Genomic DNA, 72,089 nt, shown 5'->3' with positions numbered 1-72,089 from the left:
TCATGCTCAGCGGGGAGTCGAGCCTGCTTGAGAGTCTCTCCCTCTCCTTCTGCTTCTCCCCCTGTTTGTGTGCTCTCTCTCTAAAATAAATAAATCTTAAAAAAAAAAATTACCTCATCCATGTGGCCTTCCTTGATTGCTTTATATGAAATAGCAAACCTCCTCTCCACCTCCTGGTATTGACTATTCCTTTTGTTCTTCTTTATTTTCCTACACAACATCAGTCATCACTTGTCGTATTTATTTGTCTATGGCCTCCTTCTCAATTAAAATGTAAGATCCATGGAGACAGGGATGTTCACTGATGACTCATTAATGCCTACGACCCCTTCTGGTGGATCAATAACTAGTTGTTGAAAGAATGGACAAATGGATGAATATGATGAGTGGCATGTTTTCCTAATAACATAGAGAACAATTAAAAAATGCTCTAAACCAATAAAAGGGGACATGTAACTAGGGAAATATATCATGATCAGTAAGATACAATTTTTGGAGGAAAATCTCTGAGAAACTCATTAAACTCATTCTAAAGTTGTACAAAAATTCATTGGCTTTAAGAATGGTATAATAAAATACACAGCAATGAAAAAATGAACTAGAACAAATATATATTGACCTGAAGGTCTGTCCATGGTATAATGTTAAATGAAAAAATCACTACAAAGTATCAAGACTAGCATCACATCATTTTTTTTAAAGATTTTATTTATTTATTTGAGAGAGAGAATGAGAGACAGAGAGCACGAGAGGGAAGAGGGTCAGAGGGAGAAGCAGACACCCCGCCGAGCAGGGAGCCCGATGCGGGACTCGATCCCGGGACTCCAGGATCTTGACCCGAGCCGAAGGCAGTCGCCCAACCAACTGAGCCACCCAGGCGCCCCCACATCATTTTTTAAAAGTTTCTATTACTACAGTATATAAATACATAGTTTTTGACATAGAGAACATAACTTCAAAAGGGCAGGATTAAAGTAGGAAACCTCAAACCTGAGTTATAAACCCCTATATTGTTTACCTCACTGAAATAAGCATTTAATGTTGCCATAACTTTTTTTTATCCAATAAGACTTTAAAGTTTTAATGTGGAAAAGTGTTTATTGAACACAAAGCTGTTCATGGAATATAATGTGGGTATCAAGCAGCTTCTGGATTTATGACATAGTATTAAGATGCCAAATTAAGTTATTAAATACTTGAGCCAGTTAGGAAAATAATTAATTAGATCAATTAAAGAACATCTATATTTTCCTTGCATTGCTTATACAACTAAAAATATTGCCAAATAGTTCAACCAAGTTTAGGGTGCAAATACATCCAAATTGCAAAAGATCCATTTATTTGAAGAAGGAAATAAATGAATATCAAGGAACCATTTCTTGATTTTGTTGGTATGGAGGATGGTTCGACTTGCTGGAATTACATTAGTTTCATATACTGTTGATTTTAGCGATCTGGAACATTCAAAATGTCATAGGCAGGACTATGGTAGAATAAATACAGTAAATGGAGTATATTCCGGCATGGAAGCAGCACACACCAGCTAGTCTAGAATCTCAATTTCTTTACTAACAAGGCAGTAAGCGAGTATCAGAAGTATCTCATTATTTTGGCATTTTCAAAGTGTACGTTTTTTACCTACTTTGTCAATTCTTGAGACTTGCCTCAAATTCTGAGCAATTCTGAGATTTGCCTCTATATTTAAAAAATTAAGGGGCACCTGGGTGGCTCAGTCATTTAAACATCTAACTTCAGCTCAAGTCATGATCTCAGGGTCCTGGGATCGAGCCCAGCATTGGGCTCCCCATTCAGAGAAGAGTCTGCTGGTCCCTCTGTCTCTCCCCCACTTGAGCGCTCTCTCTCTCTCAAATAAATAAATAAAATCTTTTTTAAAAATTAAATGCTGAACAAATCGGTGGTCCCATTACATCTTTAATTGCTTTAAAATCATTGTAAAAAATCTCTGAGTTAACAAGAGGTAATGAAAGTTCTTCGGTTGTTTGGATTAACAGTAATACTCAAAAGTTTTGTTATTTACAATACTAATGGAAAAATCTTACTGAGCATTAATGCAATAGCAATGATATTACCTCAGAAATTGTAACTGAGGGACTCCTGGGTGGCTCAGTCGGTTAAGCATCTGCCTTCGGCCTCAGATCATGATCCCAGGGTCCTGGAATTGAGCGCCACATCCAGCCCTCTGCTCAGAGGGGAGTCTGCTTCTCCCTCTCCCTCTGCCTGCCACTCCCCCTGCTTGTGTTCTCTCTGTCTCTCAAATAAATAAATAAAATCTTTTTTTAAAAAATTGTACCTGATGCTTAATAGCCTTTTTGTTATCTAGAGACATCATATAATCAAGTTTTTAAAATAAGAAATAGATTTTAAAATAACTATTAAGGAAGCAACATCTACTGCCCTGAAATGGCACATAAAAATGTCAGTTTTTAAATAAACAAGGAACGATTATAAATCATCCTTTGACAAGCTAGCAGTGCAGAAATGTATATTAAAGTTAATGCTACCCATAATTCCCTAAACCATATTCAAGATAGTGCAGATGACATTATATATTTCTTACTCCAAAAAAAAATGGGTGGAAAGTCCAATGTGAGGAATTTAGAGCAACACAAAAGAAAAATCTTGTGACTTAACGTTATTACCAATATAATTACAGCTTCATGTAAAATTAATCAAAAGCAAATTTTCAGGGGTGCCTGGCGGGCTCAGTCAGGAGAGCATATGACTCTTGATCTCAGGGTCATAAGTTTGAGCCCCACGCTGGGTGCAGAGATCACTTAAATAAATAAACCTTTTTAAAAAGCAATATTTTTAAAAAGAATGTAAAATAGTATGCATTTAGACTCTCCCAATTGCTTCAGTTTTAGGTACAAAGTTATCAAAAATCACGTCTAAGTAAAGCAAACGGAATGTTTTAGAGCAGAGGTTCTCAAAGTGTGGTCCCCACACAGCAGTGGGATAGCACCAGCTGGGAACTTGTTGAAACATAAGTCCTCACCTACCTCATCCCTCGACCTGCTGAATCACTAGGGAGTAGGGCTTGACAACCTGTTTCTTAACAATTTCTCCAGGGATTCGGATGCATGCTACAATTGGGGAACCACTGGGCTAAATAAAAACAATCCAAAATTATTTTTAAAAACCATCCCATAGGACAAGAACCAAAAACAGCACTTGTCAGCATAGAAACCCAATGGTTGAAAAAATGAAAACTGAGTAAGTTGTTGTCATTTTTCCTAATGTCAAATAATATCAAAAACCACCACTGCATTAACAGAATGCTGTCTTTATTTTGTTGATTTTAGGCTTCAAGTTTCAAAGTTTGTTCATGTGATGGTCTATTTCATCAAATAGTGCTGTTTATTAATAAAGTGATGTACAAATATACTGTCAACCTAAGCTCGGTCAGTTGTGCAAGGGATTGTGGGAGAATATTACATTTTTGAATTGGGAATTACCTCAAATGGGGGCCCATTTTGCTAATCATGCCACTGGCCAAGCTCTTCATTGGTCCATCTCCTTCAAATCAAAGGTCACAATTCTTACACCCCAAGTGGAGGGATACCTTTTTTATGCGTAATTGTAACAGTTACCTAATGACCACGTACAGCCAGGATTCTTTCATTCTCTCTAAAATTTATCCTCAGTTTTTCAAGTTAGAGACGCCTTGATTTGGGCCAGAATGACACTTCAATAAGGTAGTGGTCTCTAAAGTTGGAAGAAAATACCAGAACTTGAGCACTAGAACTTGAAATCGTAAAGAAGAACTAAAACTTTACTAATGTTTAGTATATGGCTTGACTCTGCCCCAACTTGGTCCACAGGCGATAAGACCGTATGTCATATGTAGTAGGTGAGGGATCATGAAGGAGAAGTAGGAATTCCAGCATGACGAGCATTTGTGGTAACACCTCACCCTCTCATTCACGTCCAGAGAATGGCTGTGAATTACAGTTTATCAGTGCTAGGTAAGTCAATTTAAGAATTGTCTTATGTAGGGGCGCCTGGATGGCTCACTCAGTTAAGCATCCAACTCTTGTTTTCAGCTCAGGTGGTGATCTCAGGGGCATGGGATTGAGCCCTGGGTGGGGCTCTGCACTCAACGGGGAGTCTGCTTGAGATTCTCTCTCCCTCTCCCTCTGCCATTCCGCCCACTTGTGCTTGTGCTCATGCTCTTTCTCTTTCTCTCCAAAATAAATAAGTAAAATCTTTTTTAAAAATCTTTAAAAAAAAAAAAAGAATTATCTTATGTAATGTTAAGTAAACTAATCTTTACTAAATACACAAGTGTCTTAAGATGATTTCCTTCGTTATGGATTGAATTTGTCATCCCCAAAATCCATGTGTGGAAGTCCTAATCCCCCATGACTCAGAATGTGACCTTACTCAGAGACAGGGTCTATGCAAAGGTAACCAAGTTAAAGCGAGGTTATTGGGATGGGCCATAATCCAGCATGACTGGCATTTTTATTAGAAGGAGAACTTTGGACACAGACAAACACAGAGGGAAAACCATGTGAAGAAGGAGAAGGGAGAAAACGGTTATCTACCAGCCAAGGGGGCATAGAACAGATTCTCCCTCACAGCCTTCAGAAGGAACCAACCCTACTGACATCTTGATCTCAGCTCTAGCCTCCAGATGGCGAGACAATGAATTTCTGTTATTTAAGCCACTCAGCCTGTGACATTTTGTTAGAGAAGCTTTAGCAAACTGAAACACCACCCATGAATAAACTTCAGATGAAAGATGCTATGTATCACTAATATTAGACCAAACAAGAAAATGACTTGTTGCTGCTTTGCTCATACAAGTTCTTTATTAGTCATCATTCAGGCAAAAATAATAATCATCTAATCAGATCTAACCAAGAAAAAAATGACCCCGCCCCCCCAAAATCAGAATTACCAAAACCAAACCAAAACAAAAGAGATTTAAAATGTGGACGTTGAAAATCTGGATGATTCTGAGTACTTGAACCTCCAAAAATTCTGGGGTCTCCCTCTCCAGGAGAAGCATCCATCCTCCGCTGCCTAATGAGGTTGACCCTACCTTGTCTGAAGACCCTGTAATCGCCTCTTTTAAGAAACTCTTCTGTCAGCAGCCCTCCTGCCCCAAACCTCCGTGGAGTGGAGTCGGAGCCCACTCTGCCCCTCGGGAACCAATTAGAAAGGCAGTCCCAACAAAGAGTTAGTTTCACGTCAAAAGGAACACCCAGTTTGTGGAGGTTCTGAACCCTCGGGGCAGTGGGTGTGGACACGGATCCTGAAGAGGCTTGACTCCAAAGGGAAGAGCACAATGAGACAGAGCTGACACCATCTCTACGGTGACCATCCTTCCCGGAGATTCCTGGGAATCTGACAGTCCGTGCAGTTAGGAGGGGGTCTCACCTGGCCAACTAAAACCTGAACCCAGGGGCAGACTTGACCAAATGGAGTTGAGATGCCAGAAATTCCTTCACATCATGTAGAGGAAGGAACCTGAGGACAGAGGGAGGTAGGGTTGGGCAGCCGATTTATGCTCACCCACTGCTGCCGCGGGTCCACAGGGTCACATGAGGAAGCACCAGGGACAATCAGGTGGCAGAAGAGAGGTGAGGAAAGAGCAGAGCTCAGGGCCCTTATTGGGGTTTTCACAGGGTACATATGAGGAGTAAGTTTGGGACTGGATTGTTTGAATAACTTCAGCGGGCTCTGGGTTTTAGGGGTGATCCCCAGTTGTCTGGCATCTAGCCCTGGGGTGATTTAGGGCAGGGGAATGTTGGCTTGGTGTTTGAGAATTTGAGAAAGGAGATGGTCAGAGCGTGGGACCGGTTGGTTTGTGTATCAAAGGTGAGCTTGCAGGGGACTTTGCTATCTCTAGGAATTAGCTAGCCCTGGGAGGGGCAGTCTCTCCAGGTTCGAGGCCCCACATCCCAGAGCATCAAGAATACAGAAAAAAAAGAACACATTGTCAAGACGCAGGGCGACTGTCAGATTGAAATGATGCGATGTTTGTAAGGGTAAAGAATACATTTTCTTTAAGGCGGTTAGAGACAAAAGCCTGAGCGCTAAGGGAGAAGGTCCTAGTGTTTCTATCTAGTGTCTGATCCTTAAACCACATAGGGTTAGTCTTTTCCCCTCAGAGAACGTGGCCTCCCAGCATGCCCTTCTCAGCAAGTTTTGGGCGCTCTGAGGGGACCTGGGGAACATGGGGTATTTTCCCATGCCTCTCGCTCAGAAAGTCTTCCCTGGTCCTGCGCTGCATGTGCTCACCTGTCATAGCCGATCGGCAGGAGGAGAACTCCACAAGGCTCACGTGGGGGTGCACGCAGGTGTCCTTCCTGCCCTCTGAGAGACTGAACAGACACACAGACAAGGACCAGACTAGTGATAAAATTAGATCCCTGACCCACAACCTGCAGCCACCTGCAGACATGGCAGAGAGGACCCAGAGCAGGCTCCAAGCTTATCCAACTAGGACCCTTCTTCCAGCTCCCAGATGTTTTCAGCTCCCCTGGGGGGGCGGGGGGAGAGGAGATGGCGCAGCAAGCATTCCTCCACATGTGCTGTTGATAATATGAATACTATACTCTGAAGGCGTAAAAGACAGGCTCTTCAGAAGCTCGAGACGCTTTCAACCACTCTCTCTGAAGCAAGACTGAAAGGTGTCTCATGAAACTCATAAGCTGAAACTTGACTCTTATCTTTTCTGTATGTTGCTACTATAACACCCTTAAGGAAGACAATTTAGAATGAACAGAAAACTAAGTGATCTATCAGTCAAGTACAATGTTTGCACCTTCATCGTATCCTAACGTGAACAAACAAGCTTTGAAAAACGTTGTGAGGCAAGTGAGAACATGTAAATGCTAACTGGATAATTGATGATAGCAAAGGATTCACACTAATTTAATAATGTATGGGAAGAGTGTTATGTGTGGGGTTTTTTTAAAAAAGAACTCTTTTCTTTTCGAGAATAGTGAAGTAGTTATGGGTGAAATAAGACATCTGGAATTTGCTTCAAAACAGTCCCATGGTGAGGAAGATGGAGAGGACGTAGGGGCTGGATGAAAGGAGATTTGTTGACAGTTAGGTTGAACCATGCCTAAATGGGGGATCGTTACACTGTTTTACCTATTTTGGGATCCATTTGAACATTTTGATAATTTAAAAAAACCTTCAAGTTATGTTAATCATGCCTTTTTATTTTCTGTTCTTATGCTTTGACCTCTTGGAGCTTGCCAAATCAGAGGGATTGCCCCTCCCAGGATTAGCCAATCCCTACCGATAGTAAATGACTTGCCTGGGAGAGTGCCTTTCAAATGCAAACCAGCCAACCCAGAACTCACACATCCCACTACCTTCTTCATCAGGCTCACTCACTCAGGACCAATATTCCCCTGTGCTAATCACCCCGGGACCAGGTGCTAGACACCTCAGGATAATCCTACGCCCAAAGCCCACTGAAATTATTCCAGCTAGCCAACACTAAGCCTGCTTACCCTGCCTTCCTGTTCCTCCCCCATAGAAACCACAGTAAAGACTCTTGCCCACACCTTTCCCCTCACTACCTCGGCCTCCTGATGGCCCCTAATTCTGCCCCATGTGGCCTAAATGGTATGCCCTCTTCTCTTGGAATCTGCAAACACAACAAATCATCTTTTCAATGGCAGGCAGCGCCTCATCTGGTGGACTCACCCTACTTGAATAATAATAAAATCTTAACATTTTAAAACAGTAGTCTATTTGAAACTCAAAAGCTAAGGTTTACTTTTTTTTTTCACATTTCTAATGAATATTTCTTTCTCTTTTTTTTTGCTAAGGTTTACTTTTATTTTTCTTTATATTGCTACTGTAAACAACTCTTCCCTAAGGGACTGAATTTGGAATACCCTGTAGCCTGAGTTGGGTGAAGCAAGTTGGATAGGAAAAAACCCCATATCAGCAATGATCTCATGCTCATGACAATAATGATAATTCTCTTGTCTTAAGTACAAAGTACCCAATAAATAGTGTTGATTTACCAATTTTGTTGATTAACCAAGCTAACTTAAGTAAACTTTTCTTCATTAATAGATACAAGTAAATACGCTTTTATTTCCATCCTTCCCCCCCACCACTGATCAAGTGCCCCTAAGTATTTTTAACAGATTGAAATCCATTTTGATCAACTTACTGTTATAAGGATTTGTGGGATTCTTCTTCTACTCTCTATAAATGGCTTCACTGATTTCTCAGAAGAGAAAATATTTATACCATGCTTTTGTGAATATACACTTACAGAATTTGTATCATGTCATTTCTTGCAAAGGAGAAATATTCAAATAAAGAATATTTAAGTTCAAAATAGCCAAACAGATTCACACAAGATTATGGGTTTTGGTAATTTTTTTTCAGCTCCAAAGCTGGCTCGTGGAAATCATCTAGACATGTTCATTTAGAAATAAGAAGTTGTATGCTGGAATAAAGGCCTATGTTTACAGATTTAAATATGTATATTTATGTATAATTATGTAAAGCTATAGAGATAAAATATAAAAGTTGTACCGCTGTGATCTTGCCAATTGCCTAGAAGTGAAAAAAGAAAGAAATTCAAGCATCTTCATTACATAAAATTTAAGGGGTGTATTCGTTTTCTAGGGCTGTTATAACAAGTACCACTAACTGGGTTGCTTAAAACCACAGAAATTAATTCTCTCACGGGTCCAGAGGCTAGAAGTCCAAAATCAAGGTGTTGGCAAGGTTAGTTGCTCCTAAAAGCCTCGAGGAAGGATCTGTTCCATGCCTCTCTCCTAGCTTCTGGTGGTCACCAACAATCCTTAGTGTCCTTGACTTGTAGATGTATCACTTCAATTTCTGACTGTCTTCACGTGGCCTTCCCTCGCTATATGTGTCTTTATTAACATCATCTTCTCTTTGTCTGTCTCTCTGTGCCTCTGTGTACTGTTGTTTATAAAGACCCCGGTCATTGGATTAGGGCCCACTTTATCATCTTAACCAATTCTCTCTGCAATAACCCTATTTCCAAATAAGATCACATTCTGAGGTTCTGGGAGGACATGAATTTAAGGGAGACACTCACTATTCAGCCCAGTACCAGGGGGAAATATAGATGAGTGAAAATACCTAGAATCACACTTCATAACATAGGGATATGGGCTCGGTCTATGCCTGGGATACAATATAAGATGTGGGGGGGGCGCCTGGGTGGCTCAGTCGGTTAAGCGACTGCCTTCGGCTCAGGTCATGATCCTGGAGTCCCAGGATCGAGTCCCGCATCAGGCTCCCTGCTTGGCAGGGAGTCTGCTTCTCCCTCTGACCCTCCCCCCTCTCATGCTCTCTCTCTCTCATTCTCGCTCTCAAATAAATAAATAAAATCTTTAAAAAAAAAAAAAAACAATATAAGATGTGGTATTTATCCTAAAACATTTTCCCATAATCTGGGTTGCTTATCTCTACGATCTAAAATGAAATCAAATTTGGGCTCAAATCCATAGCACCCACTTTTCCACAATTAACCTACTAAGTACCTGCTCCTCCCACCTGTTTAGCCTATTTTTCAGAAAAAGTAATTAATCATCATTTATGTGATAAGCACTATACCTAAGTGCTAAAGATAGAGTGATGAACAGGACATGACCCCTGACCCCATGGAGTTTGCATTCTAATGGAAGGATGGATGTTAAATCGTTATGTATACGGTATATGTAACAAACTGTTGATAAGTTTTTATTACTCTGTGTATGGGAGACCCCCAAGACTACCTCCACATTCAGTAGTTAGTTCACTAGGAAGACTCCTAGGACTCAGCACACAGTCATATTCACCACTGATTTATTACATCAAAAAGAATACCAAGCACAATCAACAAAGGAAAAAGGCAGAGAGAGCGAAGTCAGGTAAAAACCAGGCACAAGCTTCCAAGGGTCCTCTCCCATTGGGATCACACAGGCTATGCTTAATTTCCCTTAGCTACAAGCTGTGACCACAGATGTGAAATGTTGTCTACTGGGGAAGCTCAGTAGAGACTCAGTGCCCAGGATCTTTTTAAGGACTGATCAGGTAGACAGCCTCTGCTTGACAGGTACCAAAATTCCAGACTCCCAGAAAGAAAGCAGGTGTTCAACCTAAACCCTTCTGTTTCTACAATCAGCTTAGGCACAGCGAGCTACTCCTGTCACTTAACAATGGGACCCCTCCTGAGACCTAAGCTCCCAGACACCACCCAAGTGCCAAGCTCGTAAGCAGGACTTTCCCAGGACTACAATTTAAGCTTGCTGTATTAACTCTTTTCTGCATACCCTGAGATGCAGCAGGTTGTATCCAGCGTCAGCCAAACTCCCCAAAAGATCAGGATGCCACAGTCAATGGGATCTGAGGAGTTATTTTCCTGGAGTCACACCTATCCCCCTATGCAGTCCCCTTTATCCCTGTTCCCTATTTGTATCTGGAGAGAGCAGCAGTAAAAAAGGACAAAATGGGGTAGAAACAGAGAGGAAGTGATTCCTTGTTCTGAGCCCAGCCCAGTTTAGAGGAGCTAACAAGTCAAGCACAAAAGGTCATTGGGGGACGCCTGGATGGCTCGGATGGTTGAGCGTCTGCCTTCGGCTCAGGTCGTGATCCCAGGGTCCTGGGATCAAGTCCCACATTGGGCTCCCTGCTCCTTGGGAGCCTGCTTCTCCCTCTGCCTCTCTCTCTCTCTGTCTCTCATGAATAAATTAAAAAAAAAAAGTAAAGGTCATTGGGAATGGGGGTAGGGCATGCTCTGGAAAGCCTGCTGTGCTGGGTCTCTCCCGGGCCTTGCAATGGAGATGAACTAGTGCGCATGTCTCAGACAGGTCATGGTGAGGTAGGTGACGTGTGGTTGTAGTTGTGTGATGATTAATCATTTTCATAATATATAATTTATGAAACAATATAGCAAAATGGCACCAGTAGAATTATGAGAAATGGTGCCTGGGACCTAAATATTAGATCCAAATGACATGGTTTGCAACATCTTAACATTCTTTTGCCCTAGTTTCTGGATGACTCGATCGGCGTTATAGGGGACTTGGTAAATTCCTATTCGGGGCTTCCTGTGATCTAAAGGACCTGGCCCTGGTTAGGCAGATTACATGACCATCAGCCTAGTGCATCTCTGATAAGAACACTGGGCTCTAAGAAAGCCATGCTCACAAAATCTGGTCCATCCTGATGTCTTCGGACCTCTTTGCTAAAATATGTATTTTGTGCTTGTCACACTAACTTTAACATTTATAAGATGTATTGCTAGGTGCTTGTTTTCTTCAGGACTCAATGCCCAGAGGTGGTAACTCCTGAAAAGTCGGGATCTGGGTAGGCTCCCAGTTACAGCGGGCTGAATCTAGAAGGGAATCAACAGGCAGGGACCGTGAAATGAAATTGATCAGCACTTGGAGGCAGCAATGAGATTTCCAACCCTGGCTTCCGTGAGTGATCAGAATTAAAAGAAATACACTGTAGTATTGTTCACTAAAGAACCAAGAGTGTGTGTGTGTGTGTGTCTGTGTGTGTGTCTGTGTGTGTGTGTGTCTGAGTGTGCGTTTTCTTTTTCTGGCAATATAAAAAAAATCTCTCTTACACTTTGTGGCAGAACTATTAGTTTCCTTCTAGCATTCATTTGCCTTTTCTTTCTGATAGGACCAAAACCCCCAGGTATTGGCCAGGTTAAGGCCACTCAAAATAAAGACTGTATTTCCCAGACTCTCTGTCAGCTAGGTTTGGCCCTTTAATCTGTTCTGGTCAATGGCATGTAAGTGGAAGTAACGTGTCAACTTCTAGGTCGTAGCCCTGAAGGGAAAAGGTACAGCCTTGCGTTCTTCTTCTGCCTGCTTAGAGTGCGGGAATGTCGGGGGATTATCTTGGCAGATAATAGCACCATTCTAGGGTGAGTCAACCGGTTTGTCAACACCACAGAGCCACCATATCAACCCGATACTATTTAATCTTGTTTGCAGGTCTCTGTTTTAGATGCTGAACCTATATCCTAAAAAGCCGATATAAATAGTGATTTCATCTGCTCAGGATGCCATAACAAAATGCCACACATGGGGTAGCTTGAACAAAAGAAATCTGTTTTTGTCACAGCTCTGGAGCCAGATGTTCAAGATCAAGGTGGCAGCTGATTCAGTTCCTGGTTAGACCCTTCTTCCTGGTTTGTAGGGGACTGCCTTCTCTCTGTGTCTCCACGTGGCAGGGAGAGAGCCGTGGTGTCTCTTCCTTCTCTTACATGGGCACTAATCCCATCAGGGGACTCTACCCTCATGACATTATCTAAACCCAGTTACCTCCCCAAAGCCCCATTTCCTTATACCATCACACTGGGGGTTAGGGCTTTAGCTTAAGAATTAGGAGTGCGGGGGCCCATACATTCAGCGCATAATATTCCCCCTCTGGTTAAGCAGGAAATTAATCAAGAATCTTAAGTAGGTTACCACATTTGCAGGAGGATCAGAGTCAGGCTTGCTGGGTGCGGAGCTGGGAACATTTGCTGAACCCATTCTCCAGCACACTGCCTGCAAAGACCCTGCAGGTCACACGTGGGACTGTGCACGAGACGCCGAACGGCCAACACAGCTGCCCCAGCTAACCGCCCTGCCACCGTCATTACCCGAACTGTGGTGCTTGGCTTCACGGGGCTCCCTTCCGGAAGTCTCACCCGGACACGTGTATCGACGGAGGTTAGGTCACGCATCTAACTGGCTTCTCTCCTGGAGAGGCAAGTAGGGCCACCATGCAGCTGGGGAAGCTAGGCGCAGCACACTCGAAGGGCTGCCATATCCCTCCTGGTCAACTGAGCAGCTCCCCGTGGAGTCACATGGTAGGTGAATTAGAGGAGCTCTACAGATTTCGTGAATACACGTGGCCCCCAAATCTCAGAGACTTCAATAGAGTAGAGGCGGTATTTGCCACTCATGCCACAGCCACAGATCAGTCACGTGCTCAGCAGGCAGCCTTCCACGCGGTGGTGTGGGAAGCCTGGCTCCTTCCATCTGGTGGGTTCCTCGTTCGGGTGGGCAGAGCAAATACCCGTGGTCGGCCTGTCCCATGGCATCGAAGAAGGCGCACACAGCTCGTGCCCAAGGTGAGAGGCTGTCAGCGAGAAATGAGTCAAAGCCCTCACAGAACTACTTGTTCCAGCCATTACTGACCCCAGAGGGGAGGCTGAGAGGGTGTAAGGCAGCAGACAGAAGGTACCAGACACACCTCCACATCATTGCTTGCCTTCAAAGGACATGATTAAGGCTCACTCTGAATCCACAAATCCCTTGAGTTTTGTTGAACACCTAAATACACCTAATGTTGGGGTATATAGGACAAATGGCGGAAGTAACCTCAACGTCCTAGTCAGTCTTAAACCAGTCATAAGCCTCGTCCAACTCCCCTTAGGTCTGGGATGTAGCAAAGCCACTTAACTCGGCCATCTTGTCATTTCCTGCCCTCGCTACACAGGAAGTCACTCCCCACAGTTCCCATGCTCTTCTGCAAATCGCTCTCTGCTGCTTCTGACATCCATTGTTTCTCCCTGATTCTTCCAGTTACCTTCTAATTGCTCTGCCTCTGATCTCATCCTCTCTTCCTCCAGTCCATCCTTTTCATGGCCCGCCAGCTACTTTAAACATTTGAAGTTGATCATGTTGTTCCCTGGCTTTAAATCCTTCCATGGCTCCATATAAATTTCTTCATTTGGCAAACAAGGTTTTCTTGAGCTTGCCTCTGCCCATCTCTCTAGTCCCATTTCTCTTTAGACCCCAACATAGACCCTAAGCTCCAGTCCTAACCAATTCTTCAGGATTCTTTGAAGCATCAGTGTGGTCTCCTTACCTCCAGGCCTTTGCACACATTTCCTCTACCTACAATACCTTTCCAACTTTGTTCACCTTCTAGAATCTTTGTCATCTTTCAAAACATAGCTCCAGGTTCACCTCCTCTGGGCAGCCCTCCTTGATTTCCCAGTCTGAGCAAAAACCCCCCCTCCCCCGTGTTTCCCCCATAGCATCATGTGCATATATCCCCGTGGATGAAATATCATACAGTTGGATTAGTATGTCTCTGGGGTGTAGAAATGATGCCACCTTCATAGAAGCTCACCATCTCCACCTTCCAAATTATTCTAGTTCTTTGTGACAGATGACATAGGTTGCACCCATATTCATTCCCTACTTTTGCCTCCCTCTTATGCTCTCTTCTTCTTGAGGCATAGGAAGTAAATACTTGACTTTTCAGCCTTTCAGTCGGGCATGGCCATGTGTGTCAGTTCCAGCCAATGAGACATGAGCAGTAAGCCCTGGAGAGGGCATCCCTTTCTGAAATAAAAGACAAATTATTACAATGGGAAGGTCTTTGGCCCCTTCACTTTTCTCTTCTCTTCCAGCCTGGAATGTGGTGGTAAGGTCTAGCGATGCTGCAGCTATCTTGTGACCATGAATCCAACAAGGCTGAGAATGAAAACCCCACACTGAGCTGTGCAGAGCAGGAAGACAAAAGGAATCTGGGTCCTTCATGACATTGCTGAGCACTAAGTCAGTCCCAAATTGTCAATCTCCAATTATGTTCTTTAAGTTAAAGAGACCCCAAATTGTTTGAGCTACCATAGGCCAAGTTATCTGTTATTTGCAGCCAAAAAGATTTCTAACAGACACACTACACTATGGAAGTATACATTTCTTACCACCTCAGATTCCTTGGATTTATATATATAATGAACCAAATGGGTACTATTTATTGAGCACATACTATACACCAAGCATGGTAGGAGGTTTTGACCATTCATTATCTCATTTCCATCCTCACCTAAGAGGTAAACGGTATTCTTACAACAGAATCCTCTTTAAGAATGGGATCATTCAGTGTGAGAGAGAGGAAGAACTTCACCTCAAGACACATAGTTACTAAAAGAGCAGCCACCATGGTCTTAACCCCCTTGCTAGTCTGCAAATAACTCCAGGTAATCAGATTTCAACTTGGGAGAGGTAGACAACATTCCAGGCTTAAAGCTTTTCTGATACCTGAGAATTGTCAATACAACAGAGCTTGGCTCATAATGAGATGTATGCCACCTGTCCACAAACAAAACTAGTGTAACCTAGGGAAACAGTGTTCTCATAAGAAGTTCATGGAAATTTGAGCAGTTTAGCCTTTCAGAAACCAACAAAAGGAACCTCTTTGGCTTTGAAATGCAAGGGAGCCTGGGCAGTCTAGATAGAAAATGTTTTGACAGAATATTCTACATGGTAAAGTCTCAAGAAATTTTGGAGTCATCAGCTGGTGCTGAGGAGGGAATTGAACTCTGGAAGAAAGAAGGTAGAGAGGAAGGGACCACAGTGGGGGCAGGGCTTGCTGGAAGAGAGAGAAATTCCCTCTAGTGGAGCAGAGCAAGAAAACTTAAAGGGAGAGCAATGAGCAGCACACAGTCTGATGTTGCTTTCTACTTATGCTGTAGTTATCCTCTGAAGCTTCAGGAACATCTGCTAGTCCAATAGCTTTGCTTTAGCATTGTTTCGGAGAAAGAAGAGAAGGGGTCATAGTCTCAGAAATCAACACATATTGACCAAGAACAAAATGAACACTGTTCCCAGGAATGATGAGATGACTGTTTCCAGCAGTGAATCCACCTGCACTGTGGATTGATTCTGTATTTTTCTTAGGTACACCAAATCTAGTAGACCCTTGGAAGGAGCAGAAAAAGGCCCAGGTAGGGAAGAAGGCCTGGAGGTTGAGTTCGATCCCCAACAGTCAATGATTTAATCAATCGTGCCTAAGTAATGAAACCTCCATAGAACCCCTAAACGACGGGACTGAGAGAGCTTCTATGTTGTTGAACACAATCATGGTCCTGGGAGAATGGCACACCCAGAGAGGACATGGCAGCTCCCAGACCCTTTTCATATCTTGCCCTATGCCATTTCTTCCATTTGGCGTTTCTGGGTTGGATCCTTTTATAATCATCCAGTAATAAGTACTCTCCTGAGTTCTGTCAGTCATTCTAGCAAATTATAGAACCCCCAATGGATAGCCAGTTGGTCTGAATTACAGGTGACAACCTGTGACTTATGACTGGCATTTGAAGTGGGGGCTGCTTGTGGGACTGAGCCCTTAAATGTGTGACACTAACTCTGGGAAGTTAGGGTCAGAATTGAATTGAATTGTAAGACACCCAGTTGGTGTCTGGAGTTGGAGAAGTGGCTGCTGGTGTGGAAAAAAAATCCCCACACATTTGATGTCAGAAGTAATGTGAGTAGGGATGCTTGAGTGGCTCAGTCTGTCAAGCATCTGCCTTCGGCTCAGGTCATGATCTCAAGGTCCTGGAATCGAGTCCCGCATCGGGTTCCTTGCTCAGTGAGGAGCCTGCTTCTCCCTCTGCCTGCCGTTCGCCCTGCTTGTGCTAGGTCTCACTCTGACAAATGAATAAATAAAATCTTAAAAAAAAAAAAAAGTATCGTGAGTACAAATGCTCCAAACCGAGGATAAAGTTACACAAAAGGATGGCACTGGATAGGTAGAGCCCTGGAAGTCACTTGGATTTTGCTGGTTTATTAAAAATTGGATGATACTCCAGACCAGCACTGTCGAATAGGAACATAACCACGAATGTGAACCACGTATGTAATTTTGAACTTTCCAGTAGGCACATTTTAAGAAATAAAAAGAAATGCATGAAATTAATTTAAATAATGTTTTATTTAACCTACTATGTCTAAAATTATCATTTCAACATGTAACTAATAGAGTGCTTGAGATATTTTATTCTTTTTTTTCTAAGTCTTCGAAATCCATTTTGTATTTTACTCTGACAGCACGTCTCAGTGTGGACTAGCCCCATTGCAGTGTTCAATTGCAATGAAACTTATCTCCAGAAGGTTTAAAAGAACTGTACAACAATTTTTATGGCAATTTGCATAAAATATAGTATCCTCTACTTTGATGTCTCCATTTTTTGCAATTTTTTCTCCATTACAAAAGTAATATATGTTCATTTGTAGAATAGTTGATAAAGAAAAGTAAAAGAAAAAAATGAATCTACCCATAAATCCCCCTTCAGAAATAAACACTGTTAAATATTTTAATATGTGGGCTTCTAAAGTGATACATATTACTCTTTTAATATGTAATTATATATAGAGTGTACAATATACAGGTTTCTTCTGCCATCCAAAAGTACAGCACTCTTAGGAAACCTTTCATAAGGGGGAATCCCATAAAACAGTGAAGCAAATACCACTAATTCACATGGAAAAGGTTTTGAGCCTGCCCAGACCCAAAAAATGACTTCTTAGGCTTTTCTGAGACTTTAGACACATCTCGTTAATGGACACACAGCATAAATCCAGGCAAACCCAAATACTCACAGACACAGTTGGACACCCTGGCATGCTGCTGGGTGTTATTTGGGGCCACTCTGGCTGTTTGGAGTGCATGCTGCCTCTTGACCAGTTCCCTGCAAAGCAGATGCTGAATGCTGTTAGCTTTTGCCTTTTTCTGTAAAAGCAAAAACCCTCCTCAGATTTCTTTCAGTTAGTGAACACAGGTGCTAACATGGGATAGTTACACCATGCAAAATGGTGTAACGCGAGCTTTTGAAAAATGGGCGATACTTATAATAATAATAAATGCTATCATTACATTAATAATACAGTAATTATGCATAATACTATAGATCCTGGTATAGCATTATATATAATATATAATATTAGTAATACATATATAACAGATTGAGATTGTACAATACATGCAGTATTATTTGCTTGCTTTTTCACTTTTGAAGGAGTTGTATGCCCAAACCGAGTTCATCTTTTTCTGCACAATCAAAATAGCAATACAGTTTTCATCAGGGAGCAGACAAACATCAATTTTTCAGTCCCCACAGTTAAATAAATTGTGTTTATTCCCAATCCTGGGTTATCTATGTTTCTTCTGTCACCGCAGGTCTGGGGGCTTCTCCCCTCTCCAAAGGTGTTTTACTCTTTTTCCTTCTCACTCAATGTTTTCAGCCTAATTCATTTCTCATCTACATTACCATTGCCTCTCTGGTCTCCGAGTCCAACCTCTTCCATTTCAATCCATCCTGAGTATCAGTGCCAGACTAATCTTCCCAAAATGCCATTTTTCAGCTATTGGGGGAAGGCAGGTAAAACGGGGGATTGAACAGCCAGCTTTGACTCTCTCTAACAGAAACACACTCCAGGGAAATTTTTCCTTCCAATGGAAATACAATTACTCGTCCATCACCTCCTCCCCCCCACCCAATCCATCATGGTGAAGCAAAGTCTGTTGATTGATCTGTCAATCAATAAAACCTCAAAAAGATATTAGCCCAGTCTCTCTAAGAAAGGCTATAGGCAAGCTCAGCTGAGCTCTCCCTTGTCAGTACCAGGACTTTAAGCTACAGAAAAGCAGAGCCTGAGCGTAGTTCAGAGTGTAAGACAAACAGGTCTCACATAAAAATGAGAAAACAATTTCTGAGGAGAGATCACCCGCATCCAAGTAAATTAAAGATCTGGCTAGAGCCACCTACATTAAGTATTAAAAACATGAAAACAGGGGCGCCTGGGTGGCTCAGTCAGTTAAGCAACTGCCTTCGGCTCAAGTCATATCTCTGGGTCCTGGGATCGAGCCCCTTGTCCGGCTCCCTGCTCAGCGGGGGGTCTGCTTCTCCCTCTGCCTCTCTCTGCCCCTCCCCCAGCTCTCTCTCTCTCTTGTCTTGCTCTCAAATAAATAAATAAAATTAAAAAAAAAACATGAAAACATGCTGTATGTGTTATGAAAATATCTTTTAAAGGAAGAGAAAGAAACAAACAAGATTAGAAAGAAAGATCTAGGGGGCGCCCAAGTGGCTCAGTCGTTAAGCATCTGCCTTTGGCCCAGGTCATGAACCTGGGGTGCTGGGATCAAGCCCCATGTCAGGCTCCCTGCTCAGCAGGGAGTCTGCGTCTCCCCCTTCCTCTGCCCCTCCTCCCGGCTCATTCTCTCTGTCTCTCTCTCTCAAATAAATAAATTAAATCATTAAAAAAGAGAGAGAAAGAAAGAAAGAAAGATACAGAACCCAGTGTCAAAGAAAATATAACTCAAAGGAGAGAGGATAATTTTCTGTAGTGGTTTCTCTATAAAGCAACTCAATAAAAATATTGAGTTTTATAAAATAAGAACTCAAAGAGAAGATGAAACAAATGCAATAAATAATGAAATTAAATAAATAAATAAAATCTTTTTTTAAATTTTAACACAAAGTAAATATTTTTATATTGATAAACTTTTCTCAGTTTTGGTGTTTAATATCCACAGAATTACCAGTGTTAGGAATTAAAACCACGTTTCACATATGTGGTGTCTTGAATGTACGTCCGTACGCATTTAAGAAGAAGATGTAATATGTGTTGTTTAATATTACAAAACATTCCTCAATACCCTGTGCCATTATTGTGAATAATGCTCTAATTTTTTACTGTTTCTGAACCAAAGAATTGGATGCAAAGAGAAAGATGACAGGATGCTTGGCCTTGCCAGCAGACAACACTGCGTTAGGCAAGAGTCTCATGGATTCATCGTATCTGAGACTAAGTATTAGACGAGTTAATTAACTGGTGTTTTATTTTTCCTAAAGACTTCAGCTCAAATCCTTCTCATACTCCTGAGCAGCGTCCAGCTCTGAAATGATAGCCAAGGCACAAAAGGCTTCCTGGCATTTGGCCTTCTTCAGTGCCTTTGAAGAAACATTTCCTTGGGGCCTGAGAAGGGTCATTTATGAGGGCAGAGTTTAGGGTTTTGGGTTTCACTGTGCCAGAGCAGGGCACTGGAAGGCAGATGCCCAACCTACTGAGCCACCCAGGTGCCCCCTGTGAGTCTTCTTTAACATATGAAAATCCTTTTTTGAAAATCCTTTTCCTGGGTGGCTCAGTCGTTAAGCATCTGCCTTTGGCTCAGGTCATGATCCCAGGGTCCTGGGATCGAGCCCCGCATCAGGCTCCCTGCTCCGCAGGAAGCCTGCTTCTCCCTCTCCCACTCCCCCTGCTTGTGTTCCCTCTCTCGCTGTGTCTCTCTCTGTCAAATAAATAAATGAAATCTTTTAAAAATTAAAAAAAAAAGAAAGAAAGAAAATCTCCCTTTTCCTCACCTCCCCTAACCCCATAGTATATAATCAGCCACCCCTCACAACCCTGGGGCAGCAGCTCTTCCTGCCCACGGGTCCTGTCCCCGTGCTTTAATAAACCAGCATTTTGCACCAAAGATGTCTCAAGAATTCTTTCTTGGTCGTCACCTCCGGACCCCACCCCACCAAACCTCACCTATATTCCAAAACCACATCACTGGGATCATGACCTGAGCCGAAGGCAGACACTTCACCAACTGAGCCATCCAGGCATTGCGACTGTGTTAAAATTTAAAAATATTAAGTAAAAATGTCAACTTTAACTTTCGTTTTTGTTCATTGTAGTTATGTTCTTTCTTTTTTTTTTTTAAGATTTTATTTATTTGACAGAGAGAGGCACAGCGAGAGAGGGAACACAAGCAGGGGGAGTGGGAGAGGGAGAAGCAGGCTTCCCGCCGAGCAGGGAGCCCGAGGCGGGGCTCGATCCCAGGACCCTGAGATCATGACCTGAGCCGAAGGCAGACGCTTAATGACAGAGCCACCCAGGTGCCCCACCATCATATTCTTCAGTGACAACTGTACTGTCACATACCTTTCTTTCTTTTTTTTAGGTTTTATTTTATTTTTTATTTTTTTAAAGTCATCTCTACACCCAACATGGGGCTGGAACCTACAACCCTGAGATCAAGAGCCACACGCTGTACCGATTGAGCCAGCCAGGTCCCCCTGTTGATGTAGTTTTTGAATGTTTTTTGGTGAGGTTGTTGGGTTGGTGAGGTCCGGAGCCAATGGCCAAGACAGAATTCTTAGATGTCTTTGGTGCAAAATGGTGGTTTTATTAAAGCACGGGGACAGGACCCATGGGCAGAAAGAGCTGCTGCCCTCCTAGGATTGTGAGGGGCAACTGATTATATACTTTGGGGTTGGGGGAAGGAAAGATAAGGGAAGTTTCAAAAGGATTTTCATACGCTAAAAGAAGACTCAGGAAACCTGAGGCTTAGCTATTGTCAAACCAAGGTTGTTTTTCCCTCTAGCCATGCATTAACATTAAGACAGTTGGGAACTTCCAGGAGGAACTTTATACTCTGCCTGCCTCAAGTATTTGTCAATGGGCAGCAGGTTTTAAAGGCATTTAACTTTATCTACATTTCCTTCTGCCTTTGTTTCCCACATCACTGTCACATACTTTCCTTATTCTACCTTATACATTAGTTTCTTATTTCGCCTCCCTTTTAACTTACTGTTTCTTACCTGATAAGATTGTGGGAGGGGCTAATGTATTTAATATCATATGTAATTTAAGAGTAAATGGGCACAGAATGAGTGTCCAAAGGCCCTTGTGTGGCATAAATTGCTCAGGGTTGATCAGGGTAACTGATGATAACTCAGAGCCATCCTTCACTTTCGGTTTCAGGGCTATGTTCTTAAACTCTGAAATTGTCAGAAATCTGGCTTCCCTAAAAGGGAAGAGGAAGGAAATAGCAAGGAGAACTCCCTCTCTTTCTGTCAAGTTCCCATCTCAGCACACATTAGAAGGTACGTTCATTGGGATTTTTACCTCCCAGGGAAGCACTAAGGAGGAGCATCCCCTCTTTCCTTACCTCTCCAACCTACTTATATCCTTCTAACAGAAATGAGTTTCTTGTAAACTGTGTAGTTGGGTCATTGTTTCTTTTTTCTTTTACTTTTTAATTCATCCAATAATCTCTGTCTTTTCATTGGTGTGCTTAGACCAGAGGTTGGCTAACAATGGCCCCTGGGCCAAGTCCAGCCCACCACCTGTTTTCAGAGAAGAAGAACATGCCACAGAGATTGTATATGGCCCATAAAGTCAAAAATATTTACTATCTGTCCTTTTTAAAAACTATGTTGACCCCTGGTTTATATCATTTACATTTAATGTAATTATTGCTATGTTTAGATTTAGATCTACCATTTCCTTATTTGCTTTTAGTTCGTTCCCTCTTTTTTTTTAATTTTCTATTTCTCTTCTCCTGTCTCTTTTTGAGTTATTTGAACATTTTTTATTATTACATTTTATCTATTGTGTATTTTAACTCTATTTCTTTGACTAGTATGTTTATGGGTTGCTCTAGGCATTACAATATCCATATTAACTTTTCTAAGTCCATTTGGAATCAGTATTTAGCACTTGAAGTGCAATGTAGAAAGCTTACCACCATATAAATCTCTTTATTCTTGCCCCTTTATTTTGTACTTATGTTATACATTATCTCCACAAGCACTGAAAACTCCACCAGATACTGTTATAATTTTTGCTTTCAACCATTAAGCATATTTTAAAGAGGAAAAGTGTATTAAATTTACCTAAGTATTTACTATTTCTATTGCTCTTCCTTCATTCCTGATGTTCCAACCTTCCTTTTGGTATCATTTCCCTTCTACCTAGTGAATTTCCTTTAGCAATTCTTTTAGAACAAGACGGCCGGCAAAAAAAAAAAAAAAAAATCGTCTTAGATTTCCTTCATCTGAGAACATTTTTATTCCAACTTCATTCCTGATGGAATGTTTGCTGGAGATAGGATTCTGGGTTGACAGTAAAGGCTAGAAGGATTCCACAGGGGAAAAAATTCTGTGAACTGAACATCAGTTTGGTGGTACTTTGAATTTTTGTCTTCACTGATCTGCTTGCTACTATTCAGTTTTCAGAGTCCTCAAATACATGCTCTATGCTTTCTGTCCAGATTTTATAGCTGCATTGAGTTGAAGAGACAGGATGGAGTGTGCTTACTCCATCTTACCTAGAACCAGAATCCTCTCCTCACCCTTTACTACTCTTCCATTAGGGAGAAGAGCTAATCTGATTAGTGGAAGCTGATCTCTCCTGGTCAATGTTTACTTGTAAAAGGGGTCATTACGTTAAAAGTCACACTCACACGCTCCAGCTCCTTTCTTCTGTCTTTGACTTGCTTGCACCAAGACAATGAGCCCTGGATCTTTCTGTCACCACCGGGTAGCTACACATAGGGCAGGCCCAGGGCCTCTTCCAGAGACAGCTCTGGCCATCATTCCTCTATTCTCTCCTGGTACCTCAGAGTATGTGAGGCCCACCTACAGTTCTCACAGCTGTAGTGTCTCAGAGGGTCTGTTCTGTGAACCCAAATCTGCTCATGGAAGGTCCCCAAGTCTAGATGTGGGGTGAGAGTCGGAGGGCCCCATGTTGGCTCCAGGTCTAAGTATATTCTCCCATTCAACTTTGCCAGAAAGTCCTGAACCTTGCAGGTTGTTTGGCCCTTGCCTGAAGCCTCGATATGTTGATACTTCTTTTTTATATGGCCATTAGATCTCTGTATCTAGTCTCTCCTTTCATTAGATTCCCGTTATTAGTCAGAATAAGAGACACAAACCCTACTGGTTTAAACAAAAAAGTTTGTTGGTTTATATAAATAAAAATGTCAGTTTCAGGTTAAGCTAGAACCAAGACATTGCTCTTCATCTTTCAGGTCTGTTTTCTTCATAATGGCTTCACTCTCTGGCCACATGGAAACACCAAGAGCTCAGGGTTCAAAACATCCTACACCTAGGTATCAGCATAAAATTAGACTTTCTCCTTCCCAATAACTAGAAAACACTAGTCTCAAAGCTCACTGACTCTCATTGGGTGATATGCCCATGTCTGTGGCCTGGAGAAAGGTTGGCCAACCCAAACTACATGGACCGAGAGCAGGGACAAGTGTCTCCCCATGGAAAACTGGGGTGCTGAGACCAAAAGAAAGGAGACACGTTGGAAAGCAAGTAACATGTGTTATGTTTTAACCAAGGAAAAGTTTTATCCAACCTACAATTGGTGCTGACATTTACTAGGCTTCAGCTGCATGCCAGGCACTGTGCTAAGCACTTGACATTTATGATTGTATTTCATACTCACAATAACAGTTTTTAAAACAACACAAAAAAGTACTCAACATCAGTATTCATCAGGGAATGTACGTTAAAATCACAGTGAGATACCACCCCATTAGGAGAGAATATACCATAACTTGGCTAGGAGATGGAATAATTGAAATTCATCTACTGCTGGTGAGAGTATAAAGGGGTATGATCACTTTGGAAAACAATTTGGCATTTTTGGTAAAGTTAACCTACACTTGGGACACCTGGCTGGCTCAGCTGGGAAAGCCTGTAACTCTTGATCTCGGAGTCAGGAGTTTGAGCCCCGTTGGGTGTAGAGATTACTTAAATAAATAAAATTTTAAAAAAATTTAAACTACACTTAACATATGAATCAGCAATTTGACTCCCAGATCCTTTCCCAAGAGGATGACAAAATTTTGTCATTAACCAAACGTTGCTCAGTTTCTACAGAACTCCTTTCCAACTAGGCCTGACTTTTGGACTTCCCTGTTCCTCTCTGCATGGTCCAATTTTAGCAAAATTCCCCACAAACAATTAGCCAGGATCCCCCATCCTCTGTATCTGATCACCCTGATCTGCCTTCAGTAAGAATCCTGTGAGGTTGGTTTAGCCAGAATCCAGCCAGAATCCAGCCAGAATCTTAGTCCTGAAGTTTCCTCCTAGTTAATTCCCCACAGACCCCCACCCTGCTCTGTGGCTATAAATTCCCACCTGTCTCTGCTATATTTGAAGTTGAGCCCAATCTCTCTCTCCCCCACTGCAAAATTCCACAGCAGTGCTCCCGATACCTGTCAAGATCGTCCCCCACCCTTGAATAAAGTTTTCCTTACTGTGCATTAACAAGTGTCATTGAATAATTTTTTCTTTAACGAGAGATAAATTACATATGTCCACACAAAGACTTATACAAGAATGTTCATAATAGCCTTATTCATGATAGCCAAAAACTGGAAACAAACCACATTCATCAATTTATGAACACAAAAGGCTGTTGATACATATTGCTAAATTGCTTTCCCTACCAGTTCTACAAACGTGTAACTCCTACTTTTTAGGAAAGTGTCCACTTGCACCTTAATATTTCTAATTCTTTATATTTTGATAGCCGCTTAAACATCTCTTCCACAGCCTTATACACTCTCTTCTGTCTAATCAGCACTTTGTAGTTCTTACGGCTCATAACATGTTTTTCTTCCATCACGTATGTGGGCAAATACAAGGGTATCAGAAAAGTCCCGGAGGACAAGAACAATCTCATTTTTCTTCTACCTCCAAGCCTGTAGTCCTGTGCGTATTTCATGCCTTCACTCAAGGAACATCTACTGAGTTCACACAATGGACCAGTAACTGAGACAGGCCCATTAGGCACTCAAAAAAGCACCCTGAAGTGAACACCCCTAGTTTCAGATCTCCTGCTGAGAGGTCTCAGTTAACATTCATGCCCGTTTTAAATTCCCGATTGAGACTTTCTCCTTTCTTGGTGTGCTAATCTGGAAACAAAAGCTCTGAAGTTTAGCCTCTAAAATGTATTGATTATGTAAACGCCGCTCCGTTGGCCCTGTTAATTCCTTAATATGCACCCCAGCGCCACACTTGGGGGACTTCAGATGGGGATAGTAAAATCTAGGGCGGCCTGGTAGTGCGGGGACTTTTCTCGGGACTGTAAAGGCCGCCAGGGTAATGAATGTCTTCGTAAGGACACCAGTGTAATGAATATGCAAATCGTGGCAGCCAGAAAGCATCGCAGGTCCGGGAGTGCCCGCGGCCTCCACTCCACTGAGCGGGTCCCAGACTCACGCACGACCCGGGCTCGCCTCTCTCGCGGGGCCTGGGGCCGAGCCCCGCCCCGCCCCGCCCCGGCGCGCGCCTGGAGCCCCGCCCACCCGGCAGGAAAGGGCGGGCCCGGCGCCACCGCCCACGCTCTCTCCTGTCGTCTGACTCGGGCCGGCGCGGCGCGCGAGCAGCATGAGCGCGCGCCCGGACCGGTGACCGCCGTGGCGATGGACTGCGGCTTCGTCGCGGGCGGGAGGCCGAAGAGTCCGCCGGGCCGCCGGCGGCTTCTAGTCTTCCTGCCGTCAGGCCGCTGCGGAAGTCCGGGCGGCCGCGGCGTCTCGGCGCGCCACTGCCTGTCAGCGCTGTCTGTGGGTCTGGGGGCGCTGCGGTTTCGTGGCCCGGCGGCCCGCGGCGGCGCGTCACGTGCCTCCCCGCTGCTCCTCCTCCTGCTCGTGCCCTCCCCGCGCCTGGCCGCCGTCGCCCCGCGTCGGCCCCTCGGGGACCGGGAGAGCTCGCGCCCGAGGCCCTCGGTCCCCGCGGCCAGCCGCGGCGGCGCGGGGAGGTACCTGCCGGGCCTCGCCCCGGGCATCGCCTGGGCCGCCGGCGCCCTCCACCTGTGCCGCGGCCGCGTGGCCGCCCTCACTTCGTCCAGGAGAGGTGAGGGCCGCACGGCCGGGGTGGGGGGAGCAGGGGGCTCGCCTCGCCGGGCCGGGGGCGGGGCCCGCCTGGGCTTTGACCTTCCGGGCTGGGCGGGTGGGGGAGGCTCGGCGACCCAGAGGTCGGGTCAGCCTTGGTCGCCGGGCTCCTCTGGGGCGTGGGACGAAGGTCTGTCTGCCTCCGCCCTGGTGACCCGGAGTCCTGGGCACAAGTGTGTGGAGCGCAGTTGGCCGGGATGCCGGGAGGGCGGTGCGCGCTGGGCAGGGCGCTGGTGCTCGACGGGGTGTGGAGCCGCTGGGCGGGCGCCGGTGACGCGTCCCTCGTGTCGCCGCTCGGGTGCGGGCGGCTGCGGGGGGGGGTGGTTTGCGAGATTGAGGAGCGAAGCTCTAGGAACTGCAATTTCACTTCCGACTCTAGTGGCTTTATTCATTGAACACTAGTTGCCTGTTCTGTGCTTGGCTGGCGCTTTTCTGGGTACTTGGCATATATCAGTTAGCAAAATCTCGGACCTACACCGTAGCAGAGGAGATGATGAAGGTAGGTAGCTATAATTTATATATACACGTATGATTTACATATAATCTGTGTACGGAAGTGATAAATACCGTAGGAAAAAAATGGAGGTGATAAGGGTTAGGAAGTGAGGCCTCCAGCAATGAATTTAAATGGGGTTAGCAGAATAGTTTATACTGAGAAGGTGGCATTTGAAGGAGGTGAGAGCGGTCACTGCCCTGCATAAAGATTAGGGAAGTCTGAAACAGTCTCAATTTATTAGATAGCACATTGTTGATGAAAATATCATTTGGGGTAATCTTTATCAGCAAAGGGCAAAAATATCACTTTGGGTGGTCTGTCATATCAATAGCTGTCAGTAACCACACTGATGGTTTTTTTTTTTTTTTTCATGTTTTTCTTAATAGAAATGCCCAGTAGACATTGACTGTTTCTAAAATATAAAAATACCCTAGGCTGGGGAAGAAACTGATTGGGAGGGCAAAAAAAGTGAAGGAAGGAAGCTTTACATACAAAGGGTGGGGAGTGAGTGGTGAACTTTGTCAGTGTTCTGCAGTAATTACGAGTTAGAGATGACTTTGGTCTTTATTTCAGTTCTTTTGTCTTCTGTTGTGTTTTGTTTTTTTTTTTTTGACAAGCTGGTGATTAGTGATTTATTTTCATCTCCTCATTCAAGACTATGGGGCAAAAGGGAAGAGTATTCTTTCTCATGAGTTTTTTTGATTTTATCAGGAAGGTGGTACTATTGGATTAGGCTCATAGGATCTCATTCTTCACAGAGTGAGGACAGATGCATAAATATGGGGAAACAGCCAAGACACAGTTAAGGAGCAACCATCAGCCAAAGAGTTTTGTTCCTTTACTTCCAGCCTAGTGATTTGTTTGGTGCCAGGGTTCTCAGTAGGGCTACTGAGAGTTAAGGATGTTATGAATAGCAAGTTTGTACTTGGTTTCCTCCGTTCAAGGCTAACTTTGGGCTTCTTTTGTGTGTGTGTTTCAATATCCTTTTGATATCCTGAAGGTCCTTCCAAAGGAGAATTACGCATTGCACTTTAACATAGCTCAGTTCACTTGCTTCCTGGTTATTAGTGGGAATTCCTAGTTCTTGAGTCTCACTTTGTTGTCACAATAAGGGAGGAAAAATGAGTCAGAGGCATGCTCCTCCTCAGGCTTCGCCCTTTGACAGAAGGCAAGATGGCATTCAGCTTCCATCGGCAGGGGTTGGCCTGCCAAGTGAGAAGTGGCCAGGGCTTTTCGCCACTTTTCAGATGACAGTACATATTTTGTTGAAGTAAGCTTGCAGTTGAAATGAATTCCAGTTGTTTTGGACAAGAAAAAAATCTGCAGCATCTAAATTGGAATTAGCTCTTGTTTAGAAAACAGTCATGATAGTTTATTTTTGGGATGTATATGTTGTGTGTGTGTGTGTGAGAGAGAGATACGTTTTAAATCACACAAATGATTAATTTGTTCTTAGAAACAAATTTGGTACTAGAAAAATCCCATCACTCTTCACCAGCCAGTTCTAGACTCAAATATTTTCAAGCTCTCTGATCCATGGGACAGTTGAGCACAGTTTAAAAAGATGGGTGGGTTAGCCTTTAGAGAGCCACTTGAGAGATTCGTTCATTCATTCATTCACCACCACTGTTTCTCAAGCTAGGTCTGTTCTGTGATCAGGCAGACATTTGGAGTCTCTTCACCTGGAGGCCAGTTTTGTCTCAGTACTGGGGATAAAGAATGAAAAAAGAGGGACTAGATTTAACTGAGCTAATTTATGTAAAAAGGGAAGATCATAGGTGAAGAGGTGGATTTCAGATTTTCTTTCTAGACCATCTCATGATCCAGATCACAGAGTTCTCTTAACAAAATTATTTCTGGTCTGCAGTCTGCCAGGCCCTCTGCTAGATGCTAACAATGTAAAAATGACTAAGACTGACTGCTCTTGGGATGTTTGGACTAGTAGATGATGCAGATGTGGAAACAATATGGTAAGTGGTGTGATAGAGCTATCTGAGCTGTGCTGCGAACACAGATAAGGAGCAATCAAGGCGGCCCTCTGACCTGGGTGGAACTAGCAGACCGAACCACTCAGTATAGCATAATGCCCTGCCTGGAACATAATGTTTGCTTAGCAAATTGTAAAATTAAATGAAGAGGGGTAAAATGATGCTTAAAATTGGCCAGTCGAAAAAGGGGGGCAAGCCAGACTTAAGGATGGAGTACCAAGGTATACAGGTACAGGACACAGAATAACTTAGGTGGCTGGAAAGAAAGCTGAAAGGGTAGGTGTGGGCTAAATTAGGACAGGCTTTGTATTTGTGTGCCTTGCCAAGGACCTGATACTGTAGGCTAGTGGTTCTCTGAATATAAGGGCCTTTTTTTTTTTAATAAACCATTTAACTCACACATACATGTAACAGTTACTGCATTTTATATTTTGTCAGTCTGCAAACAGCGCTTGGTACAAAATGATTGGATTTCTTATACTTACCTTGACACTGACTGTGACCTTCTTTCCAAGGTGGGAACCACTGCTGTAGGCTTATAGACAAACATCAGATCTGTAGGGTTCTGTCCATGTCACGTTTTTTGCTTACATGCAATTTCCTTTAGAATGTTTAGAGGTGAAGGATTGACAATAGGAGCTGATTAGCTGAAGTATCTTTCTCGTCACTTAGGGGATTTACCTTAGGGGATTTTCAAACTTTGAGTTAGTAGTGACTATTTTTTCTTCTACCACTCTTCTACAAACCTGGCATCATAGAAAAGTAAGGACAAATATGTAGCAAAATTTTCATATAGCTGTGTTTAATACATTAAATGAAAGTTTTTTATTTTATATTGTCCATCTCTTTTTTTTCTTCTGCTGTCGAAATGTCTTTTACAGTATGATTGTAATAGTAAGGAGCTATTGTGTTTACACGTCCTTTCTGGACAGAATTACTAGTTGGCATTGCAGTTGTTACATATTTTTTTTAAACTGTTTTTATGGTTCATGAAATACAAAAGCCAGAGAACCCTTACCATGCTACCTTCTTCAAATGAGCACCTTGAAACAAGTTTACAAAATGAGTTGGATCTGTGGCTAAATGCACAGAAATTCAGAGGAAAGGTTAACATACAAATTGTTAGAACATATCTCTCTAAAGATAGGCTTTTGTAGAGACATCACAAAGAAAACTATTGACCAGTACCTCTTATGAATAGAGACAAAAATCCTCAACAAAATACTCAGCAAATCAAATCCAGCAATATGTAAAAAAGGAGTATACATCATGACCAAAGGGGATTCTATCCCAGGAACAACAGGCTCATTTAACATCTGAAAATCAATTCCTGTACCACACCATATTAAAAAAAAAAGAAGAAGAAACTATGTGATCATCTCAAAAGACAAAGAAAAGGAATTTGGCAAAATTCATCACCCCTTCATGATAAAAAGCACTTGATAAATTAGGAATAGAAGGGAACTGCCTCACTGATAAAGGACATCTGTGAAACACCCACAGCTAACATCATACTTAATAGTGAAGGATGCATGCTTTCCCTCGAAAGGTCAGGACTTGCAAGGATGTCTGCCATCAGCAGCCATGCAACATTGTACTAGAAGTTCTAACCAGGGCAAGACAATGAAAAGGAGGAAGTAAAACTATCACTGTTCACAGGTGACATGACCCTGTACATAGAAAACTCTAAGGAATTCACTAAAAAATCATTAGAGCTAATTAACAAGTTCAGGAAGATTGCAGGGTACAAGATCAACATAAAAAATATAACAAAAAATACAAAAATCAGTTGCATTACTCTACACTAGAATGAACAATCTAAAAAACAATTCCCTTTACAGTAGCATCGAAAAGAATAAAGTACTTAGGGATAAATTTAACAAAAAACTCACAGAACTTATATGATTAACCACCCTTGAACAACACAGGGCTGAGGAGTGCCAACTCCTACACAGTTGAAAATCTGTGTATAACTTTTGACTTCCCAAAAATTTAACTACTAATAGCTTACTGTTGGCCAGAAACTTTACCATAACAGTCAGTCACTTAACACATATTTTATATATAATATGCGTTATATTCTGTATTCTTAGAATAATGGAAGCTAGAGAAAAGAAAACATTATTAAGAAAATCATAAAGAAGAGGAAATACCGTATTGTAAAAAATCCGTGTATAAGTGGACCCATGTGGTCTAAACCTGTGTTCAAGGGTCAGCTATAGTGTGAAACCTATATAACATTATTAAAGGAATTAAAGACCTAAATAAATGGAAAAACATCCTATGTTCATGGATTGGAAGACTTTGTGCTCCACCCAAATTGATCTATAGATTTAAAACAATCTCTCTCAAAGTTTCAGGTGGCTTCTCGGTAGAAATTAATAAGCTGATCCTAAAATACATACGGAAATGCAAGGGACTCAGAATGGCCAATGCAATCTCGAAAAGGAATAAAACTAGAAGACTCCTTTCCTGATATAAAAACTTACAACAGAGCTAAAAGTAATCAAGAAAATGTGTCACTGGCATAAAGACAGATATAAATCAGTGGCATAGAATGGAGAACCCAGAGATGATTTACAGTCAGCTGATTTTTGACAAATTCCAAGATAATGCTGAAACAACTGGATATCCACACGCAAAAGAAGGCGAACCCTCATCTCACACTACATAAAAGTTAGCTCAAATGGATCAGAGACCTAAAAGTAAGAGCTGAAACTGTAAAACTCTTAAAAAAAAAAAAAATTGGTGTAAATCTTTGTGTCCTGGAATTAGCCAGTAGTTTCTTAGATATGACACCAAAAGCACAAGGAACAAAAATAAATAAATTGGACTTCATTAAAATTAAAAACTATTGTGCTTTGAAAGGCACCATCAAGAAAGTGAAAGCCAGCCCACAGAATGGGAGAGAATATTTGCAAATTACATATACGATAAGGAACTTGTATCTAAAATGTATAAAGAAGGGCGTCTGGGTGGCTCAGTCAGTTAAGTGTCTGCCTTCTGCTCAGGTCATGATCCTGGAGTTCCAGGATCGAGTCCCACATCGGGCTCCCCGCTCAACAAGGAGTCTCCTTCTTCCTCTGAGCCTCCCCCTTCTCGTGCTTCCTTTTCTCACGCTCTCTTGCTCTCTCAACTGAATAAAACCTTTAAAAAATAAAAATAAACAAAATAAAATATGTAAAGAATTCTTTTTTTAAATTTTTATTTATTTATGTGAGAGAGAGAAAAAGCACCAGCCAGGGGAGGGGCAGAGAAGCAGACTCCCCGCTGAGCAGGAATCCTGACCCAGGACTCTGGGATCATGACCTGAGCCTAAGGCAGACACTCAAGCAACTGAGCCACCCAGGCGACCCTAAAATGTATAAAGAATTCTTAACAACCAACTCAATAATAAAAAGATAACCCAATTTTTAAAAAGATTTATTTATTTGTTAGAGCATGAGCAGGAAGAGCAGAGGGAGAGAGAATCTTAAATGGACTCTGCCCTGAGCTTGGAGCCTGATGCGGGGCTCAGTTTTACAGCCCTGAGATCACTACCTGTGCTGAAACCAAGAGTTGGACACTTAACCACCTGTGCCACCCAGGCACCCCAAAAGATAACCCAATTTTTTTAAATGGGCAAAGGGTCTGAATAGATGTTTCTCCAAAGATACACAAATGGCCAATAAGCAGTGAAAAGATACTCAATCAACATCATTAGGCATCAAGGAAGTACAAATCAAAACTGCAATGTGCTATCCCTATGTTTATTACAGCATTATTTACAATAGCCAAATTATGGAAGCAGCCCAAGTGTCCATCGATAGATGAATGGATAAAGAACAGGTGAGATATATATATATACATATATCTCATGTATATATATATACACACACCACACACTGTTATTCAGCGATAAAAAAGAATGAAATCTTGCTATTTGCAATGATGTGGTAGAGCTGGAAAGTATTATGCTAAGCAAAATAAGTCAGAGAAAGACAAATACCATATGATTTCACTCATGTGGGATTTAAGAAACACCTGAACGAAGGGAAAAAATGAGAGACAAGCCAAGAAACACTCTTAGAGAACAAATAAGTAAATACCATAGTTGAAGAGATATCTAAAAAATAATAATTAAATTGCAGTGGGATACCACTTTACACCCATTAGGATGGTTATAATAAAAAAGACAGTAACAAGTGTTGATAATGTAGAGAAATTGGAACCCTCAGACACTGCTGTTGGGAATGAAAAATGTGTAGCCACTTTGGAAAGTAGTCTGGCATAACCTTATAAACACAGAGTCACTGTATGATGCAACAATTCAGTTCCTGGGTATATACCCAAGAGAACTGAAAACTTGTTCACACAGAATCTCGTACACAAATGTTCCCAGCAGCATTGTTCATAGCAGCCAAGAAGTGGAAACAACTCAGATGTCCTTCAACTGATCACTAGGTAAGAAAATCGGTATATTCCTAAAACAGATTTCAGCAATAAAAAGCTATAAAGTACACATAATTATAAGGTGGATGAACCTTGAAAACCTCACCTGAGTGAAAAAAACCAGTCACACAATACCACATCCCTTACGATTCTATTCATATGTAATGCACAGAGTAGGCAAATCCATAAAGACAGAAAGTGGATAAGGGGTTGCCTGGGGTTGAGGGAGTAGGGAGATTGGGGCATGATAGCTAAAGGGTATAGGGTTTCTTTTTGGGATGATGAAAATGTTCTAGAGTTGACTGTGCAGAAGATTGCAGAACTCTATAGTTAAAATCAAATTGAACACTTAAATGGGTGAAGAAATGGGTGAATTGTATGGTATGTGAATTTCATGTCATAAAGCCCCAACCAGGTAGGCTTTTGAGGTATGCCATATTCCTTCATGGCTTTTCTTTACCATCAGATCCTGTTTTGAGCCTAATTGTCCTTTACATTCTAGAGCTGAGCCTCTCTGCTGGGAGCCTGCAGTTGCAGCACAGCAGAGATCTGGACCACAAAAGGAGAGATTTCACCTCTTGCGGGAACAAGAAGCTCTACTTTGACACCCATGCCTTAGTGTGTTTACTGGAAGAAAATGGTAATCCTTTTGTGGGTCACTCGGAAAAACTCGGAAAAACACTTAGTTCTCATGATCTTATCTAACTTCTATTTCTCTTTGGCGTTTAAGTCTACAGATACACTCTTTTGGTCAATCTCTGTTTTTTTAAGTTCTTACTTTTTGTTTAAGGACAATTTTGCTTCCGCCAGTACAGTTGAGAGACTTTTTGCACACATTTTTCTTTGTCGGTGAGAAGTGTATTTTTATAACATCCGTCTGGAGGTAGAGTGTTAACAGATAAAAATTTAGACACAAGTTAGCAAAACTCAGGAATGGTTCCTATGACAGCTGCCTGACGCACAAAGTGGTAGTTTTGTTACTGTGCATGTTGTGTGCTTTTAAAATTGCTATGAAATGAAAATGTTGCTGAGCAGCAATTGCTAATAATTTCAGCTTGTGGTTTTTTTTAATAGTCCAACTAATATTTTTCCTTATTGCTGTTAATTAATGTAAAAGATGCTCTAACAGACATGACATTTATTGAAAGTGCATTCAGTACATAGGTAACATTCTCACTGAATCTTCTTTAGACAGATAGGCCGATTCTAGTTTTCCATATTGTTGCTCTTGACAACACGATAGATCTTTCCCCAGCTGTACGTGTTCGTATCTGCAGAGCCACCCTCTGTAGCTGTGCTTCGCTTGCCCAGGACAAGCAGATGGAGTGAGCTCTGTGCTTGCACTGGGGAGTTAGAAGCTCTGCGTCAAGCTCTGCCAGGACCCAGCTGCAAAGCCAGGCAGTTCTCTCGTCTTTCCCAGTTTCTTTTTTCTTTTTTTTTTTTAGATTTTATTTATTTATTTGAGACAGAGAGCGCACAAGCAGGGGGCAGGGGCAGAAGGAGAGGGAAAAGCAGGCTCCCTGCTGAGCGTGGCGTCCAATGCAGGGTTGATCCCAAGACCCCGAGATCATGGACCTGACCTGAAGGCAGACGCTTCACTGACTGAGCCACCCAGGCGTCCCTGTCCTTCCCAGTTTCTGTCTCCTCATCTCATCAGCAGGGTGGGCACAATAAGAATTCCAAAGATTCCTTTGAGTATTAAAGGAAATACAGTGTACTTGAGTGCACTTTGGAAAAACTGTTAAGTACCGTATCATAATTTTCATTGCTTTCCTTCTCAAACTTGAAACATTAGGCCTTTTTTTCACCAAAACTTCTTTCAGCTCAGAATTTAAAAAAGAAAAGTGGAATGGAGAAGAGAGGCATCAGAAATTATGTGGATAAGCAGAAGTCTTCCTGCTTTTTCCTTTTTTCTGTGGACCTTGTATTTTTGCATTCAAAGTAACCCATTGTAAAAAGCCGTATTCGAGAGAATGGGGGTGTTTCACTCCACATTAGGGTTTGACTATGTAGGGGAGCATCATAAATCTTGTTAAGTGGCAAGGTAGCGGCAGTGGGCTCGAGATGGCCCCAGATCTTTCTCCCATTAAGGGGGGAGGGGGGTATTTCCCCTCCCCCACCGAAAAATCTATTTATTTACTTTTGATAAATAAAAATCGCGTTCATGTTGAATGTTTAAAGTGTGATATTTCGACAGATGTACTTCCTGCTTTTCTTGATTTCAAACCTTGATGCACGAGTCTTTGCATATCTCAAGACTGGTGTTGTAAGGACCCCGCTGAAGTGTAGGGCGTGAGGCCTCTTAAGTGAACGATGAATCTAAGATGCTGCAGGGTGAGGCCTGGAAGGACCTGTCCAGGAGCACTCCCACCTTCCATCCTTGTCTTCCCCAGAGCTACGTCTCCTGCTTCACAGAACTTCTGGTCTGTCTGTAATCTCTCTAACCCTGATCGTGTCTTGTTCTCTCGTTCCTACAAAGCATTATTTTGTATCTGGTAACCCTTTAGGTTTTCAGGCCTAACTTCTACTTTTTCTTATCCCTTTCTCCTCCCACAGGTGGTTATAAATTATAAGGCTGTGGAGTTTATTATCAGCCTAAGTTCTCCTCTGGTCTCTTTTTCTTTTCTTCATAATTGCCAAACCTAACTATGTTTAACTATGAACGCTTCTTCATAAAGTTTTAAAAATTACAAGACACATTTTCAGGCAGAAAAGAAACAGGAAAAAATATTCTGAATCCCAGTACCCTAGAGCAAACCAGTGTAACAATTGGATGGGTAACCTTTTGGATGATTTTTCTAGATGCAGATGACCCACATGTTGAAAATCAAAGGATTTTGAATAAATGAAGGGAGTAGGTCTTTGGAGGTCTTTTTATCTCTTTTAAATCTTTGTCTTTGTTTCTTAATTATAGTTAGGGGCCGCCTGGGTGGCTCAGTCCGTTAAGACTCTTGATTTTGGCTCAGGTTATGATCTCAGGGTCTTGAGATTGAGCTCCAGGCTCCGTGCTCAGCAGGGAGTCTGCTTGAGATTCTCTCTCCCCCTCTCCCTCTGCCCCTCCCCCCACTCGTGTATGTGTGCACACGCGTGAACTTTCTCAATAAAATTTTAAAAAATTATAGTCTGTGCTTAATCTCATCCAAATTGTATCAGTTATAATTTTATTCAAGCAAATGTGCCTTTAATTACTAGAATCAGTAGATTCTTCTGTAGTTCTTATGGATGGAAGTATTTAATAGAAAAAAATTACTTTCCAGGGACTTGGTTTCAAGCATTTTATTAGAAGTTCCAATGTGAGGGCGCCTGGGTGGCTCAGTTGGTTAAGCGACTGCCTTCGGCTCAGGTCATGATCCTGGAGTCCCGGGATCGAGTCCCGCATCGGGCTCCCTGCTCGGCAGGGAGTCTGCTTCTCCCTCTGACCCTCCTCCCTCTCATGCTCTCTGTCTCTCATTCTCTCTCTCAAATAAATAAATAAAATCTTTAAAAAAAAAAAAAAGAAGTTCCAATTTGAAATATAAATTACTATCTAAAGTTATTTTTTTATTTCCAATTTTATTTTATTTTTTAATTTCAATTCAATTAATTAACATATAGGGTATTATTAGCTTTCCAGGTAGTACTATCTAAAGTTTCTAAAAGTAGTAACACTGCTGAGTTAGATCTTTCAATTCAGCATCATTTACTGAGTGTCGAAGAATATGTTTTTTTCCAGCCTTGCCCCTCTCTGCAAGTGACCGAAGAGACTTGTGGAGGAAAAATAAAAGAACAGATTTTGCCTTTTAACATCAGATAAATTAACAGCTAAATTACTAGTTATCTTTATATGGTCAATGATTTGATGACTTTATGCTGGATGTGAAATAATTGAGCTTTCCTACTTAAGTAAATTATTCCTTACTAACGTGTACATTTTAAAATAAGGAAATCACGTTATTTTGGAAAATTTAGGCCAGGGGGAAGGAAATAAAGATTACTTAGCAGTAAATTGCATCTGTAATTTTGATCTTGCTTTCCTTTCCTTGACCCCACGTTGCAGGCTTCCTCTATGTCATGAGATATTGTCAGGAAATATGATTTTTTGCAGCTAGGTAGGACGGTAGAGGAGACCAGCCCAGCCCTTTATCTTTACATGAAGAAACAGATATGTCATGCTTGTCCAGAGTGACAGACACATCATAGCCTGGGACTCCAGTCTTTCTGAATTCAAACATTTTCTCCCCTTCTGTGAAGGGTTTTTTCTCTTTTTTTCCCAACAAATGGAGTCTCCAGAGTGTGATTATCTTTGTGTGTTTGCTTAGGGTTCTCCACCCAGCAAGCAGAAATCACTGTCTCTGCATTGGTCAAGATCACGGACGCCAACATGGATATTGTCTACAAGGATATGGTCACCAAGATGCAGCAGGTTAGCTTTGTCGGGGAATGGTAGCAAACTTAAAGTCTAAAGCTGGGATGTTATTTGTTTGTTTTTTGGGTTTTTTTTTAAAGATTTTATTTATTTGACAGAGAGAGACACAGCGAGAGAGGGAACACAAGCAGGGGGAGTGGGAGAGGGAGAAGCAGGCTTCCCGCCAAGCAGGGAGCCCGATGCGGGGCTCGATCCCAGGACCCTGGGATCACATGACCTGAGCCGAAGGCAGACGCTTAACGACTGAGCCACCCAGGCGCCCCATGGGATGTTGTTTGTAATATGTATTTTTGGATAATATTCTATTGAAAAGCATATAGTACTTTTTTTAAAGATTTTATTTGAGAGAGAGAGAACACAAGCTGGGGGAGGGGCAGAGGGAGAAGCAGACTCGGGAGCCTGATGCAGGACTCAAAGGCAGGTGTTTAACCGACTGAGCCACCCAGGCGTCCCAAAAAGCATATAGTACTTTTAACCATAGTTGAGAGACAAATGATTCCAGTGTTATAAAAAGTAATTTATTCGAGGGGCACCTCCGTGGCTCAGTCAGTTAACCATCCGACTCAATCTCAGCTCAGGTCTTGATCTCAGGGTCATGAATTCAAGCCCCACGTTGGGCTCCTCACTGGGCATGGAGCCTACTTTAAAATATATATATATATTTTTTTTCTTTTTTTGAAGCTATTTTGTCAACTGTTGTAGATTCATGTTGGAAAACTCAACTATGCTTGAAAATGACCTATTCCAGTCCACCATACTTAACAAAGGGAGATGTGGCTGGAATTATAGCAGTGTGTTCTTGAGCTGCTGGTCCTCAGACTGCCACCCTTTGAACTGGCTCACTTGATGATGATACTGGACTTGAGTCTTTATTCTTTTCCTTTCTTCATTCTGGAATAGAGGATGACCTTGCTGAACCTCTCTTCTTGTGTCCATATTCTCCTGGTTTCTCACTAAGATGATTCCAGGTAAGAGGCAGACATCCTAGGCCAGCCTAGGTTATATGTTTTGTTTTTCTTTTCCTAGGAGATCACTGTTCAGCAAATAATGTCTCAGATTGCCAGCGTGAAAAAAGATATGATTATTTTGGAGAAGAGTGAATTTTCAGCCCTCAGAGCAGAAAATGAGGTAAAACTAAAGAGCCACTCATATTAAGATGCTCAGTATCGAGACATTGAGACATAAATGCACAGAAAAAGGGCACAAGTTAGATGTGTTTTCACCAAGTGTCCACCACCAGATCAAGAAGTAGAACATTACTGGCGCCCCAGAAGCTTACTAATCCCCTGCCAGGAAGACCGCTATCCTGACCTGCATCACCGTTGACTGGTTTTGCCTTTTCCAGGACTTCATCTGGGGGAATGCTGTGGTGCGTCTTACAATAGATCAGTCTTGCTCAGTATCTATCAGTCGGTAGTATTATATGAATGTGCCACATTTTTCTACTGTGATGTACACTTGACCCCTGAACAACATGGGTTTGAACTGAACAGGTCCACTTACACAGTTCAGTAAATGTTTTCTCTTCCTTAAAATTTTCTTAATAATATTTGCTTTTCCCTGGCTTACTTTATTCTGAGAAGATGGTATGTAACACATACAACATTCAAAATATGTGTCATGTTACCAGTAAGGCTTCTGGTCAACGGTGGGCTATTAGTAGTTGAGTTTTTGGGGAGTCAAAAGTTATGTATGGAGATTTTTAACTGGGTGGGATCAGTGCCCCTAACCCCCTGTGTTGTTCAAGGGCCAACTGCATATTAGAATTGTTTCCAGCTTTTGGTTATCACAAAGTGCTGCTGCAAAATATCCCTTGGTTTCTTGTTTTTTTATTTTTTTTTAATTCAGTTTAGTTAACATACAGTGTATTATGAGTTTCAGGGGTAGAATTTAGTGATTCATTACGTACATATAATACCCAGTGCTCATTACATCAAGTCCCTTCCTTAATGCCCATCACCCGGTTCCCCCATCCCCCCGCCCCCTCCCCTCCAGCAACCCTCAGTTTGCTCCCTATGATTAAGAATCTCTTATGGTTTGCCTCCCTCTTCTGTTGTTATCTTATTGTATTTTTCCTTCCCTTCCCCTGTGTTCATCTGTTTTGTTTCTTAAATTCCACATAAGTGAAATTATGGTATTTGTCTTTCTCTGATGAACTTACTTCACTTAGCCTAATACCCTCTAGTTCCATCCACGTCATTGCAGATATATCCCTTGGTTTCTAAAGTGTGGCATAGAAAAATTGACAAGGCAAGAAACAACAAATGTTGGACAGGTTATAGAGAAACCCTCTTACACTGTTGGTGGGAATGCAAGTTGGTACAGCCACTTTGGAAAACAGTATGGAGGTGCCTCAAAAAATTAAAAATAGAGCTACCCTATGACCCAGCAATTGTATTCCTGGGTATTTACCCCAAAGACACAGACGTAGTGAAAAGAAGGGCCATGTGCACCCCAGTGTTCATAGCAGCAGTGTCCGCAATAGCCAAACTGTGGAAAGAGCCGAGATGCCCTTCAATAGATGAATGGATAAAGAAGATGTGGTCCATATATACAATGGAATATTACTCAGCCATCAGAAAGGATGAATACCCAACTTTTACATCAACATGGATGGAACTGGAGGAGGTTATGCTAAGTGAAGTAAGTCAAGCAGAGAAAGTCAATTATCATATGGTTTCACTTATTTGTGGAACATAAGGAATAGCATGGAGGACATTAGGAGAAGGAAGGGAAAAATGAAGGGGGGGAAATCGGAGGGGGAGATGAGCCATGAGAGACTGTGGACTCTAAGAAACAAACTGAGGGTTTTAGAGGGGAAGGGGGGTGCGGGTATGGGTTAGCGTGGTGATGGGTATTGAGGGCATGTACTGCATGGAGCATTGGGTGTTATATGAAAACAATGAATCATGGATCCCTACATCAAAAACTATTGATGTGGGGTGCCTGGGTGGCTCAGTTGGTTAAGCGACTGCCTTCGGCTCAGGTCATGATCCTGGAGTCCCAGGATCAAGTCCCGCATTGGGCTCCCTGCTCGGCAGGGAGTCTGCTCCTCCCTCTGACCCTCCCCGCTCTCATGTGCTCTCTGTCTCTCTCATTCTCTCTGTCTCAAATAAAAAAAAAAAAAAAAAAAACTATTGATGTATTGTATGGTGACTAACATAACATAATAAAATAAATTTTTTTTAAAAAAGTGTGGCATAGGGGTTCAGCACTGAAGTAAGTGCTGTGTTTGCATCCTTCCTTTTATTTTCAGTCTTAGCTGAAGTCTCGTAAAGGAAGTCCATTTATTAGCAGTTCATCTTAGTCCTGTGAGAGGCCTTCTAGCAAAAGATCCCTTTTGCTAGAAAAGAGTAGTTTGAAACTCTCACATTTGCCCTTGAAATTGGCTGTTTGAAGGCAGAATTTGTTAAAAGAAAAATTGAAGGAGGTATTAAAGACAGAAGGGCCTTTGGAGGCAAACGTGTATGTTAAAAACAGTTGTGTTACTGGGGCGCCTGGGTGGCTCAGTGAGTAAGCCTTCGACTCTTGATCTTGGCTCAGGTCTTATCTCAGGGTCATGAGTTCAAACCCCGCATAGGGCTCCACGCTGGGGAGCCTACTTAAAAAAAGAATTAAACTGTATTACTGATTTTATGTAACCTTTGGGATGGATTAAAACTGATCTCAAGACAGGCGCATGCGTTGTTTTTTGTTTGTTTGTTTTTAAGATTTTTGTTTATTTATTTATTTGACAGAGAGAGAGAGAGAGACAGCAAGAGAGGGAACACAAGCAGGGGGAGTGGGAGAGGGAGAAGCAGGCTTCCCGCCGAGCAGGGAGCCTGATGCGGGGCTTGATCGCAGGACCCTGGGATCATGACCTGAGTCAAAGGCAGACACTTAACAACTGAGCCACCCAGGCGTCCCAGTAGACGCATGAGTTGTAATACCATCCTGGCATGACAGATCGTCTGCTCCTAAGACTTTTCAGCTCATGTTTCATTCTGAATGCAGCTAGAACTGTGCACAAAAACATGTTCTAATGTAAGTTTATTACCAAGTTTTATGTATTTTTTTCTAACCTTCTAGCCATATCCTTGACTTGTTTTTGTGGTTTTTTTTTAATGTGTTTTTAGAAGATAAACGTGGAACTACATCGGTTAAAACAACAAATAATGGTGAGACCCTCACTCCTCCTTGCATGCTTGTTGGCAGTTAACGTAAACATAGTAATAAATACAATGTCAGAAGTTTTTTAGGTGTTCTTAAAAACGTAATCCTATGTTAAATAGTTGTGTAATATGTCTGGAAAGTACACACTGAAAGATTTAGCTGAGAATAGTCAGTGAATAAGTTGGTGATGTCTGTAACCAAATTCATTAAGAAAATTATGTTCTGGGATGAAGGAAGTCATCTTTAAATTAAAAAGTGTTGAAGTTGCCCCATATGGAGACTTTAGGTTCTGTTAGAACAGACTGGCTTTAGAGAATTTCATGTGATTTCAAAATGCTGACTGTACCAGCTGTTCAATTTCTTTTTTTTTTTTTTTAAGTGGAAAGGACATGGATGTTAAGGTAGAAAAGGCTCTGACGAGTGTCAGAAACAAGGCTTTATTTAAAACAGAATTACATATTTTCCTTCTTGGAGTCCATCTCTGCTTTCCAGAGTTGTCCAGGGAACAGCTTCAGTCATAAATTCCATAAGGAGAGTTCACTGGGAATCTCGAGGTTAAAAGCAGTGGTAACCCACTCTGGACTGACTTGAGCATAAGCGGGGGTTATTTGTATATATGACTGGGAAGTCCCAGGCTTCACATCCCAGGCGGGTTTCCATTTCTCACTTTGGATTTCTTCCTCTCTTTGTTTGCCCTCCTGCCAGGATGAAGTGGTCAAAGTCCAAACAGATACCAAGTTAGACTTCAATCTAGAAAAGAGCAGAGTGAAGGAATTGGTAAGTTCCTTTATTATAAACAGAGTGTGAATTCATCTCTTTGCAGGATGGAATGCTCGATCCGGTCTGAGTATATAGACAGTTCACCAGTACCGTTAAACGTTTACCTGTGCATCGTTGTTAGACACAGTTTTCCCTGTAATTGTATTCTGGCTTAGAGCTTAAATTTGATGCTTTCAAAAATAAAATGAAAATCTTGGGAGGCGCCCGGCTGGTTCAGTCGCTAGAGCGTGTGTGACTCTTGATCTTGAGGTAATGAGTAATGAGTTCAAGTTCAAGCCCCACATTGTGCAGAGATTACTTAAAAATAAAACCTTTAAAAAAAAAAAAAATTAAACTCGGGGAGCCTGGGTGGCTCAGTCATTGGGCGTCTGCCTTCGGCTCAGGTCATGATCCCAGCTGGGATCGAGCCCCGCATTGGGCTCCCTCCTCCGTGGGAAGCCTGCTTCTCCCTCTCCCACTCCCTCTGCTCGTGTTCCTGCTCTCACTGTCTCTCTCTCTGTGTCAAATAACTAAATAAAATCTTTAAAAAAAAAAAAACAACTAAACTCTTGGTCAAATCAAGTTTGAATCTCATTTTATTTCAGAGAGAGACAGACTAAATTATGTGTTACTTAGACATTACAAAAGAAATCAAACCCAGTGTCGCCCTGTGTCCTCTAACTTAAACCTCCACAGGTCCAGATTTTTCAGAAGTTAAGTTGATCATCTGTCTTGAATAATACTAAATTAAATTCTACACTGAAATTCAAGATTAAAAAAATATTTCCATATAGTCTTTTTCAAATTTTAAATAGAGAAATCTTAATGACTTGATCACATTGTTTTGAAATGCAAATTCGAAACTATTTTTTAAGTTATATTAAATTGAAATTTTTAATTAGGAAAAGTACTTCTGTACATTTGTTACCAAAAAGATCTCAGAAGGGGCACCTGGGTGGCTCAGTCGGTTGAGTGTCTGCCTTCAGCTCAGGTCATGATCCTGAGGTCCTGGGATCGAGCCCCATGTCGGGCTCCCTGCTTGGTGGGGAGCCTGCTTCTCCTTCTCTCTCTGCCCCTTACCCCTGCTCGTGTGTGTTCTCTCTTTCTGAAATAAATAAATAAAAATCTTTAAAAAAATCTCAGAAATGTAGGTTGTAAGTAAGCAGAAGGGTACTTGCCCCTGTGGGATCATGTACAGGACCCAAGAAAGCCGTGCAGATACAGTTCTGCTGTCCTTTTTCAAAAATAATGCATAGAAGTACTATTTTTTCCCCTCAGAGTTTGCGCAGGAACACTTTTTTTTCAATTTTTTATTTTATTCGGTTATAATTGACGTATACAGCATTACATTAGTTTCAGGCGTACAGCATAATGATTTGATACTTGTATACACTGCAGAATGGCCACCACCGTAAGTCTAGTTACCATCTGTCATCATACATAGATAGAAAATTTTTTTCTTGTGATGAAAACTTTTAAGATTTATTCTCTTAGCAACTTTCAAATAGACAGTGTGGTATTATTCACTGTAGTCTCCATGCCCTGCATTACATCCTAGGGCTTAACTTATTTTACAGCTGTAAGTTTGTACTTTTGACCCATTTCACCTACCCTACAGCTCCCACCTTTGGCAACCACCATCCTGTTCTTTGTATCTGTGAACTCAGGTTTTTGGGGGATTCTTTTTGGTTTTGGGGGGTTTTTTAAATTTTAGATTCCACATGTAAGAGAGATTGTATAGTATTTGTCTTTCTCATATTTCACTTAGTGTAAGTAAGTACTCAAGGTCCATCCATGTTATCACAAATGGCAGGATTTCCTTCTTTTTTATGGCTGACTCATATTCAAGTATATATGTGCACCACATTTTCTTCATCCCTTCATCCATCAGTGGACACTTAATCTTCTGTGTCTCAGCGATTGCAAATCATGCTTCAGTGAATATGTATGTTCTAATAAAAATAATGTTGAGTTGCCTCTAGTGACTTTTAGCCCATCTATCTTCTTGTTCAGGCTTTATTTGAATTTGATAGCAATAGTTAGATACCTTCTTTATTCTTAGAATAATGAGAAATAGGCCATGTGAAGCATCTTTTACTAACAGAACTGTGTACACATGTAGAAACTGAGTATGCACAGTTGTTCATTGTCTTCTGATTTTTCACAATTTGCTTTTAACCAGAATGTGCTGCAATGATAAATGAAGCTAATACTGAAATTCAAACAAGTACTTAACTCTATTTTGGAACCACTTCTGGATTTTAAGAGTTAAGCTGAGCTTTGTTGTACAAAATCATTATTCCCATGTCACCTGTCTTTCTTGTCTCAAAAACCACTTTTTTTTTTTTTAAGATTTTATTTATTTGACAGAGCACAAGCAGGGGGAGCTGCAGGCAGAGGCAGAGGGAGAAGCAGGCTCCCTGCTGAACAGGGAGCCCGATGTGGGGCTCGATCCCAGGACCCTGGGATCATGACCTGAGCCGAAGGCAGACGTTTAACAGACTGAGCCACCCAGACGTCCCTCAAAAAACACTTTTCAACCATAAAGATTAATTCACCTAGTATCAGTAAAATATTTAACAGTTGCTAGTGTATGATTAGTCTCTAGAAAAGGAGAAACTTTTTTTTAAATTAGGATGAATAATATTTTAATGCAGTAGTAAAATATTTAAATGAACATAAAATCTCTGACAAATGAAATACCCAGACTTTAAGATATTACTGATTTTTCCTCTTGCCTCAGGTGTCAAGATGGCTCTGCATAGCACTGTTATTTAGAATTTTAAATTCAAATTTGTCTAAAATATTCTTTTTTAACCATATTAACATATTTTTTTAAAATTTAAATTCAGTTAATTAACAGAGTTTATTATTAGTTTCAGGGGTAGAGTTCAGTGATTCATCAGTCTTATATATTTCCCAGTGCTCATTACATCACGTGCCCTCCTTAATGTCCATCACCCAGTTACCCCATCCCTCCCACCCCCTCCCCAAGGAGGAGCGTCCCTATGGGTTGTGTACTTAGCAAAAAATCTGAATGCACTTGATTTAGGAAGATGCCCATAGCTAAGGAGGATGTGGGACTGATGAACATGGGTGAGAGCCAGTGAATTGATGGGATTTATTAACCTAGCTGAGAAGGGGTTCTTGGTCATCCTAAACTTCCTAAACTCTGAAGGACAGGACAGCAGTACGTATTGCGTGTGCATTGGTAAAGAGGAGTTACGTGACCCTCCCTCTCCTTGTTGAATACAGTTCTGTTTCAGTTCTATAACTGGTGGTGCTTACAGCCAGTTCAGAGCAGCATGGCCTGTATGTAAGCCGCTTGGGGGGTGCAGGGAGATGGACTCACATAGGTGTGATTTTAAAAATCACAGCAGTGTCAGGATTTAGGCTTTTCTTTTCCCTTGTGGTCGAGTCAATACTGACTTGGTGAAGACGGGAGTCCAAAAATCCAGTCCGCCCTGCCCTCTTGTGGCCATTCGATGCATAGCTCTTTCCTCATCTGAAACCCTGACATTAAAGATGGAGATGAGCATTCTTTGGTCCTGGACTAGTCCTTGGTTTGGGGTTTTGGGGTTTTTTTTTTTTCCAATTTTGCAAAAAATTAAAAAAAAAATTTTTTTTTAATTTCTGAATAATACTGTTTTTATATTCTAGTCCCCTGGTAGTTCCAGGGGAACATTTTATAGCTAGAAAGTATCTAGATAGTTAAGCATTAATTTTCTCCCCTTTCACAGTGTTAATTTAGTGAAGAATTAAATGCTAATTTTTCATTTAAATTATAGATTTTCATTTGCTCAGTTAAATCCTAATGCCCACTGCTAAGAAGATATGTCTGATTTTGGTCTCAATTCAACAAAATTGCATTAAATCTTTGCATAAACATTAAGGCAAGATACCACTTTGATTCTGAGTAGTACTAGTCAGTTCCTTTAGTACTACTGGACTGTGACACACCCAAGTGGGTGGTGGTTGTTTAATTAAAACCAACATGTGATGGTTTAGTGTATTTCTTGTACCGGTGTATTTATAATTTATCTTTAGGCAATGTCTATGTCACATAAAATATTCCTTGAAACTTTTTATTCCTCAACTTTATAACATTCCTAACTTTGTCTAAACCTCAGGTAGTGACCAATTTTGTGATTGCGATGGGTTAGCTCCCAAACTAAATTGTTCCCCACTTTTTTTAACCCTCTCAAAGCCAAAAAGCACATGACTCAGCAGCCAGGCAAATTGGTCCCCAGGAAATGCTTTTACACTAGTGGGAGGGGCCAAATGGCATCACAGCAAACAGATGACAAGAGCAGGAGAGGTGAAGGGTGACAAAGGGAATCATATACTGGAGCAGTGAGTGGCTAGAAATGAGAAGCTTCAGAAAACACATCTAAAGAAGAGGGGCAAGTAGGCTACTTGATTCCAGAGGTGATGTCTAGTGTCCTATATTCTTGGAAGGAACAGAACATTGAAGGCATCGGAGAAGGAGACGGAGAAAGGAATAAATCAGAATCTGACCTATGTTACACGTTTGTTTGTTTCAGTACTCGTTGAATGAAAGGAAGCTGCTGGAAATGAGGACAGAAATGGTGGCATTGGTAAGAAATGAGACTACTTTTCTTGGTCATTGTGTTCATCTTGGCTTCATCCCATGCGTGCATACTGTCCTTTGTAATGGTGTGTTAATGGGAGGGGACACTCAAGTTTTGTGTCCTAGGGTGTTTGTTTTTTTTGTTGTGGTAAAGTACACGTAAAATGACCAGTTGAACCATTTTTAAGTGAACAGTTCAGTGGCATTAAGTACATTCACATCCTTGTACAACCATCACTGGCGTCCATCCGCAGGACTCCTTACATCTTGTAGACCTGAAACCACCTGTCACACGCTCACTCCCATTCCTTCTCCCCCAGCCCCCGGGTGCCGCCATTCTGCTTTCTGTCTCTGTGAATGTGCCTGCTCTAGGGACCTCATAGAAGTGGCCTCATACCGGATTTGTCCTGTGACTGGCTTCTTGCACTCAGCTTAATGTCCTTAAGGTTCATCCATGCTGTAGCCTGTCAGAAGTTCCCTCCTTGGAATTCTTAATCGCAGGAAACAAACTGAGGGTTGCTGGAGTGGGGGGGTGGGGTGGGAGGGATGGGGTGACTGGGTGATAGACCGTGGGGAGGGTATGTGCTCTGGTAAGTGCTGTGAATTGTGCAAGACTGTTGAATCTCAGATCTGTACCTCTGAAACAAATAATGAAATATATGTTAAGACAAAAAAAAGAAGGTAGCAGGAGGGGGAGAATGAAGGGGGGGAAATCAGAGGGGTAGACGAACCATGAGAGACGATGGACTCTGAAAAACCACCTGAGGGTTCTAGAGGGGAGGGCGGAGGGAGGATGGGTTAGCCTGGTGGTGGGTATTGAGGAGGGCACATTCTGCATGGAGCACTGGGTGTTATGCACAAACAATGAATCATGGAACACTTCATCTAAAACTAATGATGTAATGTATGGGGATTAACATAAGAATAAAATAAATAAATAAATATAGAAATGATATCAGCAAAAAAAAAAAAGAAGTTCCCTCCTTTTTAAGGCTGAATAACGTTCCACCTATGGGTAGACCACATTTGGATTATCCTGTCAGTGGACACTTGGGTTGCCTTTGTCTTTTGGCCATTGTGAATAATGCTGCTATGAGCCTGGTTTTACCAATATCTGTTGGACTCCCTGTTTTCAGTTCTCTGGGGGTAGGTACTCAGAAGTGGAGGATCCTAGAATTTTTTTGGCACTTAATAGAATATTTGTTTATCTTAATGAAAGTTTAAATTCCAGTGATTGAAGAATAATAAGGAGTGGTGGTTTTTTAAATTATTCTTCGGACTTATGACCTGCTTTACTTTTTTTCCATCTTTTGTTACTTGGGACCTCCAAAACTTGCAAGACACTTACATCAGAGAATAGTAGAATATTCCTCTGGAATACTTTTCTACTCATCCTTATTCATTACCAGAATTGTTAGCCATAAGGAACTACATACAAGTGATCCTTGAACAGTAGGGAGGTGAGAGACCCTCCCACATAGTCAAAAATCTGCATATAACTTTCAGCTCCCCAGAAACCTAACTACTAATAGCCTACTGTTGACCGGAAGCCTTCCTGATAACATAAACAGTTAACACGTATTTTGTATGTTATGTGTATTGTACACTAAAACAAAGTAAGCTAGAGAAAAAATGTTATTAAAATCATAAAGAGAAAATACATTTATAGTACTGTCCCATATCAGAACAAATCAGGTGTAAGTGGACCCATGCACTTCAAACCCACGTTGTTGAAGGGTCAATTGTACTTACTTGTCCTAGGAAATTTAGTGAATTATTTTTATGCATTAATGAAATATTACAACCCCTTTATAACATAAGCCAAACTCACCACCCTTAGAGGTTGGTTATGTATCTAGTTTAACTGTATTATATTTGGAAAAGAACACAAATAGGCCTTTGGTATAACCAAGCCTCATACTAATAAAATACTTGGTGTTTGAACTATGAAAGAAGAAAACCTTAAAATGTGAATAGAAATTGTGTCAAGGCAAACAGAGTATCTTTTAGAATATCTTAAGATTGCATTAATTTTTAATTTCATTTTTTTTTAAGATTTTATTTATTTGTCAGAGAGAGAGAGCACAAGCAGGGGGAGCAGCAGGTAGAGGGAGAAGTAGACTCCCGGCTGAGCAGGGAGCCCCATGCGGGGCTCGATCCCAGGACCCTTGGACCATGACCTGAGCCGAAGGCAGACGCTCAATGAACTGAGCCACCCAGGCGTCCCTGTGTTCACTTTTTAAAGCAGTTTTTGTATACCTCTCATCGAGAGGAACTTTGAAAGATGAGGTACCTTTATTGTCTTTGAGAACAGACTGCCTTTTAACTTTAACCTTAATTTGTAGAGCAATCTATCATTTACAGAAGCTTTATATACATTATCACATTTGATTGTGTGAAGGCAGGGCCAGTGGTGTGTGTTTGTTTTGGGGTTTTGTTGAGGTTTTTTTGCTTTTTTCAAATTAAAGTAAACAGGCCCAGAGATATTAAAGGCCTTGACCAACGCAACATAACGTGAGAATAGTATAACTAAAGCTAAAGCCCATGTCTCCTTAATCGTACCCCATCTTTCCCTGGGACTGTACTTTCCTTGGGATGGTGGGAGCCGAGGGGACGGCAGGTGGATCCCAGGTGGTTTAATGCTGTGAATCTCTTTGTTTTAAAAGCATGCCCAGCAAGATCGCGCTGTCACCCAGACAGACAGGAAGATAGACACTGAGGTCGCTGGCCTCAAAACCATGCTGGAGTCACACAAGCTCGATAACATTAAATATTTAGCAGGTAAGCTCTTTTGTGTCTAGATGGTTCAAACAAGCAGAAAATAAAATTTGGAAAATAAGTCAAAGACAGATACTGCGTTTCATTGATTCGAACCCATTTTTTTTCACATTTTAACATCCCTGAAATTAGAAGGCAGGTTATGATTTCCGATAGATCAAATATCATACGGTAATCGGTAGGTTTTTTTCCTTAGTAGTAAAAGGATGTGCTTTACAACCGGTGGAATCTTAAGTTTTATAAGATACTGCCATTGAGCTGTAGTTACTTGGAATTTTTTTTTTAGTGAAATTCAAGATGATGTTTTATGGATGGGATGAAAGGCTTTTCAGTTGTGATCTTTCTGCTTCAGTTGGTGACACTCCTTGTAAGGAGTTATTTTGGTTTTGCAATTTTTGAGCCAAAAGAGGGATCACAGAATTTCTGACATTCATTGAAAAGTTTTGTTGAATGTTGGATACAGTTCTGCTTTGAAGATGATGATTGCAAGGAACAGAGTTTTTTAGCGGGCAGGTGTCTCGTGGAATGTGGCCCATCAGCAGTCTGAGTTTCTTGTGTTTGTTTTTCTGTTTGTTGGATGGGTGGATAAGCGCCTGTATGTTTTCTTAATAAAAAGTTGTCCTTTAAGTAACTGTTAACACAACTAATACTATGCTCATTTTTTTTTCTTCTTACAGGATCTGTATTTACGTGCCTAACAGTAGCTCTGGGATTTTATCGCCTGTGGATATAATAAAGTGTCTATTTAAAGAGATCCCTATTGTTTTGCCTTAAGAATACCAGATTGCTGTGCCTCTTTTCCCCCCCCCTCATTTCCAAATTTTAACCCTAGTTTTGACTTAACATGTATTATTTATTTTATGCAGATTATGGACATATAACCCAGGAAAGAAGTCATAATGATTCCTTTCATCTTTTCTGTTTAGTTGCCTTTGTACCACTGAGTGGTGGTGGACAAAACACGGAAGACCCCACTCAGCCGGACCAGTGAACTTGGTCTAACCTGTGGGACATACCAACAGTAAATATTTATATAACTCTACAATTTTCAGTCTTCTGTCACATAGAGGATTTTGGGGGTCTCCATTTAAAAGGCACAACGGCTTCACTAAGTGCTGAACAATCACCGAAACTAAACCAAGAGCACCAAACCCTGTGTCTCTCTGACCCAGTCCTTCCCCTCAGCCAGTCCCTATGTTAGGGTACTGTGTTTCAGCCCCAGTGGGTTGATGTGCTAATGATTCACTTGTACTGTTCCCCTAAAGCAATTATTTTTCTCTTCATTTCCATTGTCTTAGTAAGTTATTGTCATGGTTATTTTTCGTGTGCCTTCCAGCCAGAAAATCTTGTTGCCTAATGAAGTTTTGTACTCATTACAAATGGGGACTCTCTTTTTACCTCTCAGAGTGCTAGATTTCTGTCCCACCCTCTCACTTCGTGTGCCCCCCCTCCCCAGCCCCCGGCTCGAGAACTATAACCATACTCCACGGGCAGCATTACCTGCCTACGAAACTTGCTAATTCTTGGCATGGAAATCTGCTTCGGTTTGTGGGACAAGTTCTACTTGCTTCTGGTCTTCATCTGCTTTGTATATAAGAGAGGCATTCAGTTTCCTTCAGCAATATTTAGATATTTGGATAGTGTATGCACTTCTTACAAAAGTCTTGAATGAATATGCCTTTGCCCATTACAAGCTCAGACTGTAGGCTTTAAAATTAGAGAACTGTCATTCCAGGTTATCATCTCAAGGTCCATTCCTTTGGTTGTTAAAAACATTCCCATACCTACCTTACTTCTATTTTTTAAAACAAATAAATCCCTAGATACAGCTGGGGTTCTTTTAGAGAAGCACATTCTCATGTTAGTTGAATGACTGGCGTGGGAGAGAATGTGCATTTTAAAAACGAGGACATGGAGAGCCTGTTTTTTGTCTTTCTCCACATACACGCATGTGCACATAATCCGGTACAGTGGAGAAACCACAAAGGCACTTGTTGATCGAATTGGTAGGATAAATCATCCGTTGTCACTGTTCTAACCGCACTGGCAAAAAAGTTACATTTGTCCTTTGGATGTCATTTCTTAAACTTCAGAAAATGTAAGTCATTGTCTTTTTTTTTTTTTAAACATATGTTTAGCACAAAGCTTCTGAACTCCGGATGAGCCTGAAAATCAAGTTCTTTGGCATTAGTGGTATCAGTTTCAAAGTGAATAATGATTTGTCTTCAACTTGATCCAGAATTATCGGGGCACCTGGGTGGCTCAGTTGGTTAAGCCTCTGCCTTCAGCTCAGGTCATGATCCCAGGGTCCTGGGATCAGTCCCCGCATCGGGCTCCCTGCTCAGCGGGGAGACTGCTTCTCCCTCTCCTCTTTCCTCTGCTTGTGCTCTCTCTCTCTCTCTGCCAAATAAATAAAATCTTTAAAAACAAAAAAAACCAAAATTATCTCAACTGCTTCATAAAATGCTGTAGTCATTTGTGCTTCCCCTTTCAGAGGAGGATCCCCAGAAAATACTGCACATTGAGCAGTCGCCTTAAGTATTACAGATTTAAGTAAATGACATCCCATTAAGACCACATTTGCAAACTACTTAATATAGATAGAACTATGGTTAGTAAGAGCTGGAGAAAGGGCCTGGAACACAGACATGCCTCCAAAATTAAAAGAATCCCCAAGAGGAAAAAGCACTGTATGTAATTATGTTTCAAAGCAAACACTAACTTGTATAGGTTAAAAACAAGCAAAGTGACCTTACTTCCTGATAAAATATTTTTTAAACAACATTCAGAGGGGTGACACTCTCTGATCTGCCAGGAGTATAAATGGCATTCCTACTGGTTTATAGTGGGCTGCAGCAGTCACTTAATTTGGGCCTTGGATTTTGGTGTGTAGTCTTTTGCATTACAGAACAGACTCCCGGTACCCGCAACCTCGGGAACAATGAACTCGCATTTTGGTGGCTTGGGTTGCATGCGTATATGGAGGTTAGGAATGTTCGGGACTGTGTTCCCTTTGTTTGGTCAAATGCATTTTATTTGAAAAGCATATGAGCCAGAAATACAAGCATACCCTTCCCCCTGCTGGCTGGCCCACACTTCTGTGACCAGCGGGAGCACGCTGGGACTGGACACAGTGGGACAGCTTCCTGAACTAGCCTGGTTCCGAGGGATTCCGATCGATCGCTTAGGAACTTAGGCCTTCGCCTAATTTCAGAAGGGGAAGATGCCTGGCACAACTTGCAGGTAACCCATGTGGTAGGACCTGGGAAATGAACAGAGCCCGATACTGCGCATGTACCCTGAGGCCCAGGTGCCTTTGCTACCGATGCCCAGAGCAGAAGGCCGGACGGACAGAATCTGGACTTCCTTTCCGTTCTTGGGGGTGCCTCTGCATTCCTACACTCCTCTCCCCTGCCCTTGTCCAAAGAGCCTAAACTCCGATTCTCCCTCCTTCCCTGTTCCATTAATAAGCAAAACCTGTCTGTACAGTTCTTTACAGGAAACAGGATTTTGATTTCTGGCCTGTTCTTATTCCTTCAGCTGCTTTTCTAGCTTAGTATCTAACAAAACGAAATCTGAGTGTATTCGTGTTTTCCCTTAAGTATGCCAAGTACCTCAGTTGAGAAGTCGAGTTCAAGAAGAAAGGCTTGGCTCAAACCAGACATCTTGCTGGAATTTGTCTCGGAACACTCTAAAAATAAAAATCCCGAGCCGCAGAGAACGTGTCCCTGCCCGGGTTATGCCCGCCTCAGCTTTTCCCTCTGTAGCTGCGCCGTGAGTGATGGGAGCTTCCCTCCCGTTCCCGGCCTCCAGCCGCCTCCATCACCGCCTCTGCCTGTTACTTAACCGTGTCCGCATGGGCGAGCGCTCCCCGCACCCCTGCGATGCTCCGGCTGGCATCGTTTCTGAGCAAATATCATAACTCACGTCCCGAAAACTTTGGCTTTACCATATGTTTATCAAATTTGTGGCTTTCCGGACGCTAAAGCAAAAACATGTTAAACAGAAACCATTTATTCTTGATGTACTCTTTATGTTTGAGAATGGTTAGCCCTTCACTGGAATTTTATTTTGAAAATACCTGTCTCCCTACAGATTTACACTCATGTTCTGATTATAACCCAGATCAATTTATTGACCGTTTTATCACTTAAGCGAATAGTCAATTACATTTTGTTATATAATAGAGTGGGTATATTTTTATTATCGAAAATAAAATAATTCTTTCTATGTGACTACTACACCTTTCATTCGAATTATTCAGTGAATTGGCAAATTGAGAAGAACTTCTGCCTGCACTGTATTTTACTGTTACTCCCTCCATTGTATATGACAACACTGGTGTATTATAAGAAAACCTAATACCCTAAAAAATGGGGTTTGTATAGACGATAACTTTGAAAGTGCTTGCTTGATTTACAAAATAAATTTTTTATTCAAAAGAATTAGCATGCTCTTGTAAAATACTTGTTTGAGGGGAAATTTATTTTTAAGAGAAAAAGATTTTTTTAAATTCATCTATGTACATCGGAATTCACAGAAAAAAATGTGACTTAAGGAGATGGTTAGAAATGGGGGCTTCCATAGAGGGGAAATGAATTTCAATTACAAGTTTTTAGAAGTAGCTGAGCTGACTCAGTTTGCGAGTAATCGAAATCTCAATCAGGCTAGCTGGAGTAAGAGGGAATTTACCTTTCTGGCTTATGATCCACGTTCAGGCAGGGCAGAACTCCCAAGGCCATCAGAACCCCTCTCTGCACCTCTTAACTCCCCTTTGGGTGGGCAGAATTCTCTCAGACCAGCTTACATTGTGGAGAACTGAAACACCAGCACATGCGGACCGCTTAGTGTTCGGAGGGTTCGTTCACCCAGACGAGGCCTTGCAGAAAGGATGCGAAGCGAGCAGCCGAAGAAGGGTGCAGGGAGGGATGCTGTGGGGCCTCCGTGCGGGCTTCTTCCCTGCGGACTCGCTGAGCAAGGGGGGAGGAGCCCTTCGCGAGTCATCTCCCTGCCGGTGACCTTCGGTATAACAATGTCTGTCTGCTCCAGAGGAGAGCAAACCCCTTGGGAACGTGGATGAATGAACTAGCCCAGAAATTAATGATAGGTACCTTTCGTTTTCTCCAACCAGAAATCTACCAAAGTTAGAGAGTCAAATAAACTAAACTTGAGGGTGAGCCGTAAAGTTCCTAAAAGGCGCCAAATGATTTGCAGACTCAGCCTCTGTTTATAGAGGGGGCATGGGGGGGCGGGGCAGGGTGTGGGGCGTGGGTGCACAACCTCCCACCTGGTCCTTTCACATCCGAGGGTGCGGCAACCTGAAAACCTCGTCTTTGCCTGGGGCCTTTGGTGTCTTTCAAAATAAGAACGTAGCTTCAAAGAATGCCATTTTCTGGAAACAGCTTTCTCTCTGGAACCAAAGCAGAGTCGGCCGGTCACGTCTCTACCTTAATTCCGCAGCTTCCCGGCGCGGGTCCCGGACCACAGGATGCTGGGGAGGGGTCCCGGCGGCCGCCCACCACACGGGCCTGGGCATCTGCATCCTTGACGTAAGCAGGCGGCACTCAGCTCTGGGTCGTCTTGTGCATGTTGCAAACACACACATAAGTATTTCTAGGCCAGCACTCTCAGGAACAAGGAGTTGAGTCCGTGGGCATTTTACAAAGTCCTAATTCTTTTTCTCTCAGTTTAAACTAATCCCCACCCTCACACACACACACACCAACTAATCGGTTCATGATTCTGAAGCTTCAGGTCAACTTAATATCAAAGCCCAGGGAGCTGTGCTCACGGTTGCCCCTCGGCAGGTCATTCCTGCGCTTATTGCCTTGCACAGGTGTTTGAATTCTTCCTCGGCCACCTCCCCGCCTCCCACTCCATCCACAACGTGCGTTCTCCCAGAAGAGAAGAAACAGCTGCTGAGTGGCATCTTGTCCCTTGCTGCATGAAAGTTGGTGTCTTTACCTACTACAGAAGCATTTTGTACTATTTCTCTTACTTTTATAGAAGTTTATAGTGTGCATGAGCCTCACATCATCCTGAGAGATGCTGTAACAGGTGGTGTCCCTGTGCTATCTGTGAAAAGGAGTGATGAGACTTTATGGAGAAAAGATAGAAGCCGGGCGGATCAAGATATTCAGGGAACCCATGAGAGCACTTTTGGTTTTTTTTTTTTTACATCATAGCAGTTGGATGCTTTCAACTGTAAGTAATACAAAACGAACAGTGGCTTATACCAAATGACTTTTATTACTTAGAGTCTAGAAATATAGGTGATCCTCAGGGCTGGTTTGGCAGCTGAACGTTGCCTTCAAGGACCCAGCTCTTTTCATCTTTCCATTCTTAGCTTCCTCTGTGTGTTAGCTTTCAGCTTCAGCCTTGGTGTTACCTGATCACAAAATGGCTGCCACAGCTCCAGGCATCACATCCTCACATGGTAGCATGCAATGCGAAAAGACAGTGAGGTGCACAAGGGCTTTTAGTCAAGGAGAAAGATCTATCCCACTCCCACAGAAAAACCCATGACGTCTCGTAGGGCAGGATGAGGTCACATGGTCATCTATAGCAAGACAGTTTGCAAACGAGAATGTTTAGCTTTTGCAGCCCTTCTGGTGGGAGGCGGGCAAGGAAGAAGGAAGCTGGAAGTGGTTGTTGGGTTGGCATTCAACAGTGCTGGGTACAGTGTTTGTGAAAATAACAGGCTGGGCACTAGGGAGAAGGATATAATGGCTTTAAGTTACCACACTCTAGTGGCTAGAAACGCTTCAGGATGTCCTTTCCCTTTATTTCTAAGAACCTGTGGGTAATTTTATTTTATTCTATGCCACAGAATATTTTTACTGGTTCTACAACCAAATCTTTAATTCCTTCATTTTTTTTTTAATTTTAAAACTAGTTCCCAGGATTTGTTCCAAATAACTTACATATTTGAGGAAAAGTAAATCTTTTAATGAACAAATTCACATACACGCTTATTTCTCAAAACTCCTCCCCAGTCTGCAGGGCGATACACCCTCAGCTTTGCCGAATTATTTTGGCCAAAACACAGCACAAACCAGATACCACTCCCCTCCCCTCCAATGGGTGCTGTACCTCTGTATCTGAGGTTTATTCTTGCCTCAGTTGCTCTCGGCTGCATGGCAGGAGCACGTGTCCCCCACTCTCTCCTGTCTGTTCTCTACCTCTGTTCCCAGCTTCCTGCTTCCTTCTTGTCCAACTATGTCCCATAAGAATAACTCAGAACATACATACTGGATCTGAAATTCGCACGGTTGAGGGAAAAGTGTAAAAAAATGGGTCTACATCTGGTAGAAGTCGGGGTTGGGGAGGGACGGCTGTGGCACAGTCGGTGACCATCCGGCTTGCGAAGGGGGCGGTGGACGCTACTGACCGTCACGTTCTCTGTGGGATGCTGTAGATTCCCAGCACAGCCAATTCCTTCATGCGCCCCGGGACAGGTGCACCTGCAGAAGGTCTGCTTAGGATGCGTGAATGCAATTAAATCAGAAGGTCAGTGCTCAGTGAGAATGAAAAAGCTGTTGAACAGAGCACAGTCAGGTAGTTCCGAGTCTCCTCCGTTAATATTTATGTGAATACCCTTACTTGGGTATGAACACCGCAAGTGCTAGTAGACAGAATGGTGGCAAGTCCTCAAAGGTTAAGCAAACTCGAAGGCAAAAAGTTTAAGGTTGGGAAAAGTCCATTAACTTCTCCCTGCCAATTAATAAAACCATGATGATTTCGTTTTAGCGGCGCAATATCTTGGTCTGGTTGCCAACCAGCAGTTTTTATAGGCAGATGATTTCACAGCCACCAGTGCGATGAGTCAGGAGCTCTGGGTTCAGCTCCCAGCCTGGCCACTTGCTGTGCTCTTGGGAAAACCACTGGCCCTTGCCAAGCCGATGGTTCCCACATTTCTAAAATAACAGCAACAATAATAATGAGAATGGGGATAATTATGGAGCACTGGTTTAGTATATTTCAGGCACAGTTCTAAAGTCTTCCCGTGCTCGTTTACTCTTCATCACGTCCCTACAAAGTAAGCGCTGAAATGATCTCTTTACAGAGGAGGAAATCAAGGCAGAAAGAGTCGAAGTAACACACCCCACAAACACCCAGCTCATACTTGGTGACTCCAGATTCAAACCCAAGTGTTCTGACTCTGAGGAATAGAGACCCTACCCACTGATAGCACTTGCTAAGGATCAAATGAGGTCAAAAACATGAAAATGTTTTATTTTTATTTTTTATTTTTTAAAAAAGATTTTATTTATTTATTTGACGGGGAGAGACATAGTGAGAGAGGGAACACAAGCAGGGGGAGTGGGAGAGGGAGAAGTAGGCTTCCTGCGGAGCAGGAAGCCCGATGTGGGGCTCGATCCCAGGACCCAGGGATCATGACCTGAGCCAAAGGCAGACGCTTAACGACTGAGCCACCCAGGTGCCCAGTGAAAATGTTTTATAAACTATAAAACCCTACGTGCAATAACTGGAATCACTTACTAGTATTTACTGGTAACTTTGCTTATACCATACCCAAATAAGTACATTTCCCTTATTCTGCTCCCTCACAAGCGCCCCCCCCCCCCGAGTACCAAGACACGTGAAGTTATTGAGAAAGATGCAGCATCCTAGCAAAGTCCTGGGGTGCCTGGGTGGCTCAGTCAGTTAAGCGTCTGCCTTCAGCTCAGGTCATGGTCCCAGGGTCCTGGGATCGAGCCGCGCATGGGGCTCCCTGCTCAGCAGGGAGCCTGCTTCTCCCTCTCCCTCTGCCTCTCTCCCTGCTTGTGCTCTCTCTCTCTTAAATAAATAAATGAGTAAATAACACAAATCCTTTGAAAAGCTGGTGTATAGATTATAGCAGGTTTTGGAGGAATATAGATAACCTCGAGGAAATAACCATAAGCTCTCAAGTATTATACTATACCGGCCCTTATATAAATCCCAGGGTGACTGTGAATGTTCATAAGTTTATTTGGGGGTCTTTATATAAAAGGATTAATGTTGACATGAAGGCCACTGTCTAAGCCTTAGAACTCGGGGACTGGATCTTCGTCTCCAGACCCACAGCTCTGATTCAGTCATGGAGCTCCGGGAAAACCCGTCCCCCAGGGCCTGGTGCTTGCCCAGTGATAGAAGTTAGGGAGGAGACCTCCCCCTGAAGGACGCCCATTACAATCATTAAAAGTAACATGGGTCAGGGGCGCCTGGGTGGCGCGGTCGGTTAAGCCTCGGACTCTTGGTTTCAGTTCAGGTCATGATCTCAGGGTCGTGAGAACAAGCCCCGGGTCGCGCTCCACGGTCAGCCCCACGGCTGCTTGAGATTCTCTCTCTCTGCCCCTCCCCCCCACTCATGCTGTCTCTCGCAAATAAATAAATCTTAAGAAAAAAAGTAACGTGGGTTAACAAGAAGGAGAACCTATTTTTTTTTTAAATCTTGCTCATTCTCATTTACCACCAACATGGCCCTGAGTCCCCATCATTCTGTGTGAACACTTACCTCCTCCAGGAGGCCACCTGGATCAACTCCCTTCTTCCCTGCATTCCTCCCTATGACATCCTGCGTCAGGGTCCGGAGCAAACCTCCAGAGCCAGGCTGCTTTGGTTTGAATCCCTTGACCTTGAGAAAATGACTTAAGCTCTCAGTGCCTCAGTTTCCTTATTAGTAAAATGGGGATAATAACAGGACTTATGTTACAAGCTCGTTATGGGGATTACATTAGTTTGTACAGGTCAGTACCTAGAAACAGTGCATCTTATCAGCTCTATCTTCTTCTTGTTGATATGTTGTTTTATAGTTGTTTCTAAGCATCCCTGGAAGGACTGTCCCCTAACCGATGTCCTTTCCCAGTGCTGACTTAATGCCACGCACCCAGCAGAGTCTTCAAGAAATGCTTGCTCTTGCCTGGAGCCATCAGTTTCAAATTCGGAGAACGTTTATCGGAACTTTTATCAAGGCTGATCTGCCCGTGTTTCAAACTCTGGATGACCGTTGGAGAAAAGAGGTGTCACCTTCTTGTCTGTCTGGTTTCTCATAAGCCTTGTTTCATGTTTTCCCTGAAAGTGCCGTCTAGCTGCAGCACCCTGGTACCTCAGGACTGCCCGGCACTGGGCTTCAGATGACAGGTTAAAATTAGCCACCTCACTCTCGAGGACAGTAGCAGAAGAGGCCGGGATGTGGCGGGAGTGGATGAAGCAGACCTCCAGTTGAGACCACAGTGTAGGGGAATAGAGGCAAGAGGCCCCCCCAAATGCTGGTGTCCCCCGAGGGGGGCACAGAGCCTGGGGATCCCCGTGGTTAGAGAAGTCCCCAGTCCATGCCATGGCCTATGTGCAAGGTCGGTGGCTGCTACGTTTGAGCTGTGTTGACAGCCGGAGTCTTCCGGATTGTTCCTTTTGTGATTATAAACCATGTTTGGAGTAGCGTGCTGTGGGTGGATGCAGTTTATAGAACTGCTTGGACCAATCAGCCTCCTCCCCCGAGGAACGCTCTCGCCTTACCCTCTCCCAGCGCCTTCCCTGCAAAACAACAGAATATGACAATCTGTTTGGGGGGGGGGCGGTGGGAGGAGAGGAGAAAGACATCATTCAATTTAGGGACACGAAGAAATACCCGAGCAGAGGCCAGACCTGAGTAGAATTCAGCAGGAATTATCTTTTTGGCAACCTCCCTCTCTCCCTGGACCTTTTCCCCGTTCCGTGGTAATCCCTTCTTCTGCCAGATGCCCTAACCCACCAAAAATATGCTCAGAAGCCTCTGCACTCAGGACGAGGGCAAATCTCACCCTTTCGGGGCTTCATTATGAGGGTGGGCTTTGACAACACAGAGATCCGGGTTCCAACCCTAGCTTTTCTGCTTCCTAGGGGTCCGAGCCACCGCAAATCAGCTAGCGTCTCCCCCGTAAAAGGCAGATCATCAGGCTCCCTGTGCCTGGCGGTGCCCCTCCAGCTACACGTAACCACAAACCAACGCACATGGGTCTAAGCGATAAGGAAATTGATGGACTCCCGCCCTAATTGAAAGTTCAAAGGTGTCACAGCCTTCTTGAACCCTACTGCCAGGGACCCAGGCTCGCTCTGCCTCCCTGCCTTTCCTCCTCGATGGCAGACACATCGTAAGGCCCGCTCCTTTCACAGAGTGGCCGTCACCAGGACGGAGGGGACCACCGGACTAATGACTGACACCAAGGGAATGCCTGGTGCTGATTGACTCAGGCCAGGGTCCTTAAACCAGTTACTAGCAAGGTGTGGATGGGATTATCAGGGTTGGTATACAGACAGTGGTTCTCAAACTTGTGCATACATCAGGATTACCCGAGGACATATAAAAACACAGATAACTGAGCGTCGGCACCAAAATTTCTGATTCTATAGGTCCAGAGAAGAGGCTGAGAATTTGCCTTTTTTTTTTTCACTTATTTATTTGACAGAGAGAGAGAAAGAGAGAGCGCACACAAGCAGGCAAAGCATCAGACAGAGGGAGAGGGAGAAGCAGACTCCCCGCTGAGCAGGGAGCCTGATGCAGGACTCGATCCCGGGACCCTGGGATCATGACCGAGCCGAAGGCAGATGCTTAACCCACTGAGCCACCCAGGTGCCCCAGAATTTGCCTTTCTAATGAGTTCTGAGATGACACTGAAGCCCGTGGATCACACTTGGAAAACACTAGCACAGTCTGATGAGGGGTACCCCTAGACTGGGGTCAACTCCCCAAATTGCACAGTGAAGAAAGGGTGAAATGGATGTTGGAGAGTTTGCTGTGATTTTCAGAATCTTGGAGAGTAAATGTTTCGGCAATCTATGGCTGGATAACAAAGCATTCTGAAACTTAGTGGTATAAAGCTCCCATTTATTATGATTTCTAATGGTTCTATGGATTGAGTGGGCTCATGTGGGCAATTGGCACTTAGAGTCTCACATACAGTTGTAATCAGATGTCAGTCGGGGGCCGAATCGTCTGAACACTGGCATGGAACTGGCTTCTTCATTCACGTGTCTGGCACCTGGTGTGGGGTGGCCCGTATAGCCGAGGGCCATCACCAGCATCTCTTTCCCTACTCAGCCACTTCACTGACTTGCTTGGGCTTCCTCTCAACATGGATTTCTCATCTGGCAATTCACTTTCCCCAGAATGACCCTTCCAAGAGACCAAGGCGAGAGCTCTCAGGCTTCTCCTGAGCTAGCCTCGGAGACCACACAGTATCCTTTCCGCCCCATTCTGCTGGTTACATGTGCGTCCCAGACCCAGCCCAGATTCAAGGGAAGCGCGCCACCCAAGGGCATTTATATATGTAGAGGCCAGGTCGCAGAGGGGTCATCCTGGGGACCAGCTACCACAGGGATTAAAGGAGATCATTCATGCAAAGTCCTGAGTATGAATGTAAGCATTTACCATAAGTAAATGTTCAGGAAATGAGCATTATCCTGATCGCTCTTCTATTCAGGGGATTTTGCTTATTTCGCTTTCTCTGCTGTTGAGGACTTTAAGGCTTTCTCAACTCGGAAAGGATTTTCAGGCAGTAGCCAGCAGGTAAGGCAGTATTTCCGTGGAACATGATCTTTCCAGTGTCCCCGAAACCAGACATACAAGTCACTCTTTCCTTAACCAGGAGTAAGACCTGCACTCCCAAGTGAATCTGCTATACGATGGAAATGTTCCTTTTCTATTGCCTTCCATATGGTTCCTATTTTAGAGTGTTGGCTTTTGATGAGAGATTTTTACTCAGGTTCCTGTAGGTTGGCTGACTTTGCCAAAAATTAGGACAGCTCTTTTATTATTCTGTATCAGGACTTAGGTAAGAGTGAGTCCTCCGGTGTTCCCCATTCCCGTGCTAGTTGTGGAAAAATCTCTAGAACGACAGCTTCTCAAGTTACTCCGTGTCAGTCCCATCCAGCCACCTCTATCCTGAAGCCAAATATACTACTTCCCAATGTGAGCGATACTGTGCAGGACCTAGCCTCAGAATGGCCTCCTAGACAGAACGATGTTGCTTGTTTCTGCCAAACATGCACACATATGTGTCAGCTTTATACCTGCTGGTGTTTCTTCTTTTCCTTCCGAGTGGGAGCGAGTTGGGTTTTTATTCAAACTGCACGATGGAAAGAAACTCGAGGGGCTTACAGCTTCCTCGTGTTGGCGACAGGGGAAGGGCTGGTGCAACTCAATCCATAAGAATCTACTGGTTCGGAAGGGAAAGCACGGAGAGCCTGAGGAACTCAAGTATCTGTCTGTCGGCCAATGTACCCGAGCGGCCCTGCCAAGCTCTGATGTGTTTAGACTTGAGCTTGAAGGGGAAGGTTGCGCGAAGGCAAGTTCCTGGGATTTGTTCTGCTGTCTGAGTAGGCTGGGTGTTCTCACCGGGCTATTTCTGTACAAAAAGCTGTCTGGAACCATCTGAGAATCCACTCCCCACTGCGGTTTACTGGAATATACCTCCTAGACACGCTGTTGCATCATTTCCCCTCCGTTTTATGCTTTGGAGGACCACTGTGTGCGTACATGTGTATGTCGGTGTGAGTGTGTGGTGTTGCGTATGTTCCAAAGTTATGTTACCATGGAGAGTGATTTGGAAAAGCTATCTTACAAACCACTTCAGCTGAACCTATAAAACTGCATTTCAAAAAATCAAAGCTCCTCTTGTAAGCCTAGACTCTATCGGGAAGGATCCGCAAAAAAAATGGTTAACAGTAGTTGCCTCTGGGGAAGGGAACTGGCGGGCGGGTTCAGTGTGCTAGGGGAGGCTTACTCCTCACTGTGCGCTGTTTAATTTTTTTTAACATGAGCATGTAATGTTTTTTAAAAATGAAAACTGGAGGGGCGCATGGGTGGCTCACTCAGTTAAGTGTCCGACTCTCTATTTTGGCTCAGGTCATGATCTCAGGGTCATGAGATGGAGCCCCACATCGGGCTCCACGCTGGGCGTAGAACCTGCTTAAGATACTCTCTCTCTCTCCCTCTCCCCACCCTCTAAAAAAAGAAAAGAAAAGAAAAGAAAACTGAGTTTAAATGCTGAAATTCTCTCGGAAAACATTCGCTGGACTCAAACCTTCCCCTTGACTTCTGCACTCAGCTCCCCAGGAGGAAACGGGGAACCTTTGAACCATCTTGGGCTGAATATGAAGAAGGAATCTGACTGCCTTCTTGGATGCACACTACATATTCTCCAGGACACTCTTTACCTCTGGCCACTACAATGGACAAAGTATGTTGGAAGGATACTGCATCTGTCAGATTCAGGAGCAATCAGTAATGACTTTAAACACATTCCGCCTGGCAATTTCACGGAGAAAGCACAGCACTTGGGCAGGGAAACTCTATACCTGGTCACATAGAAGAATATTAAAACCGTCATGACCTGCCTACACATGTTTCGATTCCCTAATAGATGATGGCTCAGACTTCAGAAATTGTGGGGACCTTGTGTATTTTTCCATTCTCTTTGCGGAGCTGATGCCCTGCTTCCAAACCAAGAGTGCAAATTACAGAGGAACACCCCAATGTTTCCTCCTGCGTCGTCACTCTACTGGGAGTCCATTAAAATAACGAGTGTCTCTCACTACACAGCCCCCCTCTTTGACACCATGTATGTAACGCAAGCTGACTGGATTGTACCCGGCAGAGGCTATTCATTGGAAGTAATTCGCCAACTCGAGAGGGAGGAAAAGAGAATAAAAAAAGAAAAACACTGCCCATCACAAAAATAACTTGAGAATTATGCAATCTGCCAACCTTGGTCGTTTGTGTTGAACTTGCTTTCAGCGCTCTGTTAAATATACCACACCCTGCCCCCGAAACCATGACTCCCTTCTTTTTGAGTAGCAAAGTAATGGGAACTAGAAAAGCTTCTGTGAATTTGGCAAGGTTTAGTATAAATGTTTCCATTAGATCTGGCAAAAGCGAGGACAGTGTTCAGTATGCATTAGTGCTACCTGTTTGTTAAAGGCTGCCTTTTAAAGACAAATCCATGCTGGGGCGCCTGGGTGGTTCAGTCGTTAAGCATCTGCCTTCAGCTCAGGTCATGATCCCAGGGTCCTGGGATCGAGCCCCGCATCGGGCTCCCTGCTCGGCGGGGAGCCTGCTTCTCCCTCTCCCACTCCCCTTGCTTGTGTTCCCTCTCTCGCTGTGTCTCTCTCTGTCAAAAAATAAATAAAATATTAAAAAAAAAATAAAGACAAAGCCATGCTTTCCACTACGTGAGATAAATGCTTGGATCCAGTGTGTGTGGCTGATGGCGTAACTTTGCCGCACAGGTCACTGTTGTATTGTTTCAGGATGTTTGAAATTATCATGACCCTTTATGTAATGCTAATGATTTCCCAAGGGAAATACTAGATTTTTTTTTTTTTTTTGCACACAGAGCTACCCAGACTCAAAGTTGCCTCCTGAGGCCAGGCTTCTACTCCACTGAACACAATGGGCCGGATGTTACCAAGGATCTCGGTGTAGTGGGGAGAAATTTGCTGACTGCCAGCGACATGCCAGACATCTTCATGTGACTTCATGTGTTGTTGACAGCCGCTCTCCAAGGCTGACGTCACTGACTGTGCCTTCCAGGGGGGGGGGTGTGGAGGCAAAGCACAGAGAAATGAGGGACTAGCACCAGGGTGCCCCACAGTAAGCGACAGAGCTGGGATGTGCACCCCAACGCGAACTTCCTTCCCTGCAGCGGAGACACTGCTTTTCAATGCTCTGTCTGATGCTGCAGGTTGAGGTGTGGCTCATAGTCTGGACAAGGCTTTCCGGGGGGCTGACCAGACCATGGGTGGCACATGGATGAGAATGGGGACTTGGATTGCGGGGGGAGGTTCCAGTATTCAACAACACAAGGGCATCTGGGGAGTGAGAGGTAGGATTCCTGCTAATCGAACAGCAGATAGAGAGGGAACTACACTGTAGGGGCAGGATCCTATCTCTAGAAAGGCTGAAGAGGAGATAATAAGGCAGACCCTCAGTCATGGAGGGTACAATGGGAGCCACGAAGACAATGACAGCATCAGAGGGATCCAAGGAGTCAAGATGGAAACCCACACGGCAGGACTTTGTCACAGACCATGTAACAATGGCCAATGACTAGCATCAGGTCAGAGCAGGACCAGCACCGGCCTGACTTGGTGCTGAGTCTCTACCCTGTGGCAGGAGCCATGGGAATGAATAACAGTGAATATGTACGGTCCCTGCCCTATGGAGCGCATGTCCAATGGGAGAAATAAACGAGGAAATATTTACCACATGATGATAAAGATAGTAGAAAACCATGCAGCCCAGTAAGGCTCCTCCACGGGAGCAGTTTAATGACCACTCATTAAACTGTGTCCAAGAGATAACAGGCAGAGAGGACTTGGTGACGGCGGGGACTGCTATTTTGGGCAGGAAGGGCCGCTCCCTCTGGGACATTCGGCAGAGACAGGAAGGAGTGAGGAGTGAGCTGTGAGAACATCTAGGAGAAGATGTGGGCAGAAGAGAGAGCGATGGCAAAAGCCCTGAGGCAAAAGGTACCTGGCGGCTTCCAGAAACAGCAAAGGGATCAGCTTCCCAGGTCGGGTTCCCCAAGCAGTGTCTGAGGTAGTGACTGGTGGCTGGGGTGTTCATGAGGGAGTGCTCTTGGGATCAACTTGTGGTAAAGAAGGGAGAAGGGAGGTGGACTAGGTGGAAGATGAGCAGTCTCCCATGGGGAGTTCTGAAGATAGGACGACCCTCCAGAGCAATCCCACGCTGGGGAGGTGGCTGGGTCCTGCACCTCCCTGTCATTCAGCTGGGGGAATGGGGTGGGGTGGGCTGCTGGAAGGGGGCCAGCTCTCCTGCCCCGAGGCCATCCTCAGCATCTGAGGGCTATCCTCCAGCAGTGCTATCTAGTGCATGCCAGAGATGGGAGCAAAGTGAGCAAGCGTAGACAGAAACAAGCTCAGAGAGGCATCCAGGGGCCACGTCGTGCAGGCCTTGGAGACATTCATAACGACAGGCTTTCATTCCACACGAGGCTTTCATTCCATTTAACCTGATGGCTCTAGCAGCTGAGTGGAATAGACCATAGATGAGCAAGAGGGGACATAGGAAGACTTGTGTGAGCCTGGAGTTCAGAGGAGAGGTCCCAAGTGAGACATGAATTTGGTAGCTTTCGTGATGCATTTAAAGCTACATGACCACAGATACCACTTAGGGAGTGAATGCAGAGGGGAGGAGAGAAGAAATCTGAGGACTGAGTTCCAGAATATTCCAATGGCTGGGGGATTGGAGAGATGAGGAGGACTCAGAGAAGAGAGACAAGTGAGGCTGCAGGAGAAGCATGGCAGAGTGGTGGTCCAGAGGCCAAGTAAGGAAAGGAAGGGTTCCACAGTGGAGAAGAATCAACTAGTGAGAAGTCGAGTAAGAGGAGGAAGAGCAGTGTCCATGAGACCTGGCGAGTGATCTGGACAAGAGTGGTGTGAGGGGGATGGTGGGGTGAAAGCCTGATAAAATTTCATTCAAGGATAACGGGAGAGGAATTGGAAACAATCAGTATAGACAACTTCCTGAAGAGTTCTGTTGGAAAGAGGAACAGAAAAATGGGGGCATGGCTGGAATGCGTTCGGGATCAAGAGAAGGCCGGTTGGGCTCTGGTCTCCCAGGGACAGTTCAGCTCCAGCGTCTGGGCTGGGGGTAGTCCATGGGCGAGCACAGAGGGTCCCATCTGAAGGCTGGAGATTGCAGGGTTTCGGGAAGAGGAGGCCATGCAAATCCTGATGGGCTGAGTGGCCCATCTCTTTATACAATGACTACGGATGCTGAGAAGTTGACTATGGATTGGATTTCTTTTGAAAACTTGATCTTCTTTTAACCACACTGGGGAAATTATTTAGAGGAAACTAGCGGTGATTTTTTTTAATGTGAAAAATCCTCTCTGAATAGAACCGTGTTAGGAGAATTTCCATGTATCAGTATTTCCAAAGCCTGGGGACCCCCATAATTGCACTTTGGGCTTTTGGCTACATCTAGTATGAAACTAAATATCATTATACAATATTTTCTTCAAAGGCTCTTAAGCAAAGAAACTGAGGCCATCCCAATATGACTGTGAGATTATAGAATAGCATGTCGTTTTTAAAAGCTAAAACATGGCATCAGAAAGTTCCTTTCCAGATGTCCCTGAAGAAGCCTGGCCAAGCCTGGCAATGAAGCAAGAAAACAGGAATTTGGGGCCAGAAAACCAGTTGTCCTCAGGACCCAAGGGAGATAGATACACATCAGGAGCCCCAAGGCTTTAGGGAGGGCTTTGAAAATTAAAGGACCAGCATCTAACGTGAACAGGACCCTGGATAGCAGCACGGGGCTGGGGGACAGAAGATACTGCCACCCGAGAGTGGCTGCAGAGCAGGTGGGAGTAAGAGCCTTGGTTCACACTAAGGAGAAGGTGCCCACCCTGTGCTTGGAGCTTCAAGGCTGTAGGGTGTCACTGTGAAAGTAACATCTCCAAGAAGAGCCGGTCACCTAGGGGCCTTTGACATTTGGTCCCTCTGCTTGGACTACTCAGCCCTCCCCTTCACCCCTAGCTGGCTCTTACTTATCCTTGAGGTCTCATCTGAAACCTGACAAAGCTATCCTGACTCCCCTCCCTGCAACCTCATTTTATTTCTTTGTAGTGCAGATGTGGTCTCCTGGCTTCTCCTTCCTTGCTTGGTCCTTGTGCACCTGCCGCTTCTCTCCTTCCTCCCAGCTCTGATTTCTAGGTCCCCTTGGATCAAAGCAAGCCCCTGATAAGCAGTCTGCTCCCACACTGTGGTCTGCAGCTGCTCCGCCCTGGCTCCAGCTGCCCACGTGAAGTCCATCCCCCCCGTTTTATGGGACAGAGCGTTTCAGCTGTGCCATATCTCTTCCCGCAAAGGTGCCCTCCTGCTTGCTAGTCACATTCAAACGAAACTTCAGTCTCCTGACCAAAGATTTTCCTGCAGCTAATATTCCAGATAATCATGGAGAAGCACTTCGATTTCCACAGAGGTCGCCCTGGCAACTTCCCATTGCTGCATGGAGACCTTCCTGTGTAGGATTTTAGGAGCCGTGTTTTGTTGAGGTTCTGACTAAAGCACCAGCAGAGAATGAACATATGGGAGGACTCCATGAGGTCCCCTGTCATTGACGACTTCAAATAGTCTACTGAAAAGGAGAAGAGTGAGAATGTGAGGACACCGGTTGTCACCTTCCGTCACCTTCCATCACCTTCCGTGCATCAGTGCTCTTTGCTTTCCCTCACTGTAATCAGGACAACACCCAGGCCATGTACATTAGAGTGCCCTGTCCAGGACCCGAGCCAGGGCACCCAGCGTTCCTAGGCCTGCTATACTTCTATCAGGTTTTCCTTCTCCCAAAGACAAATGTGGCTTAGAAACTTCAGACCCTACACTCAGGAAGACTCTCCATGGCTTTGGGTTATGGGGTCCTGAGGCTGCTTCCTGGAATGCCAGGGAGCCATAACATGTCTTTGCCCACCAAGACCACAGACTGCTTGTTACCACTTTAGGTGTAGGGCTCAAAAATGTCAGCAGCCACCAAGCCCCCCTTGGTTACTCTTTCAGAGCAATGCCATTCACAGTTATAAAGCCTGGTGAGGATGTCCTTGCTTTCCTGGGGAGTTAAGACGTCCCACCCTTGGGGCCCCTGGGTGGCTCAGGCAGTTGAGCGTTTGACTCTTGGTTTCAGCTCAGGTCATGATCTTGGGGTGGTGAGATCGAACCCCGCGTTGAGCTCTGTGCTCAGTGGGGAGTCTGCTTGGGCTTCTCTCTCGCCCTCTCCCTAGGCACCACCCCTCCCCCCACATGTGCGTGCGTGCATGCATGCGTGCTCTCTCTCTCTCTCAAATAAATAAATAAATCTTAAAAAAAAAAAGTCCCACCCTTGCCTCTGGAGGCAAATTAGACAAATTTTAACTTCTGATATTCATGTACATCTGACAAAGGACTAGTATCCAGATATATTTAAAAAAAAAAACTCTTACAAATCAATAATAAGAAGACAAGCATCCAATTTTTTTTTAATGGGCAAAAGATTTAAACAAACATTTTCACAAAAGGAGATATACAACTGACCCCAATGCACAGGGAAAATGCTCAACATTTTTATTTATCAGAGAAATGCAAATTAAAGCCACAAAAACACACCACTACACATCCACAATAAAAAGGAATGAAGTACTGATATACAAGACATGCATGAATTTCAGAAACGTTACACTCGGTGAAAGAAGCCAACTACCCCAGAGCATACACTGTCTGATGCCATTTTTATGAAATTCTAGAAAAGCGAAAAAAAAAACCTATAATGACAGAAACATTCTCAACCTCATACACAATAAAAAAAAAAAAAAGACAAAGTAAAACCACAATGAGGTGTGGTTTCTTCATCTGCAGGACTGCAAAACTATGTGCTTTGAGCAGAACACAAATCTAGATTAGAGGTCAGAGGCAGAGTTTGGGGACTGACTGCAAAGAGCCACAAGGGAACATTTTGTGGTGAGAGAAATGTTCTATATTTTGATCATGGTGTCTCCCCTGCCAGGTAAGTATAAAAATGTTCTGTATTTTGATGAGAGAGTGACTCCCCAAGAGTATACATTTGTCAACGTCCAAGAAAATGTACATTTAAAATGGGGATCTTATCGGATACAAATTGTACCTCAACCAGGGGAATAGGGAATTATTGTTTAATTGGTACAGAGTATCAGTCAGGGATGACGAAAAAGTTTAGCCTTTTCATGGTGGTGATGGATGTCACTTTTAATGTAAATTTTAAATTCTTCATGTAAACTTTTAAATAAGAATGTGAGCGTACATAATGCCAAAGAATGGTACACTTCAAAATGGTTGCAATGGTAATTTTTGCGTTGTGTATATTTTACCAGAATAAAAAAGATTCTACCTGGGTGGCTCAGTCAGTTAAGCATCTGACTCTTGGTTTCGGCTCAGGTCATGATCTCAGGGTCATGGGATGGAGCCCTGCATTGGGCTCCGCGCTCAGCCGGGAGGCTGCTTGTCCCTCTCCCTCTGCCCCTCCCCTCCATGATCGCACACCCTCTCTCTCTCTCTCTCTCAAATAAATAAATAAATAAAACCTTAAGCAAAAAATTCTACCTCCCTACCATTAATTTTACAAAAATGGAAGAGGGCATTCCAAATAGAAGTTTGGAAAAGAATGAACTACAATGCCTTGGGAATGAATATATAAATGGAAATGAATGGAAGTGAATATATAAAATTTGGAAAAATTGACAGAGGATCTACAGATGCTAGCTAGCCATTAGAGGCTCTTGGGCCGTCAAAGAGGATAGAGATGGCAGCCATAGGGCAGAAAAAGAGCTGAGATTAAAAGCCACAGTTGTAGTTCCTGCCCTGTTCACTGGGTGGCCTGGCCGTGTCATTTTCCTCTTTGAGGAACACATGAAACATGTGGGGGCTGGACTGGCTTGCACCCAAGGAAGGTCCCACCCCGGGGGGGGGACACTCTGTTTTTATGTCCATCAGGGATTTTATTCCCTACAGAGTGAGAGATTGAAGAAGGGACATCTACAACTTACGTCAGACGGACCTAACATGTGCTTTAAAGAAGGAAACAGTATTTGCATCTGTAATAATAATTATGATTATATAATATTATATAGTAATTATTATTTGTCTTAAAGAAGTCTTGCCAGTTTTTTCTTTGTTCCAATTAACTTTTGCTAAGCACTCATGTTTTCTGTCCAGGCCTCTCCCTCCCTATTTTTCTCTCTCTCTCTCTGTCTCTCTCTTCCCACCCCACCCCACCCCACCCCCCCCCCCCCCCCAGGGCCTTCCCTCCCTTTCTGGTTTTTTTTTTTCTTTCTTGTGACTCAAAACCCTGCCCATCAACACTCCCCCAAACCTGTTCTACAAAGGTCACAGTAACCTACTTCCTCATTGCTGATTCCAGAACACTCTTTTTTTTAAAGATTTTATTTATTCACCTGACAGAGAGAGAGAGAGGGAGCACAAGTAGGGGGAATGGGAGAGGGAGAAGCGGGCTCTCTGCTAAGCAGGGAGCCCGATGCGGGACTCGAT

The 72,089-nt window shown here is 43.2% G+C and overlaps 1 protein-coding gene across 2 annotated transcripts; it reads left to right on the top strand.

Annotated features, from left to right (window-relative positions):
• Positions 1–25,900: 25,900 nt before the first annotated feature.
• On the top strand, positions 25,901–52,347 carry MCUR1 (mitochondrial calcium uniporter regulator 1). Of its 2 annotated transcripts, XM_021696830.2 has the most exons (10): positions 25,901–26,410; positions 33,866–34,003; positions 37,662–37,765; positions 38,795–38,896; positions 41,884–41,925; positions 42,626–42,697; positions 47,224–47,277; positions 49,937–50,051; positions 50,975–51,069; positions 52,187–52,347. In XM_021696830.2, the coding sequence occupies exons 1-9, from the start codon at positions 25,981–25,983 to the stop codon at positions 51,037–51,039; spliced, it is 1,122 nt and encodes a 373-aa protein (XP_021552505.1). In that variant the 5' UTR covers positions 25,901–25,980; the 3' UTR covers positions 51,040–51,069; positions 52,187–52,347. The 2 variants fall into 2 exon arrangements, with proteins under 2 accessions (XP_021552505.1, XP_021552506.1); XM_021696831.1 differs by lacking the exons at positions 50,975–51,069; positions 52,187–52,347 and adding an exon at positions 50,726–50,968.
• Positions 52,348–72,089: the final 19,742 nt, after the last annotated feature.

The sequence above is a fragment of the Neomonachus schauinslandi genome, chromosome 8, assembly GCF_002201575.2.
Source record: "Neomonachus schauinslandi chromosome 8, ASM220157v2, whole genome shotgun sequence".
Classification (NCBI taxonomy): domain Eukaryota; kingdom Metazoa; phylum Chordata; class Mammalia; order Carnivora; family Phocidae; genus Neomonachus; species Neomonachus schauinslandi.
This window is presented reverse-complemented; position numbering and strand designations above follow the sequence as displayed.

Bases quoted from the DNA above. Each gene is read 5' to 3' on its own strand.
- MCUR1 (XM_021696830.2), top strand. From the start codon at position 25,981: ATGGACTGCGGCTTCGTCGCGGGCGGGAGGCCGAAGAGTCCGCCGGGC. The intron at 47,278-49,936 runs GTAAGAAATGAG...TTGTTTTAAAAG, and splicing joins GGACAGAAATGGTGGCATTG to CATGCCCAGCAAGATCGCGC. The intron at 50,052-50,974 runs GTAAGCTCTTTT...TTTTCTGTTTAG, and splicing joins TAACATTAAATATTTAGCAG to TTGCCTTTGTACCACTGAGT.